Genomic DNA, 72,089 nt, shown 5'->3' on the forward strand with positions numbered 1-72,089 from the left:
GATGAAATCGATTCTCAACTTATCTCCTTTTACTTAGTAGAGGGAAATGAGTTGAATGTTGTGAGAACAATTCCTTTTATTCTACAAGTAGAAACCGACCCTAAGACTTATAAAGCAGCTATGACTTCTCGTGATAGCATCTTTTGGAAAGATGCAATTAAGGACGAAATGGATTCGATAATGTCCAATAATACTTGGGAACTTGTTGATTTACCACCGGGATCCAAGCCTATTGGATGCAAATGGGTATTTAAAAGAAAATACAATATTGATGGATCCTTAAATACCTTCAAGGCTAGATTAGTAGCCAAAGGATATCAACAAAAGGAAGGAATCGACTATTTTGATACTTATGCATCGGTAGTTAGAATAACATCGATTAGGATATTATTCGCTTTGACTTCAATATATGCGTTGCATGTTCATCAAATGGATGCCAAGACGACATTCCTAAATGGAGATCTCGATGAGGAGGTCTATATGGAACAACCCAAAGAATTTGCCCTACCTGGAAATGAACATAAAGTGTGCAAGTTGGTAAAATCTTTATATGGTCTGAAGAAAGCACCAAAGAAATGACATGAGAAGTTTGACTTAGCAATAATATCATTCGGGTTTAAACATAATAGCGTTTATAAATGTTTATATTCTAAAGTTTGTGATGATTATGTGACATTTATATGATTGTATGTTGACGACATGCTGATATGAGTAATCACATGGATGGAATAGAAGAAACAAAAAGGTTAAGGATCTTGGACAAGAGGGTACCATTTTAGGTATCTAAGTCAAAAGACTAGTAGGGGTTACTATCTAAGTCAATCACACTATGTTGAGAATGTGATAAATAAGTTCAAACATTTGAACATAAAGAATGTAGTACCCCTATTGATCCAAATTCAAAACTAATAAAGAATGATGGAAGGACGATTGCTCAATTGGAATATGCAAGTGTTATAAGGAGTCTTATATATGCTGTTCAATGCACAAGATCGGATATAGTTTATGCAATAAGTAAATTTAGTAGGTTTACTAGCAATCCGAGTAATGATCATTGGAAGGCTATTGTGAGAGTTCCTGGTTACTTAAAAAAAAAACCAAGAACTTGGGCCTACAATATACTAAATTCCCGACAATATTGAAAGGACTTACCGATACTAGTTGGATATCTAGCACGGGTGAAAGCAAATCCATATTGGGTTGGGTGTTTACTCTAGGAGGAGGTGCTATTTCTTGGAAATCAAAGAAACAAACGTGCATATAACACACTCAACCATGGAATCTAAATTTGTAGCACTATCGGATACCGGAAAACAGGCTGAGTAGCTTAAAGATCTCTTTTATGAAATACCTTTGGGATCTAATAACATTTTTTCAATACCTATCATGTGTAATAGTCAAGCCACATTAGCTAAAGCATACAATGAAGTATATAATGGAAAGTCTAGATATATGATTCTAAGACATAACTACATAAGGAAATTAATCAAAGATGGAATAATTTCCCTAAATTATATAAGGTCAATTAAGAATTTAGAGGATCCTTTAACTAAAGCACTAAATAGAGATTTAGTGGCGTCTACTTCGAGCAGGATGGGGTTGAAACTTCTTAACTAAAAAGGTCCACCAATGACGGCAACCCTACCTGTCATTACTCAAAAATAATCCACAGGTTCAAAGAGTAACAACAAGTCATTCGATATGTAGATGGTTGCAGCATTATTCAAATCCGCAATGACCTTATCCTAATTAAATAATTCTGGTTGTTACTGAAGTGAGGGTTAAGTTTAAAGCTCTTAATGAAGTTCAGTGCTAAAACAAAAGTACCTCTAAAAATAATAAAGGTACTGGAAGAACTTCACCTAGACTAACTTCGAGGTGGTGCCACCTCAATAGAGAATTGGAGTTCCTCTCTTAAAAGTTTGTCGAATATGATGAGTGCAAGGTCATAAAAGTGCTAAGCTAGTTGAGGAACTTGAGAACACGTGATACTTATGTGTGTGTTCTTATCGGTATTATCACAAAGAATAATTGGTTCAAAACTTCCATGCTAGCTCTAATTTCAACTTGACTTTGTTTGAATTACACTATGATTATATTCAAATCGAAAGATATCTAATCCTTATGCATAAGTGTCGTCTTTTTTAATATGTGATCATATTGATTTTGAATAAGGGGGGATTGTTGAAAATTTGTTCAAAATCAATGGAATGATAATGGACTTATTGTTGGGCTCGATTGTGGAATTGGTAGAATAAAAAGAAATTGAAAAATGCAAAATTTGATTTTTTGTCTATGCGTACGCACAAGCTTAATTTTGTACGTACGCAAGATGTGTTTTGACAAAATCAAAATTAAATTTTGCTTTTACTATGCGTACGCATAGTGTTAAAAAATAGTCATTGGCCGATTTTTCAATTTGAAACTTGGGAGCCATTTTGGATTAAAAGTTGCCACTTTTCATCTTGTTTTGACACCACTTCGTGATGTATTGATTGAGATCTATAAATAGGTGATGAATGATCAATACAATCATTATTATAATCATTGAAAATATCTTGAGATCCATATATCATTCCATATTGAATCAAACTATTGATTTACGTTCATATTCAAGATCTTCCTTTGTGTTCTTAAAGTTTTGGAGGATTGCACTTGTGCTTTTGTATTAAATCCTTTACAAGGCTTGATATAATCTTACAAACCGTTTGCCAAAACCCTTAAACATCTCATTCAATCCCGAGAGGGGCAAATATAATTTGAGGACAACGATCCCGTATTCAAGTCTCAAATTCGTTCTTGACGTATTTCATGATTTCTATTCATTTTGTTTCTATAATTTTGTTGTTGTTTCTTCTCCAACCCCTTATTTTCCAATCCTCTCCCCAGAAATGACCCTGGAAATGCCATGTGACAAAATAATGAGATGATATAGAAATAAATAAATACTGATTGTGGTCTATTCTTTATTATTCAACCTTACAAATTACGAATATGAGTTATTGGTATTTGATCATTCTAATTTAAAAATTATGAATATACTTGCCCGTGTTGACGTTTTGTTAAATTTACACAAAATTTTGCTCTTATGTTCAAAGATAAGACCTTTAAACCATGGTCCATGACACAAGCTTGAGGAAATGCATTAAAAGAAGAATGAGAAAACGAAAAGAAGTTTCAAGGAACGATTAACTAATCTAAACACATTTAAAAATAAAATTTAATTACTAGAAAATTGTTGTACTTCTACTGAACATGGCCACACACACACACACACACACACATGAATTAAATGAAATTAGTCATACAAGCTGCATGTTTGGCAAATTAAGCTTAAAGAAATTCTCAATTTTGAAAGTAATACTTTATACAGGCGTGGTTAAAAAAATTTATTTTTAACTTAATAAGAAAAAGGTAATCTATGCAATAATATTCGAAATCTGTAATTGAAAATGCATGTCATTCTTGCATTCATCAAGTACTAATCCATAAAAAGTTCAAGGCTATTTCTAATTCTCAAAAGTAATTTTAATAGGGAATACATATGTATGAGTTTAATGTTAGTTTAGTACCATTTCAATTCCAGAATGAATGAAAATGAGTCATTTTTTAAGCATATCTGCGTGCTTGCAAGCTTATACATCATTTACTAGATCAAATACTGCAGAATGTATTCATACAAGTTCATATTTTAGGATCCCTTAGAAAATATGGTTCATATTTATGACATTGGGTTATGAAGCAAAAGTACCGGGGAAAATGGGTACTACACTTTCCAAAAGGAATTGTAGAGTGGTAATAATGTAAGGTAGGTATTGTCAATCGTGTGATTGCTTTTGTGACGCGGGATTTTTTTGCTTTGCGATTGATCCTTCTGTATCAGCGTGGATGCCATTATTTATCGTCAATATGCTAATCTTTTACCGACTAGAATTAAAGTATGGCTTTCTGGTCTTTTGTCTGTATTACATATGCCAGTTATTGCTGATCATTTTATTATTTGAATTACATAGCTATCTCCTTAATGATACCTTAACCGAGTTTCTCATATTTCCTTTTTATATATTTTTGATGGTTTTATTTTGAATAGAAGAAATAAATGAGTTTAGGTAAAAGTGGTTAAGTAGATTTTATATGGGATAAAAAATGATAGGAGTAATTTAATTGAACAAGATAGTTGAAGGAAGATGAAAATAATTTTTTTAAAGTTTTACAAAGTGGCTTTTGATTTACAATGCAAGAGGTTGGAAGCTCATTTGAATTTTTTGTTACAACATTTTGAAGGTGGTAGCTCCTATTTATAAACACACAATGGTGGTGGAAACTATTCTATAACATTCTGATTTTTTCATCATTTTATTACTTGTTTCTCAAGACACTCTAGAACATTCTAATTTTTTTTTAATTTTAAATTACTATTTTTGCTTGCTCATCAAGAAATTCTTGGGACCTATATTTTCTTGCTCTCCAAGGCAATTTTAGTGAATTCTAGAGTAATCTTAAAATATACAGCAACCAATAATGCTCCTCCTTGGTGCATATTTTGATTACTCCGATCATTTCTCGTAGTAACTTGAACTTTGCTTGTGGTAGTGCTTTCGTAAATATATCTGCTAATTGTTCTTCAGTCTTGCAATGTTTGAGTTCTATCTCTTTATTTGCTTTAGCTTCTCTGATAAAATGGTACTTGATGCCAATGTGTTAGGTTCTGTTATGGAATATGAGATTCTTGTCCATTGCTATTGCAGACTTACTGTCACAGTAAATCCCTATAGCTTCATCTAGTGGTTCTACTATGTCTTCAAGTATACGTTTTAGCCCTATAGCTTGACTCGTTGTCATTGCTGTTGCAATATACTCTACTTTAGCCGATAAATGTGCAACCGTTGCCTATGTCTTTGATGCCCAAGAGAATATTCCAAAGCCTAGTGTGAATGCGTAGTTTGATGTGCTTTTCATATCACCTACTGATCCTGCCCAATCGCTATCAGTATACCCAAGTAGTTTTGAGTCAGGCATAGACTGATACCTTATTCCATCGTCTTTTGTTTCGAGGTATCTTAGTATCCTCTTTGCAGCTCCATAGTGAATTTGACTTGGATTTTGCATGAATTTTAAAAGTAGGCTGGTTGCATACATTATGTCTAGCCTTGTAGTTGTAAGATAGAGTAAACTTCTAATTAAGTTTCAAAATTGTGAGTTATCTGATTTTGGAGTACTGTCTTCTTTTCTGAGAGATTTGTTGCCATCCAAGGGTGTTATGACTGTTTTGCAACCTTCTATCTTGAACTTCTTTAATAGACTAGTGATATATTTCTTCTGAACAATGAAGATCACATCTTCACATTGAGCTATTGGGCATTAATCTCAGATCAGACTTGAATTTTTCGATCATCTTCTCATCGTTCCCTGTATAGATAAGATCATCAACATATAAAAAGATTATAAGTGTGCTGCTTGTACCTTGATTTTTGATGCATAGAGTTGGTTCACTTTGGCTCATCTTGAATCATTGCTCAGTGAAGTAGTTGTCTATTCTGCTGTACCAGGCTTGCGGAGCTTACTTTAATCTATATAGTGCCTTCCTTAGTTTGAGAACTTTATCTTCTTTACCTTGTACCACGTACCCTTGAGGTTACTCTACATAAGTTTCTTCTTCAAGATAGCCATTAAAAAATGCTGATTTGACATCTGGCTGGTAAATCTCCCACTTTTTCTGTACAGCTAGTGCAATCAACCTCCTTATAATGTCAAGACGTACAACTGGAGCAAATGTCTCATTGTCGTCGATGCCAAACTGTTGTGAATATTCTTTGGCGACTAGCCTTACTTTATGTTTTTGGATTGAGCTATCAACATTAAGCTTTATCTAGTAAATTCACTTTACTCTTATAACTTCTTTATCTTGGGAAGATCTAAAAGCTCTCAAGTGTTGTTTTTCTCAATTATTTTATTTCTTCGTCCATAGCTTTTCTCCATTTTGGTTGTTTTGAAGCTGCTTCATAGGTTTCAAGTTCAACGATCATCAAGTTGCAGCTTTGATATATTTTCGATAATATTCGTGTTTTCCTTGGTGACTATTTTGGTAAGTCGACTGGTTCTTCTATAGTTGTTTGTTGTGGGGACTTTGGTTGATTGTTCTCTTCAACGTCACCTTTCTATTTTTGTGGTTGTATTAGGATGCTGATAGCTTTTCTTTTGACTTGGCCAGTCTCCCAGTTATAGGTGGCATTTTCATCAAACTTAACGTCTTGACTTATAATTAGTTTCTTTGTTCTTAAATTATATACTCGATAGCCTTTTGATTGAGTATTATAACTTAAGAAGTTTCCTTTTTTCTATTTTTCCATCTAGCTGACCTCTTTTTCTCCTGTAGAATATGTGTATAGCAGATACAGCCAAAAACTCTGAGATGCTTTGCTGATGGTTTTCGTCCGCTCCATGCCTCCGCTGGCGTTTTGTCTTACACAACTTTATTCGGACATCAATTTAGTAGATAGACTGCAATGCTTACTGATTCTGCCCAGAAAGTTTTTGGAAAACTTTTCTCCATTAGCATAGCTCCAGTTTTCTCCATTACTGTTCTATTCTTTTTTTCTGACACGACATTTTGTTTAGGCGCGTATCCAACTGTGAGTTGATGCTCCATTCCTTTATTTTCACAAATTTGTTGAATTTATTTGATGTATATTCTTTGTCTCTGTCATTTCTGATAGTTTTGATATTGCATCCACTTTCCTTTTCAACATAGTATTTAAATCTTTTAAAAATCCCAAATACTTGGAAATTTTCACGTAAGAAATATACCCATATCATTCTAGTGTAGTCATCAATAAAGAGAATGAAATACCTGTTTTGCTCATGTGATGGAGTACGCATTGCACTGCATACATCTGTATGTTAAGCTCTAATGACATTTGAGCTCTTCAAGATTTTTCAGTCGAAAATAGTTGGCGGTTTTGTTTCCCGAGCAAACATCCTTCGCATACTGCATCAATCTCTTTTATGATTGGTAAATCTTTCATCATTCTCTTTTGCTGAAAGATCTTCAACTCGTGGAAGTGGAAATGTCCAAATCTTTTGTACTACAGCCATGACTCGTCCACTTGTGCCATCATTGTCGCATTGTTTGTATATCTCTATTGAATTGGAAAGCATCTATTTCTCCCGCTTTTTGACTTTTGCAATTACAAGATATTTATCTTTCTTATCATAGATCATGCAAGAATCTCCTTCAAAATGTAAAGTATATCATTTCTCCATCATCTGACCTACACTTAATATATTTTGATCTATTGTAGGGGCTAAGAGAACTTTATTAATATATCTCTTGCCCATTTTTGTGTCAACGGCAATAGTGCCTTTGCCTGTTGCCTCTATAAAATTTTCATTGTCAATCTTGATTTTTGCCTTAATTTTATCAAGACTGCAGAAAATACTTTAATCTTTTATCATATGATTATTACAACTATTGTCTAGATACCGCGTATCCAATTTGTCATCAAATGCATACTGGCTAGTGGCATAAAATAGACCTCATTCTATATCCTTTTTAAAGAGAAATTAGTTTGATGATTTTGCTTAAAACGACAAAATTTTTCTTACAGTGACGACACTGTGGTTTTCTTTTAAACCAACAATTCTTCTTCAAATGACTTTTTCTTTTCCATATACCACAAGAAAATTACTTGCTACTTTTATCAAATTCTTTTCCTTGAATTTCTTTACTTTTATAATTTTCTTTAAATTTTCTCCCACATTCTTTAGATTTCTGAAACCGCATATTAATTTTAGATTGAAAAGTGTTTTTCATGTTAATTTCATAACGCCTTTCTAATAGTTTTTCATTTACTTTTAGTGAACCCATTAATTCTGTAGCTACCAATTTATTTATATCTTTTGAATCCTCAATAGCTGCAATAATTGAATCATATTTTTCTATGCAGGTATTTAAAATTTTTCTAACGACTTCCTTTTGAGAAACATTATCTCCATAAGATATTAATTGATTTACTATTTCATCTATTATTGAATAATAATCTTTCGTAGTTTCATAATTTTTCATTTTTAAATTTTCAAAATTCCTTTTTAAAGTTTGAAGATGATAAGTACGTACCTTGTCACTGTCGTGACACTTCTCATTCAATTTATCCCAAGCTTCTTTTAACGTTTTAGCTCCCATAATTCTTGAAAAATAAGTATCCGTCAAGCTCATTTATAGAGCAAGTAGTGCTAGAGAATTTTTTTTTTTAATTCTCTTTAAGTTCCTTCTTTTGTGCAGTAGATAGAGTGGAAATATCATTTGAGTTAGCATACCCATTATTGAAGACATTCCATAAGTTTTGCGCACAAAAGCAGGTCTTCATTTTGATGGACCAAAAATCATAGTTGTCTCCATTAAATGTTGAAATATGAATGGAAGAACGAAAAGCATCTACCATAGTATGTGCTTACACCCAACATCAATCCAACGAAGCTCTGATACCACTAATGGTTGTTCTTTTGAATAGAAGAAATAAATGAGTTTAGATAGAAGTGATTAAGTAGATTTTATATGGGATAAAAATAATATGAGTAATTTAATTGAACAAGATAGTTGAAGGAGGAAGAAAATAATTTTATTAAAATTTTACAAAGTGGCTTTTGATTTACAATGCAAGAGGTTGGATGCTTTTTCGAATTTTTTGTTACAACTTTTTGAAAGTGGTAGCCCCTATTTATACACACAAAATAGTGGTGGAAACTATTCTAGAATATTCTGATTTTTCATCATTTTATTACTTATTTTTCAAGACATTCTAGAAAATTCTAATTTTTTAATTTTAAATTACTATTTTTGCTTGTTCATCAAGAAATTCTTGGGACTTCTATTTTCTTGCTCACCAAGGCCAATCTAGTGAATTCTAGAGTAATCTTAAAATATGCAACAACCATTAATATTTTTTTATCTCTATTTTGCTGCCATGTTGATGGGAATGAGCTCGGTCTTTAGATGGCTGATGCAGCATCAAGCGATATAGATCTCATGTACAAGTTTTTTTGTTACAGAGGACATAACCACATCCTATATTTCACATGTAGTTGCCTGGCTAATAGTGTGATTTTCTTCTATATGACTCATACTCCATTTGTAAGGTTGTTTTTCGAAGCTTGGCTGATTGTTGTAGTTCTGTATAGGCTCGGTTTCACTCAGGATCCCTTTTATGGGAAAAATTTTGGACATTGTTATCTGGAAATGTGATTACAGTTGGCAACTGATTAGAATTATGAACTGACTTGTGGCTTGAACTTATCAGGTGTCATTGCGTATTATAATATCACATAACGTTGCTTTGGGTCCTTCTGCAATGTTCACATACCACTTTTTAAATTTTCAAGCATTTACGTCAAATATTTCAGAGAATCTCATATTGAGACATCTGTCACATCTCAGCATATTTAAGAAATCATATTCAATTCACAGAATAACAAGATTGTCAATCATTCACTTTTGATATGTCCCGTAAGTTGGAAAGGATAAATCACCTAGTAATATTATGTTGAAAAAGCTAGCAAAATTTCATTTATTCATAAGTTGGATTGTCACTCGAATGATGTGATATCATGATGTGACAATTCATAGCAGGAGTGAAAGTTCTCTTTACACAATTTAAACATGCTTTAATAAACAAAATATCATTAAGATCAATGCAAAATAAATTGGATAGAAAACGTACCTCCCGGCATTGTCATTCTTGATGCACTCACTCAAGCTTATAAGTGGTGTTTAACTTCGGGTTAAGGCTCTTCTAAGCTCTCTTTCTTCACTACTTAGATGGCGTATGCAAAATAAACGTGACAAATGAGCTTAGGGACCTTCCGAATGAATCTCAACGCCTTTTATAATTGCTCTGCCCATCACAGAGCGGTTTTGCACATCCTCAGATTATGGGTGGTTACCAAACGTGATTTTTAAACATTGGATCAGTTGCTAAAGTAGTGGGATATGTGATATGTGGACCACTCTTAAGTTGGTTATAATCCAACAAGGAGTTGTCATTTATTATTCTTATAAGTGCCATATCGACATCAACGACATATTTGCTCTCCTATTATCTATCCCCAATTCAGTCATTATCAAGTCCACTAGCTATTAGCACGTTCATTGCATCCATAGCTACACATAACCATAACAGATTTGCTGAAATTCTATTTTCATATTCATGAAGGTTACAATTGGACATACTTTTGGTTGAATAGATATCGCACATTTCTATTTTTTTTTAATTATAATTCTAAATGCAATGCCAATCTAACAAGTTTTCCGTTTGTACATAATACTCAAACAAGGTAAATAAATGAGTTGTTGACGTAGCAGATTGTATCCTCAAAATCAGGGGTGGACCCACAGGGGGTTATGTGGGGTCAAATGACCCCACAAAATTTTGGTTTTTTTTTTTTTTTTTTTTTTTTTTTGAGTCAATATTTGCATCGTTTACCACTACTAAATATATTGGTTGTATCTATTGTATGCATGACTGTGTGATAGAGAAAGAGAAAGTAAGGGTCTAGCCTTGAGTGTGAGTGAATTGGGAAAACATACAGTCCATTAAGTGGGATTATTATATTATTTAATCAATTAAGTGATCTTTATCAAAATTGTATAAATTCAAATTTTGTTCAACAATTTAATTTGGTCTTATAAACTATGTCATTTTAGTATTGTCCTAATATTGGTTTATATTTTTGCCATTATTAAATTTATGGTCGAACTCTAGTTGAGATTGAATATTTCATTTTATTTATTTGTTCTTTGAGCTTAGAGTTTATAGATTAGTGAAGAAAAATATTGGTGCATATTGCATACTACAATTTAATGGCCCAAATTTAATATACGTTTCAAGCCTCCAAAAACTCCAACCTTGATTAAATTTCATCCGAACTGAACAACATTCCTAGCTCCGCCATTGAATATTTGCATATATTGCTATTGCAATTTGTTATTTTCTTGTTCCATTTATTAGATATCACACATTTGAGATTATCATTGATGACAATATTCTTTTGTAACTTGAAAAACCCAACCGACTTGTTGCAATAGCAAAAATATTCATTGTTGTTCATGTATTGAAAATTATTGGGCTTCTATTTTTTTTACCCAAAAATTTCCTGTTATGATTTAATTCATATTTTTTTTGTTTCTTCATCTTTAGTTTTTAGAAAACTCATGTATGTGTCATGTTAGTGTTTAATATAATAGAAACTTGGGATGTCAGGTAAGTCATGCTCAAGCGCCAATGAATAAAGTCTACTATTTGGAGCTCCTGAATTCCATTTGAACACCCTTAATTTTTGACCCCACAGTTAGAAATGTCTGGTTCACCCAAAATCATACACATTCCAATGGCAATATTGTATTCAATTTTTAGCTCTCCATTGTTATGTAAAACTGAGATGTAATTGTACAGATGACAGCGTGAACACGTATGATAGATGTAATCTCACATTCAGATGTTAAAACTTCACTTATTAAAATCAGCATCTTGAATCAAGGTATATATATCAGATTAAGGATAGGAATATACTAATATTATATTCGAAAAAATAAATTGAATGATCTTGCAGATTATGGGATTTGATTCTTCAAGAATAAATTTAATCGTAAGCAGACTTTCTTCCCCAATGTACGGAGTGTCTTTTCCCACTTAATTCTCTATGAATATGCTTATTTTAAGGAAACGTAATAAATTCCGTGGAATGTTTGGTTTCTTTGAAAATAAAAATAAAAATATATGTTACAAACTATTAAGGGAGTAATTAGGGGATGTAGTGTTTATGATATTATTAATGATTTTATATATTTTGAAATATATAATCAGAGATATAGTATAATCAGTATTTTATTTTTTATATCTGATGCATATGTGTTTTTTTTCCCCCCGAAAATCAAAGGTTCAAGTGTATTAATTTGTTTTTCTCTATCAAGGTTGTACTGGGCCTAGTTCTCCCTTTTAGAAACTTCTGATTCTGCTGTAAATTTTTCAGGAACGAAAGATCCATCTTATGTTAAACTTAATTATGGGTATTCTTTGATTTTTTTGTAATGAAGTAACTAATTTGAATACCTAGAGGTGTAAAGTGAGCGACTACGGACCACAGGTAAACATGACACGACTTGCATATTTTTGCAGGCCGTCCCGTCAAGAATGTGGGCACAGCTGCAGGTCCCGTCCATGTCGGGGCCATCATGTCTAATTTTTAATATTTTTGGCTAGTTTTCTTAAAAATACAAATACCCGTGGATTTCAAAATTCAAACAATTTGGTATCAAAGGTCAACATTTCATGTGCAAGTGCAACCTGACTATGAAACTAAATTAAATGGAAACCTAGTTGTCAAATATAGTATCCAAACCTTAGTGGAGAATATTTGGAACGAATAAGTTACAGAAAAGTGGCTAAAGATTCTAATGGAGTAACATATATTAAGCAAAGTATCAATCTTGGGTGAAGGATAGGGTTGCTTTCAAGACAGCTTACGTTATATTGAATTACTTTACAAAAAGTTGATTAGATAACTTTGAAGATTAACTTCACTGTTCACATAACTCAAAGGAGTATAAGAAAAATAGAAGCTTTTGATAATTTGCATGAAAATATTTGGAATAGAAAGAAAAATGGGAATCAAAGAACTGATGATCGTGGTCTTGTTCGTCTGTTCTTGTTGTTCTGCTGCATCCACTTCTCCTTTTGGAAAGAACTCATCTTTAGGTATATTTCATGCCAATATATCTTTTTTCTGTTTGTTTCCATCTAGCTGGTTTCTTAGATTTTCAGTCGAGTTCACGTAGGATGAAACGAACAAGATGATGAAAGAGATTCACCTAGTCGATCTAATATTCATAAGAAAGAAGGCTTTGCTTAATTTCTGTCTCTTCCTGGAAATTTTTTTGGCTGCCCTAAAGATTCAGATATCTTATTAGATTTCTTTTTTCTTCTTTTTTTCCCTGGGAAAGTTTCTGGAGTCTATAATTTCTGAATAATGATGAGTACACCTTCGAATATATATATTTTTCCAAAGCTTTTTGAAGGGCAAAAGAATCGATTTAGGAGGTGTCCTCAATCTAGAGTTTGATGGATTTTAAAACTCCATCTAAATTGAGGGGTCCTCAATTTAGATTAAAATTTAATTCACTAAAATATAGGTGTCCTCAATCTGAATTTTTAGAAATACTTATAAATTTAGGTGTCCTCAATATAGAATTTAATAGGTACTTTAGAAATTTAGGTGTCCTCGATAACTAATTGATTTAAAAGGATTTCATTAATTAGATAGATTTTGAAAGATTTCAAGCCATAAATATAATTACCAAAAATTTCTAACAAATTTATCTCAAATCTAAAAATTTCACAACTTTTCTTACCTCTCTCCCTCCCTTCCTCTCCCCTCCCTCCCTCCCTCCGTTCCCCAATGTGAATATGTGGGTAAAACCATTTTTTTCGAAAATTTGTAATGATTCATTACATAATATTTATGAAATAAACGTAAAGCGATGATAATCTTGAAAAGAGCATATGGACTCTCCATTTTTCTTGAATCCTACTGCATCCGGATTTTGAGTAAGCCATGATTCGAGCAGATCAAAAAGAACTGTAGAAATTTTAGCCAAATCCACTAAAATCTATAAAATCCATGAAAATCTATTAAAATCTACAAAATAAAAATTCATTCAAATCTTATGAAATTTATTAAATTTTATAAATACCATACAATACATGGAAATTTATAAATATTAAGAAATTTATTAAACTTTGAATTGATGACATCTTCGTTAGTAAACGGGCAAAAACTCGGATTTTCAGTCGAGTACTACTGATCTCGACATATTTGTCGAGTTAAATTAGATAATGCCAGAATTATAAGCGTGGGAAGCATCCTACCTTATCTTAGTCCTTTATTATCTATTTGTTCATGATATTTTCCTTTTATCCGTTGCATGGGGTGGGGAGCATATAGAAATTGGTCAAAATTCAAGGGTGTAGTCGACGTGTTGAATTGGACCAAACAAATGACAAAAATCTCCCATGCCTTCTCCCGTTGATCTTGTCTGATTTCGAGTCCAACATTCTAGTTTAAACTTTAAAATGGAACAGTTTGACCTGATATTAAACCTAATAAAGATTTTGAATTCAAGTCTCAGCATCCTTTTGTGAATTTTTCTTATGTTAAGCCACGATAATAAAAAGAAACCTGATTTGTACAAGAAAGATCATGTCCAAGATGAAATATAAATAGTTTCTCTTACCTTTTTCAGATAACTATAGCAGTGGAAGAGGCATGGCTCATCCAGTTAAATTTGGCCATGCAGCTGCAGCTGGTGGCAGAGGCGTAAGTGGAGGCCGACCTAGTACTAGTGGAGACGCAAATGGTGATGGATCACGCTCCCCTTATACTCAGGGAGGTTCAAACATCCCTTTATATGCGGCTGGTGCTGGTGCTGGTGCTGCAAATAACCACCGCAACTACCACCACCATAATGGCGGAGATTCTAAATGCAGCAGCATCCGATCTGCTGCTTTGGCTGCAACCATATTGGAATTCCTTGTACTTTATACGAAAATAGCATAAAGCAGTAATGTCTTATCTAATTATACATGAGAGTTTGCGCCTAGCTTGTATCATTATGGGTTGACGTATATTTCTTTTTAATGTACAATACGTTTGTGGTTTTGTAAGTCACAAAATATGTCGAGATTTTCAGTTGTAGAGTTGATGGATTTTGATTTCAACAAAGATTGTACAAGTAAATGTTAGCCAATTTGCATTTTTCAGTAACAAGAAAAAAGGAGTAGAAAGTTAGAAATGGAACATAAACGGATAAGACTCCTCCAATTAATAGTAGATTTAATCTTTTGTTTTACCTTAATTAAAAAAGAAAAAAAAAAAGAAAAGAATTATTATTCAACGACAACAGCAATCATCCTAATGTGACAATTTGTTATTTGAGACAACAGAATTGTAGTAAATTAATGTCTTGAATAACAAATTGTTATATAGGATGACTACTGGAGTCGTTGACCACAAATAACATTGCTAAAAAAAGTGATGATTTGTAGAAAAATAAACACATTTACGCACAAGAAACAAAAATACCATATGAAAATGAATCACATTTGTCAATTGAGAAAATTCTCTAATGCATAGACAATTGGGGTAATATTTTCGAATTTACAAACTAGGCTGGCAATAGCAAGTACAACTGTTTTTTTTATCTTCACCTACAGTAAGCACCATCACAAGAGTATCTAATGGATAAAGTCTCAACTTGGTAACCACAGGCCAGGCCCCAGAAATTAAGAAAACACAAAAAAATATTACTTACCAGTTAGCACCAGATTGGTGTTATCATTAATTAGGGCAATGGACCATCAATGTGGAGCATCAACAATCATATGGAGCATCAATGATACACGAACATTGTCACAATATCTCTTAATCATGTCCAAGTACTGCATGGCATCCAGAGGTCGGAGACCTTCCATAAAAAAGCGAAATAGGTGAGAGTGAGTTTCACGCATCACATCCATGCACTGCTGCATTACTTTCTCTTGTTGCGATTTACTCAATTCCACTGCCTCCATCATTGGTAATAGCTCTTTCTCCTCCTCCTCGAAGTGTTCCTTGCAATGTTCCTGAAAGACATAACAGAGATACACATGAATGAGCCCAACTGTTAAACATTATAAAACCGCTTAAGCTATTATGGGGACACATTTACTTATTTATGTTCGGTTTTCAACACACCTCGCACGTAGCCCAATTCATTTTCCCTTTTTTCCTCCATCAAAGATCAATTTCATATATGAGTGGCAGTGAAACCAGGACTTTTCTATGCTCTGATATGATATTGAATAACTATGCCTAAATGCTTAAGCTGTTAGAGGTAAACATTTATTTAAGTCTAGTCTTCAATGCCAACAGTAAATCATTATCAAATGAGCAGGCTCATCCTATCTCCTATTGTTGGATCCCTTGTTCAATTAAAATAAAGCAAAACTCACCTTTAATGTTTTAAGCCGCGAAGAAAGGTTGGAGACGAACTCTTGGTACACAGGGCTCCCTGAATCCAAAACTCCAATGGATTTAATGTCTTCTTTGATACCATTCATTAAAGGTAGGTCTCTTGCATGTTCCTCGTTTGCAACTTTGGACAGTCCTGCATCATTGCATGTTCAACGGTCAGTAAGTTGCAAATTTACATTCGACCAAAGGCCATGACAATCATCAATTTATCATGTAAGTGGCATATCAATACTCCGAAAGAAGTTAAGAACTGTTAAATTGAGGTAAAAGTTCTGTTTCTGTTGAAAGTTTAATGTTTTCACTGAGAACTTGCTGCTAGTAATGGATTACTTTGAGCTTTCTTCTCAGCCCACACTTGTAATACTAACTAAAAGATAGAGACAGCGACAAACTAAGTTTTTTCTAAATAAATATGGATCTTGGCTAAATAAATCCAATCCCATACTTTTTCTGTTCACTCCTCGATCTGTAGGAAAAATGTATATCAACTAGATCCTTAACAACTATCACGTACCATCTCCAACAATGTGCCTTGCTAGTGTTCGAGTGCAAAGATTCATGTAATAATATTTGATAAGGTTTTACGCTGACTGTCAACCCTAATATAAACAGTAAACAAGTAAATAATTCTATTCACTAGTTCGCCCCACTTTCCCAACTGTCAGCAGTGAGTTTCAATTGTCAAGATTTGAGCATAGTGTAAATCAAACCTTCAGGCTTCATGTCCTTCAAACTTTTACCCCACTTTATGGGCTAATCTGCTCTGCAATTTGTCGTTTAAGTGATGAACAATTGATTACCACTACTCCAAATCCAACTTTCACGAGACCAGCAATTCTTTCTCTGTCTTCTTATCTGAAGTCTCTTGGTACAATATCTGGTCTAAAATTTTATCCTTTCAGTCACATTCAATCAATTCAACATCTGATCACATAAAGACTTTTGTTGCATCAATTGTATATATTCAATCTTCTGTTTCTGTCATTACAGGGTGTCAATTACATAATAAGTTGATTCTTTGTCCAGTCAAATCTTTCGATTCATCTGCAAGTTCAAACATAATCTCCTACAGACTAAAGACCTAAATATGTTCAAAGTGGAAATAAAAATTGGCAACTGGAAAGGTACTACTTTACTCATCTTTCGTATCAAGTAGCTTGTCATTGTCTCCACTACAAAATTTGAATATTTAGAATTTAATCTGTCATTATGATTGAATCGGAATACCCCATATTTTACAACCTTCCACATCAACATAATCAAACAGAGAAGTAGATCTACTGTTCATGAGCATAGAGCAAATATAAAAGACACCATAAAAACAACATTATTTTAACTTCGGCGACAAAGATTGTACTTTTCTTATTCAGTAACGTCATCTAACAAAAATAAAATTATATACCTCGATCTGCAGATTCCAAGATTGGAAAGACAACTTTCTCTTCCATTTGGGCATGCTCAAGCAACATCTGAAGCAATTGTGAATAATTTCTCCCAAATTTCTTCACCTCCATTCTTGGACTCCCCATTGCAGGATCGCCACGCGCTTTCCCTCCACGCGCCGCCATGTCCTCCGCCCACCTTACCATCCTCTCCAGATGCCACATCAGACTCCGGTGTTGCAACACGACCACCCACACCACCATGGGCGTCGTTCCGCCGTACCACCCCCCAACATTGTTACTAGTAGTAATTGTCAATGGCGGGTCGGGAAATTTTCCGTCCAAGTAACGGAGCATGGTCTCGACGGAGCCGGTAACGACTTCGGATTGGAAAATCAGTACCGGTGTTTCGTGGGTCTCAGAGGGGATAAATTGGAGAGAAACCGGCTTGTGAAGGAGAGCAAATCGAATGTATGAGGTCGCAATACTGTTCGGTGGGCCGTAGAGTTTGATGACCGGAGAGCCCTTAATCAACTCTGACGGCGCAATCTCCGCCGCCGATTTCCTTACCGTTTCAAAGCAATTTCCCATACTGCAAAAGCCCAAGAAAATAGCGGTAAATGGGATTCTATTTATGGGGAAAAAGAATCAAATGAAACCCATCAAGATTTCGTGCTTTCGTTTTATGCTTGGATCTTAAGAGAAAAACAGTGTTTAACAGAAATGAAAGTGACGATTTATGTACTGCAAAGATTTGTTAGTGTATGTATACTGTACATAACAGATGCATGTGGATATTGCTTGATTTAGAAGGGAAACAAAGGGGTGAAACAAATGGAAGCTTGCTTTTAGTGATTCTTGCTTTTGAAAAATGAGATTATTTTCAGCATATTATAAGTGATAATTTGATTATTTCCATTACATTGCACGTCGAAATTAACTTCACTTTCCCATGGTCAGAGAATTCAAGTTGTCACGTGCCTGCGAGGCTGCAAGCCTGCAACATCAGATTTCTCCCACGAAGTTATTTTATTTTAAATTTTAGCCTGTTTGATCTTATTGTTTAGAATTTATATTTTCTTAAATTTATTTTGAATCAATTGTTTTATGGGACTCGCAACTTTTCGACCTTACAATCGTATATTTCATTAACTTTTATCAAAATTTATGTGTATTCAATTGGAATTTTTATGAACTTTTTAAGTGATGACTTTTGTAGGTTTCGTGAATTTTTTTACAAATTTGTATGAAATTAAATTTTTGAAGATTCTCATTTAAAATATAATTCATGTAGGTCTAAAATGATAGTGTGAAATTTTCATATACGACGTGGTGATTTTCACATTTCCCTTTCACCCATCCATATAATAAACAATATTTATAAAAATAATATATATAACATATTCTTTCATAAAAAATAAATAAATAATTTAATATTCAGTATTATTAATATGACGTAACTTTAAAGAGTATACAAGAAATCAATATATTATAATCATTATAATTTATTCTTTTATATATAAAATTTTATAATTTTTAATTACAAATAAATATTTTAAATAAAAATAATTAAAAAAGAAGAATTTTTTTTTTTATAAGAATCTTTAGTTACAATTTAATTTTTTCATAGAAAATAGAGAAAAAAAATAAAAGACGGAGAGAAATAAAGAAAAATAGAAACAAATATATTCAGTAGAAAAATAATTATTTTTAGTCACAACTCTAATATTTGTAGAAGGGAAAAAGAAAGAGAAATATTGAAAGAAACCAAAAACACTTATTATTATTATTATTATTATTATTATTATTATTATTATTATTATTATTATTATTATGTGAAAATCTTCCAAAATCTTGGAATGAATGATAGACAAACATTGAGATTTTATTTTTATTTTTTGTTTAAAAGTTAGTACTTTAAAAACTTTTTTAAAATTTTTTAAAAGACATTAACAATTTGAATACTCATAAAACTTATAGACTTCTAAAAGTTTTAATTAAATACATTGTCTATAAAAAAATCTCAAATAAATATACTATCTATAAAAGTCTTAAACAAGGGAAAATTACCAACAAATCTACATTTAAAGATTATTTTTCAAAAATAAGGATGATTAGCACCCCCAATCATTTTTTCCCATAATCTTTTTCTCTCTCCTCCATTACCCATTTTCTCTCTATCCTCTCTCTAACTTTAGGGAACCGTAGGAATTTTCCACCAATAAAATAACTTTTATATTACTAGGGCTTTTTCTTCTTTATAGATCTCGCCCTCCACTTCCGTGCATAGCTATTTTGCTCTAGAGTAGCTCCCGGGACATATCCCAGTGGCAGAAAGGATAAGAGTGAGGTATACTCAACTTTACTGGCAGTCGCAGTGTGAGGGTTCGATTCCTGAAACATGGATTGAAACTCTTTGTGAGCACCAACGTACAGACAGTTCTTATTCTCTGACTTGTTGGGACACATCTCGCGATTAACATCTCTTACGATGCTTCAGGGGCGGGCATTGGAAAACCCTTAAGATTGGGGTTCAACCTTTTTATTTTGCTCTAGAGCAGGATGAGGACTTTTTCTTCTCCTCTTCCAGTGCATAATTATTTTGCCACACAATCAGTTGGTGTATACACAGATACAATGGCAGCGGCGGGAACTTCCCAAAGGGTTAGGCGAGCAATCGAGGAAGAAGAGCGAAGTTGGTGTTTGAGACATCAAAAGGGGTGGAACCAATAATGAGTTTCGACGAGATGGGCATCAAGTATGACCACAAAAGAATTTATAATTATGGCTTTGAAAAGCCCTCTACCATCCAGCAGCGGGTCATCCGTCCCATTATCTTCAGCCACGACATTAATGCCTAGGCCTAGTCGAGTACTAGTTAGATTGCCAACACCTCATCATATGTAAAGCATTTGAGTTGGAGGTGTTAGTAGTGGTGGATTGTGATATTGGTCTGAAGTGTATGCAGATTTGTTTATGGTGACACCATATGACAAAGTATGTGTTTGTTATGATTGTTTGTGATCGATTGTGACTTGGTCACAGACAATCACACTGAATATAAATTTGATCACAGTTAATCACATCAAAAACAAATTTGGTCACAATTAATCACAAATAACATATGTCAGTGAATGGCTACATACAGTTATAAATTGGATGGTCACTTACCATTTTAGCGAAAACAAATTTGATCATAAATAGTCACATAAAACATAGGCAGTCACGAACAATAAATTTAGCCACAGATAAATTTTTGGAGGTTGTTTTACAGTGGAGTATAGAGAGAAACTATTTTCAATTTTTGGAGGTTTTTCTATCGCGGGAGCCGGAGCGATATTCGGAGCAATCGTCAGAGCGGTCATCAGAAACGTCGTCGGAGCCGATCCTCGCCTTCAATGGGGAGAAGGCGTGGGGAGAGGATAGAGAGCTGAGAGAGAAAGAGAATGGCTTGGATTTTGAAATTTGGAGTGATTAATTATATTATATTATAATTAAAAATTTAATAAATTGATTTATCACTTGATTTTTGAAAAGTTTTATGAAGTTTATTAATTTTGAAATGTGTCTCTTATATATCCTGTTATTTTGTAATATTTACAAACGTTTTGGAATATTAAAGCACTGCAATTTTGTTCAACTTGGGGTTTGGAATCTTTGGATTATAAGCTTAAAGATAACAAATTAAATCCAGATGTAAAATGGAATAGGTGAGATTAGAGAAGACATTTAAAGATATCGTCCACAGTTCATATCTCGCGTCTACATTTATCTGTAATTAGGCATAACTACTAGGCAATGCTAATCACTCATCCCTAATATTTGCATTTACAGTAGCTCATAGGCACAACTACTTTGAATGGTCCATGAACTCATTGAAGAATATTCAACATGAATTTTAATAGGACATGAATAATTGAGTTAAAAATTACTATCTTCTCTCATAATTCAATATTATGGTGGAAATTATTGGTGCATTTAGATAATGAAAGAGTAATATCAAGAAAGGGGATCGGATCGCCAGTTCGACCAAAAAAAATGCCTGTAAAAATTGAAAACAAAAAGCTATTTAAAATATTCAAGTGCAGGACGAGTTGACCAATTTTTTATTTAATCAACCTCTGTTCAATTTTTTGACCTCGACTACTTATCCTGTGATGGATTGATTTTCAAAAAATTGTAGATGCGATGCTTATTCTTTTTTCTTTTCTTTTTATAATTTTTTTTCTCTTCACTTTCTCTTCTGTTTATTTATATAAAATATTAAATAAGATCAATAGGGGAAGATAATATATGAATAAAACTATTATTACCACAAAATTTGTCAAAATCACTAATATATTCTCCTCGCCTATTCAATCTTATTTAATAATTTTGTCTAGAAGATTTCAATTTCAATTTTATATGATAAATTTTGACAAACATCCATCTTTTCTCTTAAGAAGATAAGTATAATTGTATCGAGAATAATCGTCAATGAAATTAATAAAATATCTATTTTCACCATAGATTATAATGTGCAATTTCTTAATTGACTTACTACAGTCCTAGTATCATCTATTTTAAATCCTAAAAATATTTTCACAAGAAATTTCTTAGTTCCAACATATTATTCTTTTCTAATGAATTCCATAATTCCTTATAGAAATAACCAATTTTTCAATTGATAAGTTTAAAGCAAGACATCTAAATGACATGACAAAAAGACGGAGTTGACTTATTTGATACTTATTTACTTGTTATTAGGATTGCCTCAATTAGGATATTAATTGCAAATGATTCTTTATATGATTTTATTATTTATCAAATGGATGTCGCAATTACTATTATAAATGGACATTTACATGAACCAATCTGGTGGACTTTTCGTAGAAGTCCTTAATCACAAAGTATATACAATTAAAAAACCTCTTTTATAGCCTAAAACAAGCTTCAAAACAATTGTATGAAAATTTTAATACAATTTTGATAGACAATAGTTACGTGATACATGAAGCTGATAAATGTACATATAGCAAATTTGAAAATAATTGTAGTGTGATGATTTTGTATATGTTGATGATGTGTTAATTATGAAAACTAGTTCATATGTGATTAATAAGACTAAGCTACTTTTGAAAAGCATATTGACATAAAAGATTTTGGTCTTACTAATTTTATTCTAGAAATTAATAGAGTAAAATATATCGAAAAGATTACGTTAGCCAATCTCATCATTTGAAGAAAGTACTTAAGAAGTTTTACTCAATACAACCGTATTCTTGCTAAAAAGCACCTTATGATGCAAGCCAAGATGTGATATAGCATATGCGATTCATAGACTTAGCAAATATACTAGTAATCCTAATGGTGAGCATTAGGATGCACTTATTCAAGTCTTGAGGTATTTAAGATACACTCTAAATTATGGAATACATCATAATAATTTCTTGCTGTACTTGAGGGTTATTTTGATATTGATTGGATTCACTACACCAGAAATCACATTTCACAACGATCAAAAAACGTTGCCAAAACCTTTTGGCAATGTTCGCCTGTATGTTGTGGGATGCGATGTTGCCGTATAGGTGAAAGTAACGGCAACGTTCATTGCACGTTGCGAAAGGTAGCCTTTGGCAACGTGCTGCAACGTGCAATGAACGTTGCGAAAGGCTGCCTTTTCGCAACGTGCGCCATTTTATTTTTATTTTTTTGGGTTTGTTTCTCAACCAGAAATTTATGCATATTAACATTGCAAAATTGAAGATAAATCCCAATGAGCAAAATTTTGAATTGCATAAAATTAATAATTTCATTATAAATTTTTGAATCATACACTAAAACATTAAATGTCATACAACATTGAATAATAAATTTCTTTTGACAAATTAGTACACTTTAATTATTCATCCACCACAATAAGAAATTATCCATAAACCCAGTGGTCTTGTTCCAAACAACCTGAATGGTCTTGTTCTTTGTTTACTTTCCATTTTTTCCTAACAACATGCTGCCAATTGCCAAATAATCTTCATTATTTCGTACCTAACAGGCTTTATCAAATAATCACGGGCTCCAAGTTGAATTCCTCTCATGACTTGTTCGGCTCTTTCATCTCCAGACATCACTGCATCACTCACTTATCACAGGAAGGTCCATCTCCAGTTCAACAAGCTCAAGAAGTTTGAAGCCATCCATATCAGGCGTGTGAACATCAATTAGTACAACATCATAGCAGCCTTCATTTGCCTGTCCTTGAAGTTGGTCCTGTTGCAAAGCATCATCAAGTTAAATGAATCGAAACCAAACCGAAACTACAAAACTGAGGCGTAAAAAGAACTTCAGAACATGACAGGCTTTCATAGATATTCCAACAATAAACTCCTGAACAGTAAGCCTCGTTGGAGCATTTTCAGCATAGGCTGGAGAGAATGACTTTTGACAGAATATAACTTGGCATATTTTTTAACAGAGATGAGAGAAACTACAGTTACCACTATAACTTGCATTCACCAAATTCAAATGTTACATTATATCATGCATGGCTATTAAGGAATTCATGGGAAAATTAAATATCTGAGTTTTATTTGTCAAAAGTTGGCTGGTATCATTTGAATTATATGTCAGCATCAGTCATTTGATGCCAAAAATTAACTAATCAAATCAAAGAGGCAAAAAAAGGAAGATAACACCATGTTCTGGCCAAATTATTAACAAGCAAACAGGACAAATCCATTGTCAATCAAAATCAGGAAAAAGCAAGCTAGAAACCATAGGAATCTAAAAATAAAACAAGGATTAAATTGTTCACCAATCTGTGCGTAGACAGACTGAGACTCTAAATGTTCTAAAGGCTTGGCACTAACATGTTAATTCCATCTACATTAGAGTAGGGATCAATATTGCTGAAAATTGTTTCTAATCAGTAATTTACTCGAAAAATCAAAGAGAAACAAAGTCTGACAACAATTGCTAATTTGCTGATCTTGACTGGAGAGACTACTTTCCAGCACTAAAAGATAAGATAATGATGAGAGATCAACCATGAGTACCATATATCCCTTGAAGTTTTGTCACAGAAAATTTTCTTCTCTCCATAATACCACCTCCCCCATCCTTTAGTTCTCTGAACAACCTAAAAAAGAAGTAAGAGAAGAATCAAAGGAGTGCTGGATAGTTTGAAAACCTAGTATTGTAGCCATTTGGAGAACATCCAAGAAGCTTGAGGGTTTAAATCAAATAAAAGCTGCTATTGATCGAATATTCAGATAAACACTCTTTATAGATCATATTTTCATGCTTTTAGTTTTATGATTACGGGAGTTGCAAGCAGACATTCATCCCAGATTCAAAATTGAAATGACCCCCAAGAAAATTCTCGGTTACGAGACATTACAAGGGTAGTACATAATAAGTTGTCAGTGACAAAGGATATTATATTCTTCAGAAATAAATAACTTTTTACTCAAAATTCTCTTCATGGAAGGAAGCCTTCCATACACTCGGACTTATATAGGAGAAAAATCCCTTTGCTCACTCTTTTTTTTTTCTCCAGAATGTCTCACACCAGAAACATATCAATTCCTTTTCTTTCAAAGTGCTCTTGTTCATGTTATAAATGATATTGTTATTGATACTTCAAAATCCCCCAGGACACCATCAACTATGCTTATAAATCAACTGACAGAACAAGATCAAATATGAAATCCTGAGCTCCATATCTAACACCATCGAGAATAGCACTATGCTCCAGAATTGCAAGAAAAAAACAAAAAGCTTTTAACATAACTCAAAACCTATTTATACTCAAATGAGGTGAATGAATCAGTTTTTTTTTTTTTTTTTTTTTTTTTTTAATATGAAGTTTTTATTTCACGAATAAACGCCTTTTAGAACCCTAAAACCAGCAAATTGATGGATAAATTCCAATTCCAAGCAAATTCAGAAACCAAAGAAGTCTAACTTAAAATGCAAGTAGGAGTGTCATTGAAAAGATTCCATACGTAATGAAGGGCACACAGAGTCATCAGTGATGCAGCCAGAGTCGAAAAGGAGTTCGCCTAGAGCTTCAAAGGCTCCCTCGCCGTCGACGCCGAAATCGAAGTCCTCGTTGGCGAGGACGTTGATGACATAGCCAACGATTGCCTAGTCAACGTCCTGGATGCGATGCCCAATGACCTCTTGCACCACCTAGCTTACCAATGGGAAAGATGGAAGTGAATGGATCAGGGCGGAGACGAGAGAAGATGGAGGCGGAGACGAGAGATGGAAAAATTAGGGCTTATGATTTGATTTTGAGGAGTTTTTCTTTTGTTGTTGTGGGATCGTTTTTAACAACGTTCGTTAATTGTCGCAGAAAGTGACATTTAGCAACGTTCTTATATACGTTGCAAAAAAGAAATATTTTGCAACGTTCAATGTATGTTGCAAAAGAAGATCTTTTAGCAACGTTTATTAAACGTTGCCAAAAGTGACCTTTAACAACGTTCTTATGTACGTTGCAAAAAAGAGACATTTCGCAACGTTCAAATGCACGTTGCAAAAAAAAGACCTTTCCGCAACGTTCAAAGAACGTTGCGAAAAGTGACTTTCCCCAACATTCAATAAACGTTGCAGAAAATCTTTTCGCAACATTCATTGAACGTTGCGAAAATATTTTTTCGGCAACGTTCAACGAATGTTGCGAAAAGTGACTTTCCGCAACATGTATTTAAAAACCGTTGTCAAAACTCAATTTTTAACACCAATGGCAACATACACTTATGAAAACGTTGCTATAAACCTCTTTAGCAACATTCAAGCAATGAATGTTGCCTTTTGCAACATGCAAAAGGTCATTTTTGTTGTAGTGATTTTAAATACTAATAAAAATAAATCTACAAGTAGATATATGTTTACTTTAGTAGGCAGTAAAATATCTTTGAAAATCTACTAAGCAAACAAGTATTACGAGATCTATTATGAAGTCTGAGTTTATATCTTTAAAAAAGGCAGGTGACAAAGCTGAGAATGGTTAAGTTATATATATATATATATATATATATATATATCTTTGTTTTTTTGAACCGCTTCCAGCTATTTCTATCCATTTTGACAGTAAATTAGCTATTTCAAGAGCCTAAAAATTCATCCTATAATGGAAAATCTAGACATATTCGTAAGTAGCACAATATTGTGTGTTAGCTGCTTAAGGATGGGTTCTAGTTATTCACTATGTGAAGTCAAATGAAAATATTGCTGACTTATTAATCAATAATTAGCTAGAGAGTTAGTTAATAAAACATCGAGGATATGGTGCTAAAGCTTTATAGAAATCAGATCACCTATAATTGAAACCTAACCTTACTACAAGAGATCCCATAAACAAGATTCAATAGGAGAACAAAGTTATTAGAATGGTCTATAGGGTACCACACTGAATTTATTACAAATCCTTCCTTATTATGTATACCTACTAGATCGATTGGTGGATAAGCTAAAAGTCTTAATACTTTTTGTGGTTGTTATTCAATTGTGTGTTAGATACAACACTATCACATACAACGCACTATTGATAGCAATACATTTTTCAGTGTGGAAGTGGGGCTGCTTCGTATGGGAATTAAGACTATAGAATACTTAAACTAGAAAAGTTCATGGCCAAAATGAACACGGCTATGAAAATTTAATGATTGTCTTAGAAGTCATGCGTTTGTTCTGTTGTCTCAGTTTATAACCATAATTATAGAGTTCAAGACAGTTCAGTCTACAGTTGGCAAGTTATTAGAATATAAAAAGTCAAGGATAAAGTCGAAAGATACGTAAATCTGCACGATTTATTCTGTACTTCAAAATAGTATTTAGATTTATTTTATTCTTTCATGTGGGTGATTGTTAGATATATGTCAGATATATATATTTTTTAAAATAATTAAATTGAAGATGATCGATTATTAAAATGTGTGAAATTTATGCAGGAGCTCAATGGATCAAATCACGCTCCGTACTAGTATTTAAATGTCTATGATTGAACCTTGGACTTTTTTGATTCTCGAATTTTTTGGTCAAACTAGTCAATAAAAACTAACTAGTAAAATATTGAAGTTGGATAATTACTCAATATTATTGAAATCATAAAAACGACTGTTTTTTTTTTTTTTTATTCTAACTTATCAATGGGGGAAGTTATAACTCATGACTATATATATATATATATATATTTCTTTTGAAAAACACACCATTTTGATCTTATATACTTGTACGAAAAAATGATTTAAGAATTATTTTACATATATTTTACTTTGACGCAAACTTCAAAGTTTTGGATATTTTTTGTGATTGTTGTACAAGTGATTCAATCACTGTGTCCTAAAAGTGATTGTGCAAAGAAATAGCAACAATTTATGGTGGACAATTTCAATTTAGAACATTGTACTATCACGAATCTCGGTCGTTCATAATCTTTTTACTTTTTATTTTTTTCACATTTTATTTTTCTGCAATAGTATGTGCAACTACTTCTTCAACACCTTGTACTTTGGCAATCCAATGTTGATAGAACCAAAGAACAATTCTATCAAGTGGAGCAAAAAAGGTGATCAAGATTGGACCAAAAAAAGGAAAAAAGATATTTCTACCGTGCAAAGAGAAAATCAAGAGATATGCAAACAATCATTAATTAACATATGTTGTCTTATTCTTATTTTATCTACTAATCTAGATTCGAATGCAACCTTATATCCCATCCTCATTTCCGTTATGTTTATCTTTCACATGTTCGGTTCTCCATTATGGAGAGCATATAAATTCTAAGAAATGTATTATATATTTTTTATGAACTGATAAAAAATTTGGTATCATATGAAATTCCTATAGCCAGCAGTTATTTCTTGTTAATCATTTCATCCACAGTGTTCTAATCAATAATCATTTACATTATATATGCTCTTTAAATTAATTTAATTTCTCTAAATTGAATATTGAAATAGTTATCAAATTTTTGAAATGCTTGTGCAATTTCTTTCCTATCTGTATGAAAACAAATAAATTTGAAATTCATATGCTCATTGGTCTGTGACTTCAGTTGTCCTACCTGTGCATGTGAAATCTCCAACAGCCCACCGTACCCCATCTCCATACACCCCATTCAACATTAAATAACCTACCTAAACACGCAGTTATCTACTGCTGTCTTCTGCCAGAATCCTCGTCCTATTCACTAAAACCATTCACCTTTCCAAACCCTTTTCTTCCCTAATCCCTACCAATGGATCAACATATAAATACTTCAGTCAGAGTACATCTCCAAGAAGGAAAAGTTTCAAAAGCTCAGCTTCTTCAAATATACCCAGTCTGATTCTGAAGAAGAGTCTGATTATCCTTTTGTTCAAGGAATGGCAACGCCACCACCTTCACCATTTGCTTTCGAAAGCTTTTCTTCTGAGCTTTCTGAGAGTTACAATCTGAATTCCTCTAGTACTGAAGAGGAGGAGGAGGAGGAGGAGGAGAAGAAGAAGAGGATTTCTGCCAAGCATTTGTTGTCAAAACGTGACAACAACTCGGGTACGAGTTACAAGGGAAAACTTCTTGCATCTGCTCCAATATCTTCCTTGAAGCGCTCGAAAAGCGATGAGCCTTTGATTTACCAGACCTCCGAGGGAAATGAAGATGCATTCGTCCCTGATCGAGTGGAAATTAATTTTAATGACTCGTTTGGTTCCTGGGACGAAAGGAGGTTCAAGTTATCTCTTCTTTGTGACGATTCAAAAGATGAAGTAGAATTGCAGATGGAGGAGGAGGACAAGGAGAAGACCGATGATCACGTGGACAAGGAGGGCAAGAAGCGCGAGGAGGACGAGAAGTAGGATGGAGATCTGACAGAGGTAGCTGTTAATGTAATAAATATATTAGGTTAATAAATATATTAGGTTAAGGTGGTTTAGTCTTTTATATTTCCTTTGTTTAGTAGTATTTAAACTCATTGTAAACTCATATATTTTTCTCTAAGTGTTTGGAGATAGAAAGAACGGTTCCTTCTTCCTCTCCATTCTTCATCAATTTGTTCTTCTTCTCTTTTGTTTCTTTATCATATTAGTTTGTTGTTTTCTACATGGAATCAGAGCCCAAATATCTGTGTTGAAGTTTTTTTTTTTTTTTTTTTTTTTTTTTTTTTAATTTCCAAAAAAACTCGTGGTATCAAAAATAATAGGAAACTCTAAATCTCTCTTGAGCCGCACTGAAAGTCTACAATATCTTTCAAAAGAGACATTTGTTCGACAATTGGTGACCACATCTAGATTCAGGAGGACGAGACGATCCTATCTAACAGGCGCGTGTATAACCACGCGTGTTAATTTCAGCGGCGCGTGAAAGAAAGTTGCAGGTGATTCGTCGTTGCGTGCAGGCGCGTGCGTGATTTTCAGGTGACACTTCAACGAGACAGTTTCTTCCTTGGTGAGTTTTTGACAATTTGGTGGTATTACTTTGGTCATACGTGCACTGTACGGTATATTCCAGTGGTAGTTCGTATTGGTACGTTAGTCGTCGTTGAGTTTCTTGAAATTTGCTGATTTCCTTTGATTAGTAGTTGTTTATTTGTTGATTTCATGATGGCAACTGAAAGAGATGATTCGCTTCATCCATTAGTGTCTGTTTAAATGGTAAAAATTACTCATATTGGAGTACTGTAATGAGGAATTTTCTTAAAGGAAAACGATTGTGAGTTATGTTAGTGGAACTGTCGTGAAATCTGAGAATATTGCTGCGAATTATGTGATAGAGTTAGACAATTGGGAGTCAAATAATGCGAAAATTTTCACTTGGATTCATAATTCTATTGAGTAATCCATTGGTACACAGTCAGCTAAGTTTGAAACAGCGAAAGAAGTGTGGGATCACTTTCAGAGGTTATACACCATGTCTAATTTTGCAAAACGATACCAGTTGGAGATTGATTTACGAGCTTTACAACAGAAGAATATGAGTATTCTCGAGTTTTATGCTACTATGAATTCAATTTGGGATGAGTTGGCTCTTACAAAATCAGTGGGGCTAAAAGCATGTGAAGAATATATTACTTTTAGGGAGGAGCAGAGATTAGTTCAATTTTTTATGGCACTTTGCAGTGATTTTGAGGGACTTAGGGGCTCTATCTTGCACCGTACTCTACTTCCCTTACTTGATCCGGTGGTTAGTGAACTTGTAGCTAAAGAAACACATTTGAAATATCTTGCAAGAGAAATATTTCTTCCTCCATCTAGCACCTCAATGTTGGTTGTACCCTCTCGATCATTCACACAGAATCTCAACAAAGGTTATGTGCGAGCTACTAATGATGAGTGTAACTTTTGTAAACAAAAAGGACATTAGCCACAACCACGACAACGATCCTATCATCCCAATGCTAAAGTAGCTGCTACCATGTCATCTAATGACTCGTCTATACTTGGAGCACCACCTTCCTCTAGTCCCATGTTGACTGATTTATCAGAGCAGTTTCAAAAGTTCTTAGCCACACAACCACAAGCAATGTCAGCCTCTACTCATATAGGTTTATCATCTCAGAGTCACTCAGGTATTTCTTCCTCATGGATATTTGACTCCGGTGCTTCCAAGCACATGTCATCTTACTCAAAATTCTTTAATGACTTGTGTCCTTCTAACTCGTCTATGTCTGTTATGACTGCTGATGGCACATCATTACCTTTAACAGGTGTTGGTTCTGTTAACACACATAATTTGTCTCTTTCAGATGTCTATTGTGTTGCAAATCTTACTTTAAATTTTATTTCCATTGGCCAATTGTGTGATTTTGGATATCTAGTTCAATTTTCTTTTAATGCTTGTCATGTATAGGATCCTCGATCTCAGAAGCTGATTAGGATAGGCCGTAGACAAAGAGGGTTATATGTTCTGGACAATCTGAGACCACCATATGTTGTAGCCTCTGGTGTTGACTTGTCCTCTTTTTCTTTGAATTCATCGTCTTCTAGTTTTTATTTGTGGCATTCTCGCCTTGGACATGTTTCCGCTAGTCGTTTAAAATTTTTAGTTTCTAAGGGTCAATTGGGGAGATTTGCTAACTCATGACATTTCTGATTGTATTGGTTGCAAATTAGCTAAATTTTCTGCTTTACCTTTTTTCTCGAAGTGTTTCTCATTATATTGCACCATTTGATCTTATTCACTCTGATGTGTGGGGACCTGCTCCTATTACTACAAAAGGAGGGTCTAGATATTATGTGTCTTTTATTGTCGTTATTGTTGGGTTTATCTTATGAAACAACATTCCGACTTTCTTTCTATTTATCGTTCTTTTAGAGTACTTGTTAACACTCAACATTCTACTGTAATTAAGTGATTTCGATGTGATTTGGGTGGAGAGTATATCTCAACTGATTTCTCTGAATTACTTGCTCTTGATGGCACAATTCATCAAATCTCGTGTACTAATACTCTACAGCAAAATAGCGTTGCTGAACGAGAGTATAGACACATTGTAGAAACTGCTCGTTCCCTTCTTCTGTTTGCCAAAGTTCCCAGTGAATTTTGGGGAAAAGTAGTTCTTACCACTGTTTCTTTAATTAATAAGATTCATTCTGCCCATAATTCATGTTTATCACCCTTTGAAACATTATATGGCCATCCTTCTGATTACTCTTCATTGAGAGTCTTTGGCTGTACTTGCTTTATTCTTTGTCCTGATGTTGAATGTAATAAGTTGACATCTCGCTCTGCTATTTGTGTTTTCTTGGGTTTTGGTCAGGGACAAAAGAGTTATTGCTGTTTTGATCCCATTAGTAAGAAATTATATGTTTCTCGTCATGTCGTATTTCTTGAGCATATTCCATTCTTTTCTATTCCTGATAATACTCATGCCTTGACTAAAAATGATCTCATTTGTATCGACCCATTCTCTGATGATATTGACAGACCACATTCCCATACCCCATGTACTGTTGATTCTTCATGTCCTACAAGTACACATGCGCCAGTTCATGATACACCTTATTCTATGGCTTTCCAAGCACCATCTGAGATTGTTGAGATTGACTGTCATCTGATTCGCCATCATTTGCAAACTGACATCATTTCCCTACCGTTAGTTTCTTCATCATTGCAACTTATTGACTTCTTCACAAAGTCTCATCCAGTTCATCGTTTTCGTTTCTTGCTTGACAAACTCTCACTGCTTCTTGCTATGGCATCGTGAGCTTGAGAGGAGATGTTAATGTAATAAATATATTAGGTTAAGGGTAGTTTAGTCTTTTATATTTCCTTTGTTTAGTGGTATTTAAACTCATTGTAATCTCATATTTTTTTCTGTAAGTGTTTGGAGGTAGAAAGAACGGTTCCTTCTTCCTCTCCATTCTTCATCAGTTTGTTCTTCTTCTCTTTTGTTTCTTTATCATATTGTTTTGTTGTTTTCTACAGTAGCAACCAATAATTTGGGTTTCATCTTGCTGTTAAATCCGTGTTCTTGTGGTTTTTGTGGTCAATTAATAATTTCCAAGTAGAATCCAGTTCGCTAGGGTTTCATTTCATGTATTGCAATGTTTAAATTAACTAAGGTTTCATTTTATGACATAGTTGCAGCAACATATATGCTTTCTCTCAATTCCTTTTTTTTCATTCAAAGCCTAATTCACATTTCAAAGGATCTGGGTTGGGAGCAGAGAATTTTATTAGTCCTCCATTAGTTAAACTTACAAGAGAAGGTTAATTCATTAATTATTGAATCGAAGTTTGAGCCATTACATTATTTTTTTCCTTTATATGAAAGTTTGCTCGTCAAACAAAATGACGAGTTATATTGAGTAATCAATAATTAGTTATTTTCCGTTAAGTTCGTTACTTCTCAAGTGACCGTTAATAAAAGTTGAATTTTGGCTTGTAGTTAATCGAAAACGACATTGTTTATATTCATTTGGTTTAATAAATAGCTAGGGAACAAGCCCCCTAGGGCACATCCCAACTAGCAAAGATGAGGGCGCTTCAAGGCTGGCAGATCAGAGGTCGTGAGTTCGATTTCTGGAAGGCTCTTGGAAGGCAGATATTCTCCTGAAAGGTAGGATTTATCCTGGAAGGTAGGAGCTCTACGGGAAGGAAAGGTACAAAGATGGGGAACTACTTGTTTGGCACATTGGCAGATCAGTTGGAGGGTTCTTGAGCACTGGTCAATTTGGGGCACAACCTGCGATTTAACCTGTCTGCAGTTTGAGGGGCCAAGGTGTAGACTCCAGGATTTAGTTACTGTAAGGTGGATATCTGGATATCAAAAAAAAAAAAAAAATAGCTAGGGAACAAATGTTGAGGTTGTGGAAGTGGAAGTGTCAAAATAGTTGAGATGTCCCGCTGCACCTATCGATTCGTGTCTATAGCAACTTTATTTAAAAGAAAATAGAAATTGAGTTGTAAATTAATTAAGTTCTCTTTTCATCATTCAAACCTTACGGGTAAATTTAACATGTATAAAAAATGTTTTGAATTAATAAGCCTCGAATTCCATCTAAACCTTTTTTTTTTTTCAGATCAACTTAAAAATCAAATTACTTAAGAAAAATGCAAAAGTGATGATAAATTCATATAACTTTTGGACTATTGTTATCAAGCGTCTACTTAAAATAAGAATTTCATGTGTGTAGGATAGTCTTTAATTTATCATTCACATCTAACAAAATTTATTATAGTTAAAACGTTATGCAAAAACAATAAATGATTCTTATTTAAAGTGAAACGGTTTTGGCATCTTTGTGATTGAAACAACTTGCCAAAAGAGCTTTCTATTTGTACACTTATTTTTAACACTTTAGTTGACACTTGCATTGTTGTCAAGTGTCAATTGGATGAAAAAATTTGAAATTTAAACTGTCCAATAAGATAATGACATGTAACAAAGTATAAACTAAAGTGTATACCATTGTGTACATGTAACAAGGTTCTTGCCAAAATTCACCTTGCATCTCAACTATTCAAGTAAAAGCGATAGATGCCTCGAAGACATTAGATATTCTAACAAATCGCTGATAGATCATATAATGGACTGTTAGTGTTGTATTTTTGAGATTTCATATGTTGTTAGGATACAAATCACAGATTTTGTCATTGCTTGATGCTGCAGTTATAAAACGAGCGCTTCATCCACCTGACTGCAAATCAGCTTCAAATATAGTTTTAAAAGTCACAATAAAGACTTATAACTCATTTTCCCGTTTGTCCGTTTCAACTTTTGCCTGAATCTTTTTGGTGAGAGGTTTTAAATTAAAAAAATATCACACGTTATAGAGTCATTGTTAAAATAATTTGTAATTGTATTATATTGAAAGGAAGAAAGATTCAAGTTAATGTAAAAGAGAAAAAGATTACGGTATAATGTATACTATTGAACAAGACGATAATCAATAGCTATCTTAATTTCTATAAATAACTCTAGTCTATCATGAAAATACTGTTGAAAAAACTAATTAAAATAGACAATAAAAATTTTACATTTTAACTAAATTTGATACAAGGACATTAGCTCGTCTAGATGATAACTTCTTTAGTCTCGTTCTTGATTCTTGAACTTCAACATTGAATCTTGATCTTTAATCTACAAGGGTGTGTGTGGTTTGTATTTTTAATCTACTTTAAGTTCTCAGTTTTGCAGAACATCAAAAACGTGTTTGGTCTGATATTTTTTAAAATGCATTTTTGATGTTTTGGATGTTTTGAGTGAAATTTCTTAAATCACTTAAAACAAGAAAAATAAGCAGTTACATAAATATTTATTAAATTTGATAAAATAAAATCTAAAATTCGGAAAAAAAACAACTAAAATTCTAAAAATATTAAATAAAAATTTGAAAAAATTAAATTATAAAAATTTCTAGAAAATAAAAAATCATAAGAAATAAAAAATAAAAATGTTTAAAACTATTAATCATTATTTACATTAAAATTCTGAAAATATTTAAATGAACAAAAATAAAAGTATTCTCTGTACACGCCATTAATTTTTATTTTTATTTTCTATATTTTGAACTCAATTTATTATTTGTTTTTATTTTACTTTTGTCGTGAGAAAAAATATTATAAAATTCACCAACTTTAAAATGTACATATTATTTGGTTATATATTAATGTAAAATTATTCTATATTTACAGAATAATAAAATTCTATTGAACAAAATGTCATAAAATAATTTTTAAAATTTCAAACTAAACGTGTTTTCTAGTTTTCTATTTTGACGAGAAATAATTTGTCAAAATGATAAAGCAAACGCATTTTTAACAATATTAATATATACCCTCAAAACAACTGAACATTGAAAGACAAATCAAACGAGCCCTAAATTTCCAACCCTCAAATCTTCCTCAATATTTTTCTAAACTGCTGTTGGTTAATAGACATAAAAAACAAATCAATATCATTAATCATTTTCTATAGCGTTGATAATACAAATCATTGATTTCATAATCTTCTAATTGATGTTGCAATCAATATCATTTATATTACATAAAGCAGTATCACCAACGTTCAAGGTCCCACATAGCTTGGTAGGATCCATAAACTGGATTAAAAAATACTTACTTCTTAATAGATATCCCAAATCACATTTGTAATTGACATATATTGAATTCAGGACACATTAACGAGTCTTCCATTACAGTCGTGAAAACAGAAGAAAAATGGTGGGAATGAAATAATTTATATTGACGTAGCAACTTTGATGAGGTTTCAATTTATTATAATTTATATGTAATCCTTTTACATATTTTCCATATTATGTTAAGATATTGTTTGGAATAAAATGCACAATTATTTCATACGATGGATATATTTCAAATTATTTTGTGATAATGTGGAATCGATGTGTGTGATTAGATGCACGGTATATGAAATCTTTGAACATGTATCACTTGAAGTCAAATGTCAATTTAATGTGAATATGTTATATTGGCACAATTATGTATAGGCTTATGTGTACATAGTACATGTATGTGGTATCATTGAATCGCTATGTCGCAAATTGATATTCTTGGAGAATTTCGTATACAGGTTCACATGTAAATATACATCATTGAAAGTAAATTTACATGTATCATTGAACCGTTGTGTGGCGTTTCGATATCCCAGTAGGATGTCCAAATATTAAGATGTATTAAATTAAAATGGTTAATATAAAAAATACTGAAAAAGGGGTCATCTATTTTACATTCATTTTCAATTCGGTATATTATGTCAACATTCAAAAATTGGATATCAATTGTTACGTGACAAATGCTTCAGTGGCCGGGTGTGTGCATGATTTTCTCCCAAAATTAAACATAAGAATTTCATCTGCGGCGTAAAACACAAATGTACATTTAGAACTCGATGCAAAATGGCATATCCAGATTTATCAAATCAGACAAAGCGAGCAAACATGACTTAACAAACATTACTAATTGAAAACTGTCATAAAATTAACATCACACCAACATCCTAAAAAAATCAAAACAAGCCATTCAAGAAAAACATCGGGGAAAAACTATTCCCAAGCAATACTAATTGAAATCTGCCACAAGAATAGCGTCACACCAATGTACTAAAAACATCAAAACAAACTATTCCCACAAAATTATCTACAAATCAATGGAATAAATAATATCAAGAAATTGATTTTGTGGAATAATGAAAGGGATTTCGATGCTTAAAATCTGTATAATATTAAATTTTGGTGTGATTTTTGGTATTTCTTGAGTTGAGATGATATGGGAGGAATGTGAATGGACACCAATTTGGAGATTATTACATTTTGTTAGGGGCTTGTTTGGGGGAGCACTTGATTTAATACGTGTGTGAGTTGTTAAAATTTAACAGTTTTCAGTTTACAGTAATAATTCAGTATTTATGGGGAAAAATAAGATGACATTTAATATTTGAATATTAATTAAATAACAGTTACTTGGTGCAATTTCCTCTGAAAACATCCCAAAAAAATCTCATAGCCCAGCCCAAATTGCCACAGACAGTGCCCATGGGCAAATGAGTCCAACTTCCACTGCCATTCAGGTGTCCATAGGTGGTCTTGATGAAGAAGAGTACACGTTTTATAAATTTTTTTCGATGAAACATTCTTTGATAATTTAGATTGCTTAATAAGCCAAAAATAGAAATACCGTAGTTTAGTTATCATTTAAAAAAAAAAATTGAACCCAGAAAAGGTAATTTCGCCAAAACTATCTCCCACTATTTAGTTTAGATATCATAAAAATAATAATAATAATAAATATAAATAAATAAAAATTGTGAACCCAGAAAAGGTAATTTCTCCAAAGCTATCTACCATTATTTGCAGTGGCAAGTAGATATTGTGAGTAATATCACAGCAATCCAAGCTACCCGTTGATGCCAAATCGAATGGTAGATAATTTTAGTAAAAGTTATTTGGTCAAGAAAGAATTTTCAATCGACAAAATAAATCATAAATCTAAAAACAAAAGGGGTCGGGAAATAGCAGTCATAGAAGTGCAAGAACATGCAGTACTAGTTTTTGTACATATAAGGATGATAACAGACTCCACACAAGTCAATATATGCAACATTAATTGAACACTGTCAACATTTGATACCTCAATGAGCAATGAACCAGATGATACAAATTAGGATAAGAATTCCTCCTCCAACCATCAGCTTCATGTGAAGATTTTGCAACCACATTTTTCGACGTAGCTGCCTTCCTTGCCTTTGAAAGCTGTCAGCCTGAAAAAATTGACATGCAAATCAACTCTCGTCTTTTCTGGGCGCATAAAGCAGAAAGCAAGATAATACTCACCTGGAACTGAAGGTTTTCGGTTTTATCCACCAGCAATTCTATCTTTTCACCTCGGTCCAAAACCTGCAGAACAACAGAATTGTCTAGAAATTAGTCCTCCAATTATAACAAGGTTTAATTGGCTACGAGAACTTGAAAGAAAACAGATTCAGAGGAATTAATGCCTTCACCTTGTTCCATCATTCATATAGGCATATAGCCAAAATCAACTTTTCCCTTGCCAAGTATAATATAAATATGTAACTCACATCAAAAAACAGTTTGTATCTCACCTTAACTTCAATATCATCATAAAATCAAGATACAGAGAGTTAACCTACACGTTGGGGTTTAGTGTGCGTATACTGCAATTATATGCGTAACGATAATAGATAAATTAAATATTAGCTAATCCAACCCAATGACTTCACTTCATCTCCTTAAGACAATTTGCTTCCTCTACTGATCCATGGACTCGAACAATTGCCTCCCAATATCATATTTTTTTTTATTCAAAAGGAAGTTGCACCAAACACAATAGAACCATTTGGAGTTGACCGAACTTAAAAAGGAAAAGGAATTTCCGGAAATGAAGAATTGGAGAGTGAGACTATATTTCAGAAGTTTTAGTGTGCATAAATTAATGAGCCATATTTTTAGCATTTGGAAACTGCTATTCGTTCAAGACCCATGACTTTGCATAAAGTTGAAACTTTTGCAAGAGGTGGTGGTATGACAGTGATAGAGAGGAAAGGATTCACTTATTCAAGTGAAGGGTCACACCAGCAGAGCAGAAAATCCAAAATGATTAATCTAAATTCGAACATACCATTAGGCCACAGCACGCTGTTTGGCCAAAAACAGTTTGCTGAATGGTCAGATATAAACTTCAAAGGGTGCACTGTTTGGGTTTTAGATACAACGCTTACGAATTTGACAATCGGACCTCTTCCAAATAGAAGGTGTAGCATGGACATCCATACTAGGACAGCATTTCCAGGTCCAAAAAATCTCGTTCCGTTCAGAAGCAACACTCTTCTGACACTGCAAAACATGTATCCAACAAGCCATGTACAATGTCCATACTTCAGGGACATTGTGGAAGTGTACGAGATGCATGCGCGCGCGCACACACACACACATATATATATTAAAAAATTTTAATAGACACATTTGACCTTTTTGGAAAAATCACGTGTCGGAGTGTTCGTGGCCATACTTGTAAGGTGCAGCACAAAGAATTAAAAGGAGAGAAGGAAAGAAGTAGATAATCTTGTTTGCGTCTCGGGAAGTGCAAAGCATCTAGTAAATTTCTTGTAACTTGTGTCTTGCGCCATCATTGTTGCTTAAATGTCCATCGTTCCACAATGTCTTTCCTGTATTTGTTAAGACTCGTGAGAATATTAAAGATCACCGGTACTCAATCTTCAATAATCCTTTCAGTTTTGATGCATCCACGAAAAGCATACAAACTGTAGTTTCCACAGAATGTTAAATAGAAACATCATAACACCCACCTCCCCCCATCAAGAAAAGGGAAAGGAAATGTTATCAAGGAACGTGTTCCAGTTTTCTAGTCTGGTTTGCCCAATGTGTCCATGGCAACCATATTTGGTCAATTTCATGGAACAATTAATTTCTTTCCTAGTAACATGAAATTAGGTTTCACAGCCAGGTAGCCATCACAATTCTACCACATCTGCTACAGTACTTCGTAAAGCACCAGAATGTCAACAATAGCCAGTAACTTAATTTGATAATTAATACCCACATATTCATGAAGCATAATCATCCCAACAACAAATGACCTTCTTGACTACTTGGAGTTGACTTATCTACAATTCATAAATCAAATCCCACAACATCCTAAACTCCGCATAGAACCAATATGCCAACTCTCCCCCTTGTATTCATCTATATATCAAGTTCTATGAACTTCATATTATAAGAAAAAAATATAGTTAAAACTATTCATAATCACATCAATGCTTAAAAAGAATAAAGTCTGAAACCCATAATCGGATACAAAATTTCCAAACTGACCCAGACTATTAAACAATCTCATCAGTCTATTTTGTTTATAAGTCGAAATGTTCTGAACAGAATAAAAGCACACAGATTTTAGAAAACAATATAGAAATACAAACTACATTTTAATGCAACACAAAAGCAAAAGGGATAATCTGATGATTTAGAGGCACAAGACGATAAGAAGTTAGGAATGCAAAAATAAGTTTTATCAAGGGCAATATTTTGAAATAATCTCTTTTAATAGCCAAAGTGAAAACATGATCACCGTGCAACCAAGTAGAAATAAGTCAAATCACCTTCATCAGTATCCATTACTCTCTCTCTAATAGGTGCTTCCCAACTCAACCATCTCAACCTCATGGTCGAGTTCGTTGAGTACATGACCTCAACCCTAAGGTTACGCTGGTTGAACACTTGTCCAGTTTTTCAAGTTTTATCCATTAAAAAACAGTTCAGTGCTTGTCTTCTTTCCATTCCAACAAGTGCATGTTCTAGAGATTTTTTTACCCTCATGGGCAACTGCTGAAAACATTGTCTTCTTTACCCCTCAAATCATCTCTACAACGAGTATCACAATTCTCCAGACAAAATAAAAATCAGCGCAATCATCCACAAATTGGTCTTATTGTTTTACTCTTTCTTCTTCCCTCTTAATTCATTTGGTAATGTTTGACGTCAGGTGCTAGAGAGTTGACTGATAGAGAAGAAGGATCATGGATTTTTATGAGTTTTATTGGTTTGAAAATTAATTTGGAAGGAATTAAACATTAATCTTTAAAATACTTTTCATTTTTTTCCTCTCTAACATTGTACTTTCTGAAAATTTCATTTTTTTTTTTTCTTTTACGAATAAGAAGAACCCATTCTGAGAGGTTCCAGTTCCACAATAAAGAATTCCATATTAACAAAGAGAGGAGATGAGAGGATGAAATGAGATCAATAAAATAATTAGGTAGAGAGAGAGAGAGACAGAGACTGGATGGACAAAAATGGCTAGTGGTCAGTAGGGTCCCCCATTGCCATATACGGAATTTATTGATCAAAGTTATGGTCAAGAATAAAATTGGAGCATGATCATTAACTCCCTAACCTGAACTGTTTGCCATCTATTCTTCAGAGTATGTCCATTAGCTTTTCTGATTCAGATCATATTTCTCCTATTAAAGTATAAGTTTGTCAACCATAATAATAAAAGGGGGAACAAATCAGCAGCAAATAAAGACAACCAAGGAAAAGAAAGAGGAATAAATCGGTTCAAGGATTAATTACCATTGAACATAAGCATAATTTCGTAAAATTATGTGTGAATCCAAGCTGAGCATGAAAAAAAACCACAATATACATTTTATACTCTGATATTCTTACTACCATTTAAACTGGAATACTCCATGGTGATTTACCTTCTCAATATTGTCCATCATTATCCCTTTGACTTCTGTTATTTGAGCTTTCAATTTGGAAAGCTTACTTATTTCTTCTGGATGATTCATACAATATTCCATATGCTCTTTAAGCCTTGGCCTAGTAAACAGAACACAACATTAAGTCGAGAACTATGTAGACAAAAAGCTAAATAAAGATATATACACACCCAAATTCACGATCAAGATTGTATGCAATGCTAAATCGATCCTCAAACAAATCATTATCGTTGTAGTCATTGTCAGAAAGTGGGTGTGAGTCATTGCTTTGGATACTATCACCATAACGTTGTTTGAAGTCATCCTTCACTTTCTCGAGAAACACAAATGGTACACTTCTTCCCATCGATTCATCAGCAACGACAAGGAAAACTACACATTCAATGAATATTTTGTTGCAGCTATAATTAATTTAAGGAGTAAAATTTACACTATGCTTAAAAAATGCAGATTTAGAGGAGAACTACATACCAAATCCACTGTCAATCAGGAAATTGAATGTATGTCCATCACAAGAGTAAGTGTACTTGCTGCTGTTGGAAGGGAGCTTTTGCAGGCATTGGACAGCAATGGTACTGAAATTTCCCGAGTAGGGAGTGTGCTCTGCTAGAACCACAGTTCCCTTTGCAACAAAACTATAAATCAAGCCTTTCGGACTCATTTCTCAAGCCTCCCTCTGTAAACAACAGACAGAATGAAAGACACCTGTCACTCAGCGGAATAATGCGAGAGAAACAAATTAATATATATACAAGGGAAAAAGAAACAACCCAGTATGAGAATCAACTTCTGAATATGGAACATGGATTACCGAGTAAACTTACAATTAAAGAAAAAAGGTTTCTTTATAGGCAGTTATAAAAAAATAATAATAATAATAAAAAAAAAAATTCCCAACTGAACTACTCTAAATCAGAAGACATAATTACGGAACTGTAATACGGAAAATTTCTCATAGGCCAAAATCTCAAACCCATTTAGGTCAAAACAATAAAATTACAAATAACAAGCAAAATATCAACGAAATAGTAAATATTGATATGTTACCAGTCGAGAGAGGGTAAACACACGCAGAAATCCAAACTTCAATCTAGGTGTAATTACAGAAATCTTAACGATACAATTCAGAACTACGGAAACCCTAACGAATGAAATTCAGGCAAATAAAATTACCTTTGATCTGGATTGAGGAATTAATCCACAGAGATGTTTTTTATCTTCGCGTGCACGAAGGAGAAAAAAAAGGTGAAAGAAGCTCTCTAATTATCTTGGTTAGTTGACATAGACGAATGACTGCACCGTAGACTTCAGTGCGTGAGACACGTGGAATGGAAGTTACTTTTCGAAAAATAATATATCCCCTTGTTTAAGACCCATTTTTCAAAAAAATACATTCTTAAATAATAATTTAACATTATTTTAATCATTCTTAAATAAAATAATATTAAATATTAATTCAAAATTTTTTCTTATTTTTAACGACACATTTCCCATCAATACACTATTTAAAAATTTATTTTTTCCCTCAAAATGGAGATCAAACAAGGGCATAATACTATTTACAATCGTTCACTACAGTAGTCACCCGTACACATGATGGTCAGTGATATGTAACAAATCACTAATTTTAGTTTCTTGGCCAAATGAGGATTATTAGAGCAACTAATATTAAAACTTGAAAGAAAGTGAAATCTTGATCTTCCAAGAGATAAATTCCACAATCGGATGTAAGAAATACAAATTTCAAATAATTCATTAAAGAAGAGCACAAAATTTTCCTAGTCATCTCATGACTTCAAATTATGTATACGTGGGTGTTACGTTTCATCCTATGAGGCAAGTCACGCGACAATTAGCAGCCAAGCAAAGAAAAAGAGGTCGTGCAAGGTCCGCACTTCACTTCACCTCGCTAACCTACGTATTTCTGAAGTGGTTGGCCACCTTTTTTGAGGTGATATCACTTACCTTCCAAGTGGTACTTTCAAGATAAGATGCCACCTCCTTCTACAGTAAGGTTCTTGCAATCTTCTACAAATACCACATCAGCCAAAAGATACTCCATACAAGAATATTGTATACACCTACTGGATTTGGTAGCAATAGTAGATACGCTCAATCAACTTTTTAATCTACTTTTCAAATTGTTTTTATGACATAGAATGGTTGCTTCTTCTTTTTTTCCAACTTTTATCAGGGGTCCACTGGTCTATGACAATTGGGATTGACACATTTTGACTGGGAGTCATCAATATGAGGCAACGTATCAAATATTTAATGGACATCACTTATTCTCTTTTGGTATAAGAGCTCATACTTGATATATCCCATAGAAGAGGTTATTCTAGCAATAAAATAGGAAGCACCACACACATTTCAAATCTCATATTCTCTCTTTAAACCCATCACCCATATTCTCATCCATTGTGTCTTTCCCACACGTAAATATACCTATCTTCTTCACTGCTTGAGCATCAAAGTGCCCATGATCGTTGCACCCCAACTGGAACTACTATCACGAGAAGTGTAACATAGTTATCCAAGAGTACAAGTAATATACAAGTGGATGGCCTCCTGTGGCATAATCCAGTGGTGCAAATGATATGAATGAGGTAGTCTCAGTCTTACTGATAGTCGCAATGTGATGATTTGATTCCTGAGATATAGAATTGGACTATTTATGGGCACCAGTATACGGGCAAACTCTTGTTCACTAGCTTGCTGGGACACATCCCGCAATTTACCTCCCTCACGATGCTCCAGGGATGGGGACGGTGGGGATTCTCAAGGTTGGAGTTCAACCTTTTAATATACGAGTGGATAGAAGAGAAACTAGGATTTTTTGTCCGCACAACACCCTTGGCTTTAGAGATCAACAGATTGTTTGTAGGAAAACATATGTTAACCATGAGTATATCCCATGAACAGTAAGCCTTCTAGAAAACTCATCTTCTTCCCCATTTGGAAAAAAAAAAAAAAAAGTTTTGTTCTTGAATAAAGAACAAGATGAAACTTTGAGAAATCAATCCAAGAAAATCTTCAAACTTTGGAGTCTTTATTCCTTAAAAATGGAAAAAGCAGAATCTTGGAATCCTTATTTTTTGAAAATGAAGAGGCAAAACCTAGAAGTATTTGTCCTTGAAAAATGAGCTTCTTTCCTAGCCTCATCCGTGAAGAAGGCCAATCCTTGGAGAAAAGATTATCTTTGAAGAGAAAAGGAACTTTGATATGAAATGAGCTGAAGTAAAGAGCAAGGAATCAAACCACAAAGATAAGCAGGAGAGGCTTCTAAAAATGAAGTTTCGACAACTAAAGAAAAACGACAGACATGGTTGACAACGTGAGGTACCTCGTGTTGGGAATCTACTTATCATGCACAGCGAAAAAATAAAATAATTTTCAATTCCCACCAGGAATCGCCTTTGTATTTAGATAGAAACTGTGATAGATGTTGTACTTTTTCTAGATCTACAAACTCCTTTGCCACATCTTTGTTCCAGCAACTTGAATCTATCTCCCATAGCTGTCCAATTGTCCAGTCTCCAACGGTGATCCACACAGAAAACAAGATTGCAGGATTATGATTTTCTTCTTATACTAGCAACAATAATGAATTCTCTACAAAATTGTAAACCCTGATAAATTATTTATATAAGTCCAAACGGGTTTGACCTGATCCGATCCAATATTTAATTAATCCATTTAATTAAATTTGGTCCGTAAATTGATTAATTCAATTAATTAATTCAGGCCTATAAATAACCAACTCAATTAATTAATTTATCCAACGATTATTAAATTAATTAATTGACAAATTGCAATCTTTCAATTCTCTTTTGTGTGCGATCCATCAGGTTCTCGATCACGATGTCCAAAGAAGTGAAATATTAGTTTGATCTAATTAAAATTGATAAATTAAAATACCCTTTTATTTTATCATCAGTTCACACTCGCCGTCCTAAATTGACATCTAGCAATGTGTTAGAGCAATACATGTGACAGGAAATGTCACGTGGTATAACAAAACCAAGCTTGTTCGTTTACAGTGAAACTATAATCCCTTCGTCAATATGATCTGATCAATTACGAGATATGAAAGTGTGTTAATCTTGACTATTGATCATATCTTTCACTCCACCATTAAGTCAATATAAGTCGAAAATTCATTTTCGACTTACGAGTACACTTTGGCCAAGGTTTCGTTATCGAGTTAACTGAATGAAACGCAGATCATAATCTCTTACTATCTAAGGGTGACGAATCATCTATTCGTTATTCACAACTTTCATACGATTCTTGACATACCCGAACGATATCGCATTAGCGACCCTTGACAGAGCAACATCCAACACTGTCAAAGTATGACTGTCCTCATATAAGGTATCATGACGACTTCAAGTCAAATAACCAATTCCACTACCGAACGTTAGAGATTAACCACTGATACTCAGATAGTTATCCATGTGGAATCTCTCGGTGGGTCTCCAATGTTTTGTTCTATAACAAAACATCCACGTGTTCATTTAAGTGTCATCATACTTTAGCTTGTGAGATCAGCTACTTACTTCATAAGTAAGAAATGTCACACGTGATGGTCTATCCGTAATAACAATATCCGTATCTAGTTACTTACAACTACGGATACTTTAAGATTCAATCATATGTAATTTGTATATCACAATTACAACTCCTTGTGATTAACAAATTACGAAGATTTGAATCTAAAGACTTTATTTAATTTAATTGTCTATTAATTAAATAATAGATCTGCCATTAAATTGCATTAATTAAATATTAAAAGTATTTATGTCCAAAGTTGATTGGACCTAGGCATAACACTTACAAACTCCCACCTGCACTAAATCCAATCACTTGTGTATCCAATATCATAAGAGTTTACATGGCGATCATGTTTATGCTACGACAACTCTTTGTCAGTGAATTTGCAATATTGTCAAATGTGAAAATTCGTTCTTCTCTTTAGTCATTTCTATGTGTTATCTCTTTGATGAGATTATATTGCCTTAATATATGTTTGGATCATTGATGAGACATTAATTCCTTCAATTGCGTGATCGTTCTATTGTTATCACAATACAATGGCTTGTGATCAACAATATTAGGATCTATCTCAAGTTTATTAATGAACATCTTGATCCATATTGCAACTCATTGTTGCTTCTAAAGCAATCATGTATTAGATTTCTACCAATAAATCAACGGTTGTTTCACGTTTAGAACTTTTCCAACATACGGCTTAAGAGTAAACCAATTTCTCCATATAAAATCTTCTTAGAATTTTATCTATGTAGATTGGGATAAGTTAAGCAATCTTCTAGATCTATCTCTATAAATCAAGTTGCTTCTCTTATACACGAATAAATCCTTTAACAACTATTAATTCAACGATTGAAGAATAGGTATGTTGTTTTCTACAATACCAGAAATGCAACTATGCTCACACTATCTTCTTGTAAACACACAATTCTCCTTTATATTTGATAAGATCAAACATTTTGATTTTTCTATCAAATTGAAGATTTCAGCTCCAAGAGGCTTGCTTTAACCCATAGTCACGGTATGCAACTGTTGCAAGCAAAATTCGAATGGATTTCAGCAAGGCTATAGGAGAAAGGTTTCACCAAGGTCAACACTTAACATTTGTTACTAGCTTTGCTTTGCATGCATGGATATTCCCATCCACATCGGCCTTTTCCTTGTAAAACCATTTACAATATATGGATTTTATTCCATCAGGAGGGTCGACCAAGGTCTAAACCTTGTTTTCATACATTGAATTCACTTCAGATTCCACGGCCTTATGCCACCTATTTCAGTCAACACTTGACTCTACTTCTGTGTAAGTTCTAGGTTCATCATCATTGATTAATAATATTTGATTAGTAATTGTAGATTCGTACCTTCTTAAAGGTTGAATGATCCTACTAGATTTAAATGGAGCTGTCATGTCCTCAGGAGTCTTTACTTCCTGATTAAAAGTATGCCCCACATCAGATATGGGATCAAACTCAAATTCATCTACTTGGTTAAGTATATCTGTGGATTCTTGTACTCTTTCAAGTTCTATTTTGTTCTCACTGTCCTTCCCTATAGTAAACATTTTTTCTAAGGGGAAAATATGTCATGAGACGAAAACTTTCTTTTCAATGAGATAATAGAATTGATATCCAAATATTTTTTTTGGATATTCCACAAATATGTATTCATCGGATATATATATTGAAATTTATCCGATTCAATGAGCTTCAAATAAGCGTTACAACCCCAAATTCTCATATGAGATAAGTTGGAACTATTACCTTTCCATAGCTTATACGAAATTCTGTTAACTAACTTAGATGAGACATGATTTAGTGTGTAGCACACTGCTATCAGTACATGACTCCAAAATGATTTTGGGTGATTTGCATGGCTCATTTTAATTGGACTATATTTAATAGTTTACGATTTCTCCGTTCAGATACACACAATGTTGCAGTATATATGGAGAAGTTCACTGCAAAGAATCTTATTCTCTCTTAGATAATCTAAATTTTATTTTTAAAATATTCTCATCTTGATCAGATCTTGATGCGAGAATATCTCTACATATTTATTTCTCTACTTTCAATTTGAATCTCTTGAACATTTCAAGAGTTTCATGTTTGAATTTCATCAAGTATACATGATCATTGATGACATAAGAGAAACCTCATCTGACATTATTTAACATGGGTCCGTACACATCACTATGTATTATGTCAATATTTATGCAGACTTATTTCTTTTCAAGTAAAAGGGAATTTGGTCATTGTGCCAAACAGACATGTTTTGCACTTGTCAAATGATTCAAAATTAATTGATTCCACATATACATCTCTATGTAATATTCAAATTGCATTTTATCTATATCACCAAGTCTGCAATGCTAGATTTAGATATTATTTAGATTACCACATTTATATCTTTTAACTTCTATACTCATTACAAAATGCTTAGTGTTTAGAATATAAATGTTATTTTTTTCTAGTTTACCATAACTATAAAGATCTTAATCAAGATAAGCAGGAACAACAATTGTCCTTAACATTAAGATAGTTCATGTTTGAACATGAAATTCATTTTAATGTTCCAGCTATTGTGGGTACAAAGCAACATTTCTATAATTCCAATACTAAGCCAAAAGCAAGAAGTATGCTCCTACAGACAATGCAGCAATCTTTGCTCATCTTTAACGTGTAAGTCAACTTCTGATATAGGACAACTAGTTTTGGAGTTTGAAGAAGTGTTGGACAGAAAATTAACAAAGAAAAACCGCACCAGGGGCAATTTTGTCATTTGTCGCGAAGGTACCGGAATGTGCTGAAATTTGGCAAGTTGATTGGAAATGGTCCGAGAAATTGGACTCGGGGAAAAGGCCCGAGAGCTCGAGATTTTAGCCAAATCCCTTCGTTTAGGCCTCCGAATAATTAATTTTCGTATTTTCCGTTTTGAATTTTCGCCATTTTTGAAACGTTTTATTTTTTTATGTTTTAGGGTTTCTTGTAACGCCTATTTAATGGCTTTTGGAACATTTTCCGTCATCATTGAATAATATACAAGTTTCATTCTTGGAGAATTTCAATTTTCTTATTTTCAAGATTTACGTTGGTAAATTTTTTGTTTTTTCTTACTTCCGTTCTACGTCAAGTGGTATCAGAGCGAGGGTTTGCCTTGTTCTTCAATGGCCCACAACAACGATGGAGGAAGAGTTCATCCTCGTGACGCTGGTCGCAGGGAAACAGATGCAGAACTGTGGGCGACAATTGACGAACAGCGACAATCGATGGGGAGGTTGGAGGCTATGGTTCAGCGTTTGTTGGAGCAGCAACCAAACCCTCTGTCTGTCAATCTTCTGGCCCCGGGTGAGGAAGATGCCAATGGTCGACCTGGTGGCAGGCGTCCTCATAGGGTTGCAAGAAACAGACAACCTGAAGGTTTCAGCGATGTGGATTCTGAGGATGAATTTGCTAAATACCTAGAAAATCCACAAGTAAATCGGAATCAGTCTGATTATAGGATTCGGGTAGACATACCATTGTTCCCTGGAAAATTGCAGATCGAAGAATTTTTGGATTGGATTTCTGAGGTCTAGAGGTTCTTTGACCTTACTGAGGTTACAGAGGAACGACAGGTGAAATTGGTTGCGTATAAATTGAGAAGTGGGGCTACTATTTGGTGGGAACGGTTGTAGATGGATAGGCGACGTCGGGGCAAGGCACCTATCCGATCTTGGAGATGGATGAAACAACTTATGATGAACAGGTTCTTGCCACCTGATTATGAACAGTTCATATTTCAAAGTTTCCAGAATTGTGTGCAGGGAAACAAATCAGTTGCAGACTATACTAAGGAATGGTCCAGACTTTCTGTTTGGAATAATCTAAGCGAGTCAGAGGAGCAATAGGTTTCCAGGTATTTGGGAGGATTAAAACCATCCATTCGAGATAAGATTGGACTGCATGTTGTGTGGACGGTAGATGAGGCGCATAACCTAGCGCTGAAAGCAGAATTGATGGAGGAAATGTACGCTCGTTCTTCCAACTATAAGAAGGACATGGGTGAGTCATCTTACACAATGGCGAACAGAGGCAGATTCACTCCTGGTGAAGTCCAGACTCCTTTTAAGTCTGTTGCTGATCAGGCCCAAAGAAGTGTTGTCCCCAATAATAACCACGCTGGGACTCGCCCAGCAACAGTTGCAAAGGAAGCCCCGTAAGCGCCAAATCCATATACTAAACCTGCTAGTTTTAAGTGCTACAGATGTGGCCAACCGGGTCTCGCTCGAATGAATGTCCAGCCAGGAGGTCAGTGAATTTTGTGGATGCTGGAGAGAATGGTGAAGAGAAGCAGTATGTAGAGGAAGGGGTTGAAGTGGAGGAACTATTGGATAGAGCAGAAATTGCAGAAGAGTAGGGAGAGTTTGTAAACTGTGTGGTTCAGCGTGTCATGTGCTCAACAAAGGTGGAGGAGTCCTCGTAGAGAAATAATATTTTTACGGCTTTTTGCAGTGTACAAGATAAGGTCTACATTTTGATTGTCGATACTGTTAGTTGTGAGAACTTCGTGTCCAAGAGGCTGGTGGAGCATCTGAAGTTGCGGGTTGAGAAGCATCCGAAACCTTATGTGATTGGGTAGATTCAGAAGGGGCCTAAAGCGAGCATGACAGAAGTGTGTAAAGTCCTTATCTCAATTGGCCAGCACTACCGAGATGAAGTGGTTTGTGATGTTGCCGACATGGATGCTAGCCATATGTTGTTGGGGCGTCCTTGGCAGTTTAACGTGGATGTGGCCTATAGGGGGTGTGATAATGTGTATGTTTTCAATTGGGAGGGTAAAAAAATTGCCATGGTCCCAAAACGAAACCCAATTGTCCCTACTATGGTTACTGCAGAAGGTCAACCTCTACTTTCTTTAGTAACTTCAGTAGCTGATTTCGAGTCAGAGGTGAAGGAAGCACAGGAGGTCCATGTGGTGGTAGTACGAGCCCTCGTGATAGAGGAGAAAAATCAACCTGAGGTGGTGATACCAGGAGCGGTGCAGTCCCTTTTGGATGAGTTCAGCGAGCTGGTATCTGATGAGTTACCAGATGACCTCCCACCTTTGAGAGACATTCAGCACAGTATTAACCTGGTGCCTGGAGCAAGTTTGCCGAATATGCCTCATTACCGGATAAGTCCGAAAGAAAATCAAATTTTGCAGGAAAAGATAGAGGAGTTACTGAAGAAAGGGTTTATTCGTGAGAGCATAAGCCCTTGCGCTGTGCCTACCTTATTGGTCCCAAAGAAAGACGGCAGTTGGAGGATGTGCGTTGATAGTCGCGCGATTAATAAAATCACCGTTCGGTATAGCTTCCCAATTCCGAGACTGGATGTCATGTTGGATATGCTGGATGATTCGAAGTTGTTTTCCAAGATCGACCTTCGAAATGGGTACCACCAGATTTGAGTTAAACCCGGGGATGAATGGAAAACAGCATTCAAAACTAAGGATGGGCTCTATGAATGGTTGGTGATGCCTTTCAGGCTACCCAACGCGCCAAGTACTTTTATGCGAGGTATGAACCAGGTATTGCGGCCTTTCATTGGAAAATATGTTGTGGTTTACTTTGATGATATACTGATTTATAGTCGTAGTGAGGAGGAACGCATGAAGCATCTTCAGCTGCGCTAGCGGTGTTGTTAGATAACAAACTGTTCATTAATTTAAAGAAGTGTAGTTGGTGGACAGAGCGACTTTTATTCCTGGGGTATGTAGTCAATTCCAAGGGGATAATGGTTGAAGAGGAAAAGGTGAGAGTCATTCGTGATTGGTCTACACCAAAAACAGTTGGAGAAGTAAGAAGTTTTCACGGATTGACGACATTTTACCAGAGATTTATCAAGGATTTCAGCAGCATTGTGGCTCCCATTACAGAATGTCTGAAGAAAGGTAAATTCCAGTGGGGTGAAGTAGCTAGCACAACCTTTACAATCATCAAGGAGAAATTGTGTACCACTCCTGTCCTTGCACTACCCAGTTTTGAGAAGTTGTTCGAAGTAGAGTGTGATGCTAGTGGAATTGGGGTCGGAGTGGTCTTGTCACAAGAGGAGAAGCCAGTGGCATTTTTCAACGAGAAACTTAGTGATGCACGATGAAAGTGGAGTACATATGACCAAGAATTCTATGCAATTGTTCGGGCCTTGAAACATTGGGAGCACTACCTGATTCAGCGGGAGTTTATACTCTACACCGACCATCGGGCTTTGAAATACTTGAACAGCTAGAGAAATTTAAGTAACATGCATGCTCGGTGGTCGACTTATTTGCAGAAATTCCCATTTGTTCTGAAACATAAATCCGGAGTTTTGAATAAGGTAGCAGATGTCTTGAGCCGACGTGCAAGCTTGCTGGTAACCATGTAGCAGGAGGTTATTGGTTTTGAGTATCTGAAAGACTTATATGTGGAAGATGAGGATTTCGCGGAAGTGTGGGGAAAGTGTGTTCTGAAACAAACAGATGGCGAGTTCTATATAGTTGACGACTACCTGTTCCATGGCAACCAGTTGTGTATTCCGCGAAGTTCTTTGAGGGAGAAACTAATACGAGAACTATATGGTGGCGGCTTGAGTGGTCACTTGGGACATGATAAAACTATCAGTGGGGTAGCCGAGCGATATTACTTGCCTCAGTTGAAGCGCAACGTGGGAAATTTGGTCCGTAAGTATTATGTATGTCAGACTTCAAAGGGGCAAGCTCAGAATACTGGTCTATACATGCCTCTGCCTGTACCAAATGCGATATGGGAAGATTTGTTGATGGATTTTGTTTTGGGGTTGCCTCGAAACGTGGGGTAGATTCTGTATTTGTTGTGGTTGACAGGTTTTCCAAAATGGGGCATTTTATCCCATGCTGAAAAACGTCCGATGCTTCTCACGTAGCTCAGTTATTCTTTTGTGAAGTGGTTCGGTTGCATGGAGTCCCTCAGTCCATCACTTCTGACAGGGACTCGAAATTCCTTAGTCATTTTTAGGTTACATTGTGGCGGAGGATGGATACTACTCTGAAGTTCAGTAGCACAGCACACCCACAGACTGATGGGCAGACCGAAAATCTGAACAGGACACTGGGGAATTTGATACGCAGCATTTGTGGTGATAAGCCAAAGCAGTGGGATGTGGCGTTGGCGCAGGCCGAGTTCGCGTATAATAATGCAATCCACACTGCCACTGGTAGATCTCCTTTCTCTTTGGTGTATTTGAAGCCTCCTAACCATGCATTGGACTTGGCTCGCCTCCCTAAGGTTGCTGGTTCCAATGTGGCTGCAGAAGATATGGCTGAACAGGCTTGTGATGTTCAGGAGGAAGTGAAGGCTCGGTTGGAAGAAAAAATTGCGAAGTATAAGGTTGCGGCAGACAGCAAGAGGCGTGAGAAACTATTTGTGGAAGGTGATCAAGTGATGGTGTTTCTGCGCAAGGAAAAATTTCCTGTTGGTTCCTACAACAAGCTGAAGCTGAGAAAATATAGGCCATACAAGGTGATCAAGAAGATCAATGACAATGCATATGTGATCGACCTGCCTGCTAGTATGAAAATCTCTCGCACTTTCAATGTGGCTAATCTGTATGAGTTTCGCTTTACCCGGAATATAACTCAGGGTCGAGTTCTTCACAAGTGGGGGGGACTGAAATAGGACAACTAGCTTTGGAGTTTGAAAAAGTGTTAGACAGAAAATTAACGAAGAAAAACCGCAATAGGGGCAATTTTGTCATTTGTCGCGACGGTGTCGGAATGAGCTGAAATTTGGCAGGTTGATTGGAAATTTTGCCAAATCCCTTCGTTTAGGCCTCCGAATAATTAATTTCTGTATTTTTCGTTTTGAATTTTCGTCATTTTTGGAACGTTTTATTTTTTCTATGTTTTAGGGTTTCTTGTAACGCCTATTTAATGGCTTTTGGAACGTTTTTTTTTATCATTGAATAATATACAAGTTTCAGTCTTGGAGAATTCCAATTTTCTTATTCTCAAGATTTACGTTGGTAAATCTTTTGTTTTTTCTTACTTTGGTTCTGCGTCAACTTCTCCCTTTCACAGTGGTCTACTTCTATTTAGTTTCTCCATATTTATATAAATATAAAATCTACATCTGGTATCAAGTACCTAAGAAATTCGTAAAGTAGACGTAAGCCGTGCAATATTTCTTCCAATGACCTTTCATTCTATAATGAAACCAAAGGTCATTAGATTTGGTATTTTCCTTCGCTTTGACGGTCTTAACCATATTGGACGCTTTTACAAAGCCCCTTTACACTTCCTCTTAATATGTTTAGATGAATCAATGGTTTGCCCACTACTAACTTTGATATCAGGCTTAACAGTCTTAAGCAGGTTAAGTAACTTAATGAATGTGCATTTGAGCTTATTCATATTATAATTCATAATTAGTATGAATAATTCTATGATAGAGATTACAAAACTAAGTCAATACTTAGTTCATAGTTTATGATTGAACCTAATTAAGACCACTTCTCAATGCCAATCATCTTCAATACATGAGCACTGACCAAAGATTCATCTGTCATTTTGCAACGGTATAGTTGATTGGAAGTCTCATATCCTTCCATAGATGATTATTATCACACAACTCTTTGAAATGAAAAATCACGTGCTATCATTTATACTCTTATATTGCTTTGGTAACTCAGGTGACATAATGCAAACATCACACATGTTGCAGTACTATTGTCATCACTGCTTTTATTATAGCAGTCACCCTTTCCTTAATATTCCTTAATAGAGTCATCAGCAGATGTCTCTAGAAAGGACTACTCAAGGACATAACCAATTTTCTCATGCCTAAGAACAATTCTCAAATTGTAATGCCAATCAAGAAAATTTTGATTTTGTTGTTGGCGTCTAGCATAGCACCCAAATACACATGATTACTCATGATTCAATAAATATAAATAACAAAAAAAAAGAATAATATATAAAATGCATCAATTAATTTAACATGGACTTTTATTAAATTAATTATGCTCCCACTGTTTAATTTAAATTTATGGCCCTCTCACATAAATTTATGGAGTCCATACTTGATTCCCAATAGACTGTGATCATATCTGTTATATTAAGACCTTGAGTGTACTTAACACGTTAAAATAAAATATTTGGGTAGATACTATTATCAATTGTATTTCTATACAACTCCCAGATCATTAAGCCGACAACTCTTTGTCTTTACATATCTTATGTGTTAGCTTAATATACCTCTAAAATTTATTTCCTTGAGTGTACTCAAGAAAAGATAAATTTTAGTTAAGTCAAACTCGTCATTCAGAAATATAAAATATTTCATAATGTTAAACATATTCCTAATAGACTTACCTTTAGTGTACTCAACAAATTAAGACGATTTGGGATCGGGACTCTGGTTTTAATGATGGGAGGCGATTATAAACGTGACTTAGTATTTTATTGGGGGTTTTTGCATTCGAAAGTTTCATCGAAACAATCATATATGTTATATTACACATTTACCATGCAAATAAACATATATATAATATAATGTAATAGTGTAGACAATTATGGACTTTTAGTATCTAGTATTCCCGAGTTATAAGGAAGACTAGTTGGTCAATTCCTAGGGGTTATTGCATTGATCATAAACGCTCCATCTCCATGGTCTCCTCCTCTTCTTGTTTCTTCAATTAGTCCCACTACAACTTGTATCCTATATTAGTTGGCACATTGGCCTAAATGAAATTGGACTCGCTGGTCCAAAATGATTAAGAGCTTGTAGGCCCACAAAATGACAATAATAAAAATCAACCATTCAACACATCCATATGGTCGGATCCATAAACGTCCACTAATAGTACATTCATCACATAAATGTAGACTAACATAATATCTAATATTATATGCATATACGTTTCAAGAATCTAGCAATTAAGGTCGTCTAAACTCTTTTAGACAAATGGATCGGAACAATTAAATAATTAATTAATCGTATTAATCAATTAATTTAACTAGCAGGCATATTTAATCAAAATCAAATTTTAAATTAGAGTCCAACTCTAATTCCACAATTATAGGGCGAGGCTATTTAATTAAAATCAAATTTTAATTAAATAAATCAAATTAGAGTCTAACTCCAATTTCAAAACTTTAGGCGGTTGAATTTAATTAAATAGCAAAATTAGAGTCCAACTCTAATTCCAAGATTTTATGGCTAATATATTTAATTAAATGTGAAGAAATTTAGGGCGAAACAATTTAAGCAAAATCAAATTTTAATTAAATGTCAAATTAAAATTCAATTCTAAATTCAAGAAATATTAGGGTGAATTATTTAATTAAAATCAAATTTTAATTAAATATTAAATTAGAGTCCAACTCTAATTCCAAGGAAAATTTTAGAGTAAGACAATTTAATTAAAATCAAATTTCAATTAAACGTCAAATTAGAATCTAATTTTAATTTCAAGAATATATTCGGGTGAATAATTAATTAAAATCAAATTTTAATTAAGTATTAAATCAGAGTCCGACCCTAATTTAAATTGTATTAATATTTTAATCTAGGATAAGACTTCTAAATAAAATAAAAATTCAATTAGGGTCAAAGTTTAATATTTAAGTTAAAATTCAATTTCAACGAAAATATAAAACGTCGTCAATTTTAAATAAGATCTTAATTTGGGTCAAAATAGATAATATAGGTCAAAACCCATTTGAAATTCAAATTTAAATTCATTCTAAAATTTGTACTCAAAGTCCCCATTTCCAAATTGCATTCTGACCCAACAGAATATCGTAAAGGGCCCCCTTCAATTTCTGAAATTGCATGGCAGCCCTCCATTTAAAATTTACAAATTGACCCCCAGAATATGAATTGCAAGCAAGGGCTAGCAATTTCACAAATTGCATGTGAACCCCCCGCCTCCAATTCACCTACCCGAATGAAGGAAACCCTAGACCTTTTTTTCCCCCCTCCACGACGGCACCCCATTTACCGAGCAAGACTCGTCGCCTAAAGCAGCACGAAGGCGTTTACCGAGCAAGACCCGCCGCGTGAAGCAGCACCTGCCTGTTGGTGCAAGGGCGAAGCAGCATGCGTGGCGACGGTCACGAGCGGCGTTCCGCCGTGTGCGGCCACCCGCCATTGCCCCTTATTTTATTTTTTTTGTTGTTGTAATTTCCAATCCAAAATTATTCTTTTCTCAAAACAAATTTTGAAAATGAAAAATAACTCTAAATTGCTAGATCTGAGAAAAACATGATAAATCAACTTTTGATTTTAAAAATATGTAAATCAATTCCTAACAAACACAAAGTTGGCTTTGATACTACTGTTGGGAATCTACTTATCATGCACAACGGAAAAATAAAATAATTTTCAATTTCCACCACGAATCGCCTTTGTATTTAGATAGAAACTATGATAGAAGTTATACATTTTCTAGATCTGCAAACTCTTTTGTCACATCTTTATTCCAGCAACTTGGATCTATCTCCCACAACTGTTCAATTGTCCAGCCTCCAACGGTGATCCACACAGAGAACAAAATTGCAGGATTAATGTTTTCTTCTTGTGCTTGCAAGAATAATGAATTCTCTACAAAATTGTAAACCCTAATAAGTTATTTATATAAGCTCAAATAGGCTTGGCCTGACCCCGTCTAATATTTAATTAATTCATTTAATTAAATTCGGCCTGTAAATTAATTAATCCAATTAATTAATTCGTGCCGATAAATAACCAACCCAATTAATTAATTTATCCAACGATTGTTAAATTCTCTTTTGTGTGCGACCCATCAGGTTCTCGATCACGATACTTAACGATGTGAAATATTATTTTTATCTAATCAAAATTGATAAATTAAAACAACCTTTTAATTTATCATCAATTCACACTCACCGTCTCAGATTAAAATCTAGCAATGTATCAGAGTAATACATATGACGAAAAATGTCACGTGGTATGACAAAACCAAATTTGTTCGTTTACCGTGAAACTATAATCACTTCTCAATATGATATGATCAATTATGAGTTATGAAAGTGCGTCAATCTCGATTATTAATCATATCTTTCACTCTACCATTAAGTCAATATAAGTTGAAAATTTCTTTTCAATTTATGAGTACACATTGGCCAAGGATTTCTTTATCGATTTAATTGAATGAAACGTAGATTATAATCTTTTACTATCTAAGAGTGACGAATACTCTATTCGTTATTCACAACTTTCATACGATTCTTGACATACCCAAACAATGTCGTATTAGCGACCTTTGGCAGAGCAACATCCAATACCGCCAAAGTATGACTGTCCTCATATAAGGTATCATAACGACCTCATGTCAAATGACTAATTCCACTACCGAACGTTAGAGATTAACCACTGACACTTAAATAGTTATCCATGTGAAATCTTTCAGTGGGTCTTCAATGTTTTGTTCAATAACAAAATATCCACGTGTTCATTTAAGTGTCATTATATTTTAGTTTGTGAGATCAGCTACTTACTTCACAAGTAAGAAATGCCACACGTGATGGTCTATCCGTAATAACAATATTCGTATTTCGTTATTACTTACGACCACTAATAATTTAAGATTCAATCATATGTAATTTGTATCTTACAATCACAACTCCTTGTGATTAATAAATTAGGAAGATTTGAATCTACGGACTCTATTATTAATTTAATTGTCTATTAATTAAATAATAGATATATCATTAAATTGCATTAATTATATATTAAAAGTATTTATATCCAAAATTGATTGGACATAGGGTATAACACTTACACCTCGCACAACAAAGAATGTAAAGCTACCCCTCCCAAGATATGAGGAAGAGAGACACCAGCATCTCTTCCCCCCGAAAGAAGATTTGAGGCTAACCCCCGAGGCCATGCTTGGGTCCCCCTGTAATATCATAACATTAGATAGATGTAAAGTAAATCCTTAAGTATCGTTGGAGAACAAGGATCCATATGTTAGTTTATTCTTCAACATATCTTATTTTGGTGGGGTCTATGGGGGTGGGGTGACTAGGACGGGGGTGAAAGTTAGGATTGGGGAAGAAAAATAAAGTTCTAAAGGTTTGGGATTGTAGGTGGTACTAATACAAGTTTTGGCGTAGTTCGCTAAAAAATAAAAAGTTTAAGATCACACTTGCTATTATTCCTTTTTAATTTTGGTCATTTTTACTGTTCTTTAACTCATAACTTAACGGATTTGGACCGTAGGGAGTGTGGATCACACTTTAAAGATGGTAAATGGGGATTTTCCGCACCTCAAATATTGTCTTCTGTAGCTCAAGCTTCATACATGGATATTTTTTGTCAATTCCAAAATGTGAGGGGTAATGCACAATGGATCTAAAAGGTGGATAGTTTGGTGCCAATAAGCCTTGAATAAATTATGTTTTTACCGAAAAAAGGATAATTCACAAATGGACTAAAAAACAAAGTAACTCAGAATGTATAATACAATTTTTTTTTTATCATTAACTACCATTTTTTTATTTTATATTTAACTTTTTTATACTACATTTTATAACATATGTGTTATATTTTCATACACATTTCAATTTATATTTCCACCATCACAATTGTCACTGGTAACAAACACTATTACATTTGTAACACTTAATTTTATGACAATATTGTCATCGCCATTTATAGCATAATGTGTTACACAACGACAACCACTTGTAACGTACCATGTTACATTAGTAAGAACCAACACCAAACATCGCCACCATTAGCACCACCAGCTTACAATCACCTTCATAGTAAACCACCACTTACAAACCCTAAATTACTGACAATTTGAGAAAAAAATAATTTTTTAGAGAATGGGGCTCATCCAAGAGCATGATATGTGTACTTACTCATCATAAGAATGGTAAAAGTTTCTCCTCAATTTAAGTCTTAAAAGTTGATTGTCCTTTTGAACTTTGATCTTGGGTCTGTAGTCAATTAGATTGAGTTATCTCTTTGAAGACTTCTACTTGACTTACGTGCTTTAAACTCATTCTTCTTAATGAACTTTTCACAAGCTCTTTAGTTAAAACCTTTTGTAAGCGCATTTGCAATATTATCTATTGACTTCACATAGTCAGTTGATATAATTCTACTAGAGAGAGTCTTATAAAATGTTCAATGTTTTCATTATATATTACGTTCCCTCCAATAACTACTTGGCTATCACAATGAATACAGATTGCAAGGCACGTGTTTTGCGCAAGTATGACTATCCTCTAAGAAGTTTCAAAGTCATTTAGCTTCGAGTGTTAATCTGTAAAAATTATTTTAAATAATTCCTATACATGTAACATTGTTCTTCCTAAAAATATCATCTTCATCACCCATATCCTTCCTATCAAATTTGTTTGCTGACTTGGCAGCTTTGATCATGTTAACAAAATGCATGCCCTTAACGAGCATCTTTAAAGTAAAAAATTTCACACTTCAACAAATTCTTTCTTTTTTACTCTTTATTTTTCCCTTCTTCCAATAATCATTTAATGTTTTTCCCTCATTTTCAATTAATATATTTTTTAGATGAGAATATCTAAAATAATCAATATGCTATATGTAACTTACATAATGGAGCATTCAAACTTGCAATTTTATTAAAAAGCTAACATAATAAAAACAAATAGAGATTCATTTAGATCTCCAAATGAAAAGAATTAAACTCACTTTCGATTTTAAAATGTTAAAATAAATAATAGACCGAAACCTAATTTCATGAGATAGCTCTTTAAAATAAAGAGCATCTAACTCTTAAAGAATCTTGAGGATGATCCATCTATACAAAACATGAACTCAGATCTGCCAACATTATCCAATCCATAAAACATGAATTCAGATGTGCCTACATACTCCACTCTACACCTCTCATCAAAACAATGAACAATTTATAGAAAATGCATCGCTAAAATTTAATATTCACACTGACCTCTATCGTATGGATGTGTGCAAAATCAAAGTACAAGAAGAGAGAAAATTTTGAGCACAGAAAAGCAACAATTATATGAAAAGGGATAAGTTTACAACACTGCAACTCTTTCCCGGATGAGCTATAGAAGGTTCACTGAGTTCAACTTCAGTTTTCTTTTATGTTTTCTTCAAAATCAAATGTATTTGAAGAAATAGTTATAGCATATGCATAACAATTTCTGGATTTGGAACAATCAGAATACGGTCCAACCATAATTCAGTTTAAATTAAGTACCTTCCCACATGTAAGTTTTGTGGCTTAAATGAAAGGTAAAGAAAAAACTATTGTGGTTTTGCCCCATTAATAGTTGGAGCAGCACCTCTAGCTGCCTTGACATAGGCAACATACTCACTGAAGTGCATGGTAAATAAAAAGCAACAATTATATGAAAAGGAATAAGTTTACAACACTGCAACTCTTTCCCAGATGAGTTGTAGAAGGTTCACTGAGTTCAACTTCAGTTTTCTTTTATGTTTTCTTCAAAATCGAATGAATTTGAAGAAATAGTTATAGCATATGCATAACAATTTCTGGATTTGGAACAATCAGAATACGGTCCAACCATAATTCAGTTTAAATTAAGTACCTTCCCACAAGTAAGTTTTGGGGCTTAAATGAAAGGTAAAGAAAAAATTATTGTGGTTTTGCCCCATTAATAGTTGGAGCAGTACCTCTAGCTGCCTTGACATAGGCAACATACTCACTGAAGTGCATGGTAAATAAGGTGCTTTCGTAACGGGTAAGTCGAATACGCTTCCGCAGTGACTCGGTGATGGTGCTGTTGCAACCTGCCTTCCTAATCAATGAGTCAATTGCTTCTATCTTTGTCCAGCCTATATGGAAAAGGAAAACAAAAAATCAGATCCTTGAGTGTTAACGAAGAAAACATGTTGCACAAGGCTACGATTCTCTTCATAACCGAAGCAATTAGCTGGCTACAATTAGAATTTGCAAAGCCTATTTAGATCAGTTCTCTTAATGTTATGGAAATAATTAGTGATCAATATGTCGTCTGCAACTTAAAGGGCTTGTTTGATTTTTATTTTTTGAGAAGTGATAGTGTAAAGTGATTTTTTTGGTTAAAAAGTAGGGAAAAGATCAGGGTCCACATGCAAAATTATTTATTGGGAGAATAGTTTTAGGAAAAATTGATTTTGGAATAAACAAAATCAAACAAAAGCATGAAGTTTTTTCCTCAATATTAATCTATTATGACATTTTTGATCTTATTAGCAAGTTCAAAAAGAAACTATCAAACAAGTTGCCTTGGAAAAGAAAGAAGATATAGCTTGTTCAGATTATCTCGTGATTGTGAATAAGAGAGAGTCCTATCAGTCAACGCATTCCTCGTCATTACTGATAGGCGTATATCATGCCTTCCTCGTAGACTCAGTTACTTTACGGAGAGTCTCCATCAAGTGAATCTTTATAGGGCTTAAAGGGCTTGGAACTTTTTGTTTTGCTACATTGTTACTATTATTTTCTGTTATGAACGAATAGTAAGCATTAGAAGTTACCTTCATGAGCAGCCACCTCAGGCAGGTACGTGGCACTTCGCCTAGCATTATGGTCAGGATCAGTAAATTCAATAATCATTCCATGCTTTCCAACCTGCATAAACACACTAATCCATGAGAAAAAAACGATTTTCTTCCTGGGGATTGGCTTTATTTAAGTCCTGCATACAGAATTCAGTCAGGCGCAAGTCTTAGCTTTAGAATCAAGACATCTTACCTATACATCAAAATACATGGGAGTATTCCACAATCCAACTACACATTGTAGAAGGATTATAAACGCAAAATTAAGATTAACTCGTCATAATTGAATTTACAATCTGATCACCTCAGCACAACAATTTGGAAAGTATTAGTAAATAAAGGGATTAGCGTGAAAAACAAATGCGAACAATCTATTATTGCAGCATGTAAGACAACATATTTATAGAACTCTAACATAAAATTTGGGGATAGAGTATGAATTATAGTTGTCAATACAAAAGAAACTAGAAAGCTAAATAGTTTATAACCCTTTGTGTTGAGCGTGGGGACAACTTAGTATTAAATCACTTGATGCATCTGAGACTCAGTGCAATTATAGTCACTAGAGTTGACCATCTCTTGTAGAAGGAATCTTCTTTAACAAAATTCTGGATTTATAAAAACGAATATTTGGCCATTGGAACAATCGAAAGAATATTAGTCAGCCAAAGGACATAAACTGAGTATCCTAATCTTCTATTACTGATTTACTCTTAGCGAGTGTAGCAGTAGAAGAGGATTCGTCCAATTGTAACTGAACAATATATAATACAAGTAGAAACAGTTACCAGAGAAAACACAATAATTTATAATGCAAGTAGAAACAGTTACCGGAGACAATAACACAAAGATTTATACTTCTGATGATAATTGTCCACAAAAGATTAAAGAACCTATATCCTGTCACTGATCGTATATGTAACATTCCATTTTGCCCCCATCAAATTATTCAAAGCAACCTGTTTGCATTTGTGGGTTAAAAATGATGTGAAATTATATGATCGTGCAGTGACCATATACTGAATCAGAATATGACCAAATACCATCAAACATTAACAGAATGCATACTGTTGTTTGAACTTATCAAAATCTTGATCTAATACACGAAGATACTGTTGTGCAGTATGATACTGCATGCTAGTAGGATACAACGTATGTATCATAGTATACATGATCAAATAGCATATGCAGCATGCTAAGCAACATTGGAGGAACATAAAATGTTACACTAGTTCTAAGATGAATGCTAAGGTACTAACATAGACTGCATATTCAGATATAAACCACACATGGCACACATAAGAATGCTAGGAAATTCATAAGTTGGAACCCTACCTCCCAGTCAAGGTAGTCTCGAGCAGTCTCATAATTTGTCAGAATGGAAACTGTACATTGCAAGTAAGGCAATTCTTTAGCTTGTATTGGGGGAAATCGACGATCCCTAAGGGCACTGCAAAATATTAAAAATGAAGAATTAAATTAGTCACAGCTTTAAAACTGTTGGAAATTTAATGAGATGTTTCCAACAAGGAATTAATCACAAAATTACAACACACTAACGAAATAGTTACTCAAGAATACAATGGAGATGTCTAAAGTCCTTGTAAAAGTCAAGAACCTAAAACAAAATAAAAAAGTGGAACCCACCCATTTTACAAAGATACTCTTCAAAGCGATGAGAGTACTTAGTACAAGATCAAGTACAATTGTTGACATAGTTGGCCAAACTCCAGGCTGGTGATATGCACAAAGAAATCAAGAAGTACAAAAGACAACCAGGGGTAGGGAAAGGAAAAAGTTGAACCCCCATAACATCTAATCACTGAAGAGCTACAACAAATAAAATTCCACGTAGATACCCATCTAACGAGTTCTAAATTTATTCCAATCTGCATTCCTAAACCACATCTGCCAGCTTTACTCCATCCACATTTTGTACTTACTCCAATCCTAGGAATATGCACACTCACAGTCTCACAAACGTAAATAATATCTGAATTCCTTCACCCCAAGACACCAAGGAAAACATAACTATAAAATTGAACAGCCAGACATAAATTCTATAAATTTATTGTGATACAAGGATGTGTAACTATCATTTAGGACTAAAATTATTGTTGCTAATCCTCACTTCATAAACAGGTGTAAAGGGCACTAAACGCTAAAAAGTTGGACTAAAGAACGTGTACAAACTAATGAACAACAATGCAGTCAGTTGCCTTTATATGAAACGGATAAGAGTTATTTGATTAACTAATAAATCCCAAAAGAAAGAAGCTAATGGAATCTAAGAGACGATTTTTTAAAAATAACCTGAGTTATTCGTGTCTGTTTTCTCAGAAATGAAGTGCACAAAGAAAAATGCAACCGATACTGCGAATTTGAAAACTTTAATGTGGAAGCACCTTGTTAGAGCATAGTCCCTAAAACCACTGATGATGCAGTGAGCTTCAAGTGTCCCAATGCATCCACGTAAACGAGGCTCCCCTCCATTCACCACTTTCTTCCAGGTCACAAATAATGGGCTGAAACCAGTGTAATTTGGGACAACAATAAAACAATTTATCCACATTATTCTGGTCCTCCGCATGCATTTCATTTATAACAAGACAAAGTTTAAGTTATTTAAAGTGTTGCTTTTACACTTCTATTAAAAATGATAGGAAAAAGAACCAGCCATAGTAGTAACTAGTAATCTAAGCACAATGCCTCAAGGAAACTGTTAAAAATTAGAGAATGCATCCTTGCGATTTACAAGAGGATAAAGAACAATTAAATCCCACAAATTTAGTGCCTGTTTGGTAAGTTTAAATTGTTTGCTACGATATTATTTTCCACCACACATTCACACAATAAAATATTCTATACACAAACCAATAAATTTTTACCTTTTTTAATATTTTAACCATACGTTCTCCAAAAAATGCAACTCAAAACTCTTTAATTTCCCTGGGTGACAAACTGGGGCTTAATTCAGAAGAAATTCGCAAGGTGCTTAATATTAATGGGTGCAGAAAATAAGATAGGAAATGGTTTCTAAGTTTATGAAATAAATTCATCCTCTATTTTTATTTATTTATTTATTATTATTTTTTTTTTTTACTTTTTATTCTTCACACCATTAAGAGAAAATTTAAGCCAAAAATAGATATCTTATATTCAACCCCAAAATTCATTTTTTCCCCCAGAAAATTGCTATCCTCCAATTAAAAGATTAAAAGAAACAAAAAAGAAATCTGCTTTTGAGAAAACTTCCGTAATGTAATGGAGATAACTAAGTAAACACAATGCACAATAAAATTCATCCATCAACACAAACAATCCAGAAAAGAAATCAAATAAATAAAATTTTGCATGCAAATTTTCTTTTTTTACAGTAACTATGAACGGAGAAAAAAGCAATAAAAAAATGTAAAAACGTAATCATATAAATAATCGATCAATTATATTCCAATAAAAATTCAGAAAGAGTATGTGCAAAAATAGTAATAACATCAAAAAATTAAGTAAATAAGAAAAACCCAATAATAATCCAACGTAATAGACAAATATCGTACTGTTGACCCTCATCGAAGGCAGGATGAGGAGCTTGTTCGCTGTTGTAGTGAGCCACCAGCGTGTCAAAGCAGTAAACTGCCATTTCACTATTTGCCGACACCATTTTTTCTTAAAATAAGCTTTTCTTTTCCCGATTTTTTCCGCAGTTCAGCGAATTGAGTTGGATCGATCTGAATTAATGATCGAAATAAGGGTCGCCGATTAAAAATTTAAAATTAATCAGGAATCGTAAAATTCTAAGACCTTTTTAGCTCAATGGTAGAGTGAGGAGCTCTCTTCTGCTTCGGATCCGAGAATAATTGAGAGAGGAAACTTGCGCTTTTGGTCACCAATAAATTATATATTATGCGTCATTTTCCATAATTGATAAAATGGACGGTTAGGATTTTTTTTTTTTTTTTTCCTCTCTTGTAAAAAACTGAACATGCTCAAATTTGTTGTTGGCATTGCACTTTCTTTGCGAGCTGAATAAATTCTTGAAAATTATTCTAATACTTGTATTCCACGAGTTGAATATTTTTTATTTTTATTTTTATTTTTATTTTTATTTTTTTTGCTTATCCACTCGCATCAAATGTAATCATTATTACTACAATGGGAAAATGTTTATCCATTTGAAATAATATATTTATTCGTATTTGTCTAAAAGAAAAGTTCTTAACGCTACAAGATAGAATTGAATAGCTTATTGTCTAATAGTAGCACGTTGATCTATGTAGCCCCTCAACGCTTAAACGCCATGTCTAACGTAAATACATCTTGCAACAAAATTTGGAACACCCGGTCCAAATTGGAAAACAAAATTTATCCACACAACATTGTTGTCTGAAGGTTCACATTGTGATTTAATAAACATTTGGATGATTCTCACACCAAAATTTTACTTAACAACTTGAGTACATCTTACCCTGAATTCGCCACACTACGCCAATCAATTACCATGATGTATTGCCATTAGTCAAGAAATCAATATATAAAGGATCAATAAAGTATTACTTCATTACATAAAAAAGATCACAAATAAATACAGAACTACTACATAGGATGTCCTGAAGAAACTGAAGGTGAATCAAATCCCAAAGCCTGTTCAAAAAAGACATGCCACATTTTTCTTATTTTTCTAACTTCCTCCTTGGACTATTGGTTTAATTTTATCAATCCGAACCGTGTCTTCTCTTTTCCTTCTCTTTGTTGTGTTTCCTCTTGTCATCTGAAGCACGAGAGTGTCGCTTCTCTCGCTTTTCATGCTTCTCGCGTCTCTTCTCCTCACGCTTCATTTTCTTTCTGCTACTTTCATCTTCAGACTCTTCTTCATCGTTCCTTGCAGGTGCGATTGGCATGGAAGTATTCATCTTCTCGAATGACTCAGACTCCAGACCGGCAGGTAAACTTGATTCTTCCCGGGGACGAGGCACCCTGCCAATGTGTCGAAAGTTATTTAACACACCTGATTTTGTGTGGGATTTCTTCTGGGAAAATGGAGAGGCAGGGGACAAGAAAAAAAGAAAACATAAGAAAGAACCATACTTAGATAAACCAAGACCCTGAACCTGAGCAGCTTCAGCATGGCCAGCTCCCAAGTCTTCTGCAGTAGAACCTCGCTTTACAAGTTCAGCAAATTCATGTTTATCTAGTCGATTACCCTGAGACTTTTTTGCCCGTTTAGGAGCTAAGCCTAGAGCCTCTCTCATGGCTTGCTCCTCTTCCTCCTTGATCCTTCGTATCTCTTCTTTAATAGCCTCTGAATTTGCAGCCTCAGATTTTTTATCACGAGCATACCAGTGGAGGTCTTTCCCTGGAAGAATATAGGTTCAGACATAATATAATCCGAAATAAACCAACTAGTTATGTTTAAACCTCAAAAAGCGAGCACTCTTTAATAATGTATTCTCGGACAGAGTAGAGAAAGCTAAAAACTTCAGATAGAAATCACTCGGAAGTGCAGTTTCAAGGTTAACTGGTAGGAACACCAGAACTTTATGATGCACTCATGGCTGGAAAAGTTTTCCGTAAGATGCATGTAGGCTTTGTGGAATACCACCAGCACAAAAACTCAAGGATTTGTTTCCCCTTTACAGTTTAATATTATTTTATTTGTTCTTCTGATCTGCTGTAGAGGGCAAGAATTAAGTTTTTACACAATCCTTCTAGGACCAATGTTCTTATTCTTGTTGGATTCAAACTTAGTGTAGTAGGCTCTTGATCTAAATTCAGAAGTTCAAATTGAAATTTCAAATTTCCATAGACGAATGCACACAAACGACTTACCTTGGTTTGGAAGCAAGTTTGGAGATGTATTTTAAACAGAAGCAAATTCTTAGAGAACGAAAGGTACTCATTAGTAATGATAGTATGATACTAAGAGTTGTGCTACAATGGTAGAAACAACTTGAAGGATAGGGATATCACAACAAAGTAACACACTAAACAGAGAATCGCGCTTTGGAGTTGATGCAAAATTTGAGAAGACATTTTTGCCAGTTCATTATATGATGGGTTTATACAGATGAGACCGTAGTTTGTGTCAAATGGACCTTGAGTTGAAGACTATTCTACAAATTCTGTAACTTATCAATTCAAACTGGCATCCATGAGACTGATGAGCAAGTAAAAAATGGATATATGTCAAGCAGCCATAAGTGACAAGATGAGTATTCTTCTTCTTTCCAATATCGAAGATGCATAACAATATGCTTTACAAACAAAGGAAAGACAAAGTTGGTACAGAGCTACGAATCCTATATTGCATATAGCCCAATACATATATTGGGTACAAAACTACTCAAATTCATGTCTAAAAGTCCCAGATATGCAACAATAATGTGAAATTAACCGGCAAAGTTGCTGAAGGATCAAAAAAGGATAAAAGGGAAGGATTTGATACATGTTGGAGGTGTGAGAGATGCTGACAGGTCTCGATACAATCTGCCCTTTCATTTGTCACAAGATGGGTTTTGATTCTCATTCACATCCTCATCATCAAGTTCATTATTAGAAGTTAAAACTAGACATATTGATTTCGAAGAACCTATTTAACACAAATATGCAAAGAAAGAAGAATAAGATCCAGCACATATCCTAGGTGAGACTTCACTTATCATAAGTTGGACATGTCCACGAATCTCTTGACCAAGAGGAGTAGAAATTCATTAGTTGCTACTAAAAGAAGAAATTTGATGCTTCTGCAAGCTTTGGCAGCTCCTAAAGTGGAAGAAAAATTTGGGGGTGATGACTTCAGTAACAAAGTCAACTATATGGGAAGGCACATACTTGATCATCAACATAGTAGTAGCAAAAATATAGTATCTAAAGCAGCAGTAGCCGAGTAAATAATTCCCAGGGAAAACATCCTGATCCTTACAATAATCCTAGTGTTTAACATTGATGACGTTCCAGTTACTAGTAGGTATTTGGTACACATTGATATGGGCGAGCCTTGACAAGATGAAGTTTGGTCTTATCTCCTACACTCATACCTATGGATACTTCTCATATCTTATGGGAACAAACAAAAACTATAATAAGAAACCAAGTACTTGCACTTTCACTAGGACAAAAAAGAACCAGTTGAAAGAGGATCCAAAAGATCATACGCACAGCACAAAAACTAGTTTTCTCAACCAAAGTAATATCCGAACAATAACTCAACAACTAGACATACAAGTAACATCACTATGTAATATTATTTGAATCTAGCTGCACAAGGGTAGCTATCTAACATATATACATGTATCTTGATACAAAGACTTCAGCTTTACTGCTCACTTTTGTTGATAAATATAGAGTGAAGTTCACTTTATATTTCTACACACACGAATCTGTATCATCATCATAAGACATTTGCAAAAAGTTGAGTTAGACAAATTTTTTCCAAAATGACAATGGGATTAAGCAAACACAAGGTTCATTGGCGATGAAAGAAAGAAATGGATCTCGTGTTCCAAACAAACTCTTAGGGCATATTTTGAAAACTAAAATAGAAATGAATAGTGCCAACTCACGACTCATCATAATCTTCTAAAAAGGGATAAAAGCATATGTAGATTTATTTTTTACATATGGGCACAGAAAGAGGATAGAGGAAGTGAGAGCTGCAACTATGGAAGCATTTGCAATGGCCAAGAGTTACTTCTGTCGTGCATTCCATGGAAAAAGCAGAAACTCAGAAATAAGGAAACTAGAAGTCAGTTCATTCTAGTCAGAGATGGATAGAGTGATGGTTAGTTAATGACCAGGAAAGATGGTAAAAAGAGAACAAAATCACAAGCTTAACTACTGAATATCCAGTACAAGCCAAACATATACACACACATAGAGAGAGGTTTTTACCTTTCTGCCATCTTCCAACGGGTGCTTTGAGACTGTGACCTAAATAGTTTTCTCGATGTTTATCAGCTTTCACATCTTCCCAGCTAAACTCTGCAAATGAAAAACAATTATAAGTTAATGAATATTCCATGACAAAAGCATTTTCATCTTTATATGCTAAGGAGGCATAAACAATTCCAAAGAGAAGAAAGAAAAAATTAGATAAGTAAACAAGGTCTGAAACCACGTAGAACTTATTTTAGTAGTTTAAAAACTCACGGAACCATTGGTCAATAGGTACTTTATTTATGAAGACGAAGACAGATTGCAATTACATAATTTAGATCTTTCCCGAACCCCCATGGATGAAGTAAAGCATTATAGCTAGCCCACATGTTGACTCACATTCCAGAACTTCAAAATCGGTAGTAAATTGACACAAACTCACCTGAAATTAACGTTCAGATTGACTCGTTCATTTCATTGTTAAACCACGCCACAATTTCACAATTACAACTTTTTTTCTTTTTTCCACGTCTACTCAATTATTTTACCAGTACATAAATCTCATTCTAAATACTAATACGGAGTATTAACGAATTTGTGAGCTGTCATACACCTTTTTTATGCCTCATCATATCAAACCCTAACATCCTTACCCTTAAATTGTACTGTTGCAACTATGACGGAAACCAAATTTCAAAACAATAACACAAATTCATAATTAAATTTATTCAAACGCAATTACAACACGTCTAATTCACAAAGAATTCTTGATTTTGTATAGCGCATAGGAACCCTAAAATTGTGGAGCAAAATGAAGGAAAAAAGAACTTACGATCACGACCACCACGAACTCCACCTCTCGACGGATGGTACATCTTCTCCCTCTAGGTGTAAGTATTTGTATGCCTTCGGGGCGGGGCGGGGCGGGGCGGGCGGGAGAATTTTCGATCTGCCGAAGAGAGGAGATCAACGGAAAGAAAGAGACCGTGGGCTTTACAAAAGAGCCCTTACATATACACGTAATTTGTTTGGAAACCCCAAATACTACGAGGCATGGTAATTTTGCCCATTGGCATTTTCATCCTCAAAGGTTGACTAACAAACACATGTTGGTTCACAATCCCAAGGCATGTTTGATAGGATAAAGTATACAGACTAAAGAATAAAAATTAATTAAAATATTAACTAGTCTGAATTTGATTGAACCAACAAATTACATCACACGATCTAGTGTAGCAATGCCTTGAAAAATATTAATTATTATAAAAAAGAAGATAGATTTGTGTGTTTTATTGTGAATCAATACCCCATATTTATATGTTGCAATCAAAGTTGCAGGAGGGACAACGATCTTCCACAAATACTGCTTTATTGACAACATTAAGCCCTTGTCTAATCCCCAGTATTTTCGAAATATCTCTCTTATTTTCAACTATATATTTTTCAATAAAATAATATTACATGCAAATATAAAAATTTTCCTAATTTAACCACACATTATCTA

At 34.1% G+C, this 72,089-nt stretch overlaps 6 protein-coding genes across 9 annotated transcripts; 2 read left to right on the forward strand and 4 right to left on the reverse strand.

The window, feature by feature from the left end:
* Positions 1 to 12,510: 12,510 nt before the first annotated feature.
* Positions 12,511 to 14,731, forward strand: LOC111381018. Its single transcript, XM_023004710.1, has 2 exons — positions 12,511 to 12,749; positions 14,294 to 14,731. The coding sequence occupies exons 1-2, from the start codon at positions 12,629 to 12,631 to the stop codon at positions 14,605 to 14,607; spliced, it is 435 nt and encodes a 144-aa protein (XP_022860478.1). The 5' UTR covers positions 12,511 to 12,628; the 3' UTR covers positions 14,608 to 14,731.
* Positions 14,732 to 15,129: 398 nt separating this feature from the next.
* On the reverse strand, positions 15,130 to 18,035 carry LOC111381013. Its single transcript, XM_023004702.1, has 3 exons — positions 17,465 to 18,035; positions 16,041 to 16,195; positions 15,130 to 15,671 (listed from the first exon to the last, which is right to left on the reverse strand). Exons 1-3 carry the CDS (start codon positions 18,033 to 18,035, stop codon positions 15,408 to 15,410), a joined length of 990 nt encoding a protein of 329 aa, XP_022860470.1. The 3' UTR covers positions 15,130 to 15,407.
* Positions 18,036 to 37,850: 19,815 nt separating this feature from the next.
* On the reverse strand, positions 37,851 to 42,946 carry LOC111381003 (vesicle-associated membrane protein 727-like). Of its 2 annotated transcripts, none has more exons than XM_023004691.1 (6): positions 42,805 to 42,946; positions 42,103 to 42,307; positions 41,802 to 42,003; positions 41,611 to 41,731; positions 38,201 to 38,263; positions 37,851 to 38,127 (listed from the first exon to the last, which is right to left on the reverse strand). In XM_023004691.1, exons 2-6 carry the CDS (start codon positions 42,290 to 42,292, stop codon positions 37,999 to 38,001), a joined length of 705 nt encoding a protein of 234 aa, XP_022860459.1. In that variant the 5' UTR covers positions 42,293 to 42,307; positions 42,805 to 42,946; the 3' UTR covers positions 37,851 to 37,998. The 2 variants fall into 2 exon arrangements, with proteins under 2 accessions (XP_022860459.1, XP_022860460.1); XM_023004692.1 differs by having other exon boundaries at positions 42,103 to 42,336; positions 42,805 to 42,933.
* Positions 42,947 to 51,671: 8,725 nt separating this feature from the next.
* On the forward strand, positions 51,672 to 52,304 carry LOC111380995 (uncharacterized mitochondrial protein AtMg00860-like). The gene is made up of 2 exons (XM_023004678.1): positions 51,672 to 51,735; positions 51,925 to 52,304. Exons 1-2 carry the CDS (start codon positions 51,672 to 51,674, stop codon positions 52,302 to 52,304), a joined length of 444 nt encoding a protein of 147 aa, XP_022860446.1.
* An 8,897-nt stretch (positions 52,305 to 61,201) lies between these two features.
* LOC111381000 (uncharacterized protein At2g38710-like) lies at positions 61,202 to 66,625 on the reverse strand. Of its 3 annotated transcripts, none has more exons than XM_023004684.1 (6): positions 66,271 to 66,596; positions 65,119 to 65,238; positions 64,049 to 64,163; positions 62,690 to 62,783; positions 61,869 to 62,005; positions 61,202 to 61,516 (listed from the first exon to the last, which is right to left on the reverse strand). In XM_023004684.1, the coding sequence occupies exons 1-6, from the start codon at positions 66,372 to 66,374 to the stop codon at positions 61,454 to 61,456; spliced, it is 633 nt and encodes a 210-aa protein (XP_022860452.1). In that variant the 5' UTR covers positions 66,375 to 66,596; the 3' UTR covers positions 61,202 to 61,453. The 3 variants fall into 3 exon arrangements, with proteins under 3 accessions (XP_022860452.1, XP_022860454.1, XP_022860453.1); XM_023004685.1 differs by lacking the exon at positions 61,202 to 61,516 and having other exon boundaries at positions 61,554 to 62,005; positions 66,271 to 66,441; positions 66,515 to 66,624; XM_023004686.1 differs by lacking the exons at positions 61,202 to 61,516; positions 65,119 to 65,238 and having other exon boundaries at positions 61,537 to 62,005; positions 66,271 to 66,441; positions 66,515 to 66,625.
* A 592-nt stretch (positions 66,626 to 67,217) lies between these two features.
* On the reverse strand, positions 67,218 to 71,609 carry LOC111381006 (multiple myeloma tumor-associated protein 2 homolog). Its single transcript, XM_023004694.1, has 4 exons — positions 71,418 to 71,609; positions 70,601 to 70,690; positions 67,799 to 68,066; positions 67,218 to 67,687 (listed from the first exon to the last, which is right to left on the reverse strand). The coding sequence occupies exons 1-4, from the start codon at positions 71,458 to 71,460 to the stop codon at positions 67,426 to 67,428; spliced, it is 663 nt and encodes a 220-aa protein (XP_022860462.1). The 5' UTR covers positions 71,461 to 71,609; the 3' UTR covers positions 67,218 to 67,425.
* Positions 71,610 to 72,089: the final 480 nt, after the last annotated feature.

Source organism: Olea europaea, unplaced genomic scaffold (genome assembly GCF_002742605.1).
Source record: "Olea europaea var. sylvestris unplaced genomic scaffold, O_europaea_v1 scaffold224, whole genome shotgun sequence".
In the NCBI taxonomy this organism is placed as follows: Eukaryota; Viridiplantae; Streptophyta; class Magnoliopsida; order Lamiales; family Oleaceae; genus Olea; species Olea europaea.

Bases quoted from the DNA above. Each gene is read 5' to 3' on its own strand.
- LOC111380995 (XM_023004678.1), top strand. From the start codon at position 51,672: ATGGTTGGTGATGCCTTTCAGGCTACCCAACGCGCCAAGTACTTTTAT. The intron at 51,736-51,924 runs GTATTGCGGCCT...TGGGGTATGTAG, and splicing joins TTATGCGAGGTATGAACCAG to TCAATTCCAAGGGGATAATG.
- LOC111381003 (XM_023004691.1), bottom strand. From the start codon at position 42,292: ATGAGTCCGAAAGGCTTGATTTATAGTTTTGTTGCAAAGGGAACTGTG. The intron at 42,004-42,102 runs GTATGTAGTTCT...TTGAATGTGTAG, and splicing joins CCTGATTGACAGTGGATTTG to TTTTCCTTGTCGTTGCTGAT. The intron at 38,264-41,610 runs GTAAATCACCAT...GTTGTTCTGCAG, and splicing joins TGATGGACAATATTGAGAAG to GTTTTGGACCGAGGTGAAAA.
- LOC111381018 (XM_023004710.1), top strand. From the start codon at position 12,629: ATGAAAATATTTGGAATAGAAAGAAAAATGGGAATCAAAGAACTGATG. The intron at 12,750-14,293 runs GTATATTTCATG...TACCTTTTTCAG, and splicing joins TGGAAAGAACTCATCTTTAG to ATAACTATAGCAGTGGAAGA.
- LOC111381013 (XM_023004702.1), bottom strand. From the start codon at position 18,035: ATGGGAAATTGCTTTGAAACGGTAAGGAAATCGGCGGCGGAGATTGCG. The intron at 16,196-17,464 runs GTATATAATTTT...GCAATGATGCAG, and splicing joins CTTGGAATCTGCAGATCGAG to GACTGTCCAAAGTTGCAAAC. The intron at 15,672-16,040 runs GTGAGTTTTGCT...TATGTCTTTCAG, and splicing joins CGCGGCTTAAAACATTAAAG to GAACATTGCAAGGAACACTT.
- LOC111381000 (XM_023004684.1), bottom strand. From the start codon at position 66,374: ATGGTGTCGGCAAATAGTGAAATGGCAGTTTACTGCTTTGACACGCTG. The intron at 65,239-66,270 runs GTACGATATTTG...CACTGGTTTCAG, and splicing joins GCCTTCGATGAGGGTCAACA to CCCATTATTTGTGACCTGGA. The intron at 64,164-65,118 runs GTGCTTCCACAT...AATATTTTGCAG, and splicing joins AGGGACTATGCTCTAACAAG to TGCCCTTAGGGATCGTCGAT.
- LOC111381006 (XM_023004694.1), bottom strand. From the start codon at position 71,460: ATGTACCATCCGTCGAGAGGTGGAGTTCGTGGTGGTCGTGATC. The intron at 70,691-71,417 runs GTAAGTTCTTTT...TTTCATTTGCAG, and splicing joins AGTTCGTGGTGGTCGTGATC to AGTTTAGCTGGGAAGATGTG. The intron at 67,688-67,798 runs GTATGGTTCTTT...ACACATTGGCAG, and splicing joins CAGGGTCTTGGTTTATCTAA to GGTGCCTCGTCCCCGGGAAG.